Genomic DNA, 72089 nt, shown 5'->3' on the forward strand with positions numbered 1-72089 from the left:
CGACTAAATTTCGAGTTTGAAAACTCACAGACCAATATGCTACTATACTCAAACATCATGGACTAAAAGTGACATTCTTTTATCATATAACCACCCAACANTAAGGACATTGCCATCGTTTCAGATCTAGGCGTCTTCCAGATCTATGTTTTTTGAAAACATAAGAAAGAAGGGTGTAACGGCTCAAGCTTACTGTTCTCTTTGAGCTTTCCCTTTCGGATTTACCCCTAAGGTTTTTAAAACACATCTGCTAGGGAGAGGTTTTCACACCCNCACAATAAAAAAATGAAAACTGTTATTAATTAGCTGAAAGCAATTCTGATGAACAGGGAACTAGAAAGGAAAAGGATTAAAATAATTATTTGAATAATCACTGTCACGCTTATCTCTTCTAGAGATGGCTTGAACAAGGAAGATACCAAAAATTATTAGAATTAAAATTCCTAGGAACGTCTCTCGTGTTGATATCATAATTTAGGAGTGAAGTCGCAAACTACACAATTGTATATGATAGAATAATAAAAAGAGATTATTAAAATAAAGATGGAACCTGTTGATCTACAAAATTGGATAAAGAAGCTTCTACTGTGAAGGATGATATTAGATTGGAATTCGCCCACAGAGACGCCAAAAAGCTCCCTCATGAAAAAGAGATTTCTCAAATACCCAGATATCACGGACAAGGACCTGAAAGGAGTAGTAGCACACATAAAATATAATCAAAATCGTTGCCATGAAAGAAAATTAAAGATACCAATTGAACTTATGAAGGAATCATGATAAGCCTTTATTTCTTTCGGTTCAGTTGTGGGAAGCCTATTCAATGTTTGAATGGTCATATGCACACCAAGGATGGAAAAGGCACTACAAATAGCTGTTCATACTCGCTACTTCATAGGCCAAGAAGTGATTGAATGAATTATTTTGTGTTTCCGGTTCTTCTTTTTCTAATTTCCTCTTTTTCCAATAATGAAAATGGAAAATTACCTTTTTGAACCTTAAAGTTTGGAGTATGTAGAAATTTTTTAAATAATAATAATAATAATAAGAATAATAATAAATTATTATTATTATTATGAAGTTCCAGAAACTTCACAATGTCGCCTTCATCTCTTTATTCACTTTCACTCTCTGTTTCTTCTTGTTTTTCCTTTCAAAATTCATTTCCTCAGAAAAATTTCCAGACCTAACCCAATATACATTTTCTTTTTAAGCAAAATCTAAATAAACAATGTGGAAAAGAAATTGAAATAATAAAAAAAAACTTCGAAGAAATTAAGATTTGAAAATAGAAAAAAATTGGAAGAAAAGAAGAAGAGAGAGTGGGAAAGAAAGAAGGGGAAGAGTAGAGATGGGAGAGTTTTTATAATTATTTGAATTATTACATTTTACTTTTAAATTGTCATCCTGTTGTCAGAGACTAAAATTGAACATTCCCTAAATCTAATGGTTCGATTTTGAAAAAAAGAACATGTTTAATAAGCATTTCTTGTTTCTTGTTCTTTTTAAGTTTTGAATTAAAAAATAAAATTTTTACATGAAAATAAGTTTTGAAAATTTAATATTGAAAAAAAATTATATTCTATACAAAAATGATAGTGCATTTTAGAAGAAAAAAATGATAAACTAATACTTACATTTATGTTTTCGGAAAAAACTAGAAACAAAAACAAGAAACTTCGTTTTGTTGTTTCTAAAATTCCTACACAAATTTAGAAACATTTCTAAAAATAATAAAAACAAAAAACAGGAATGGTTATCGAACACCAAATATTGGAAACAAGAAAGAGAAAACCTGAAATATGAACATTATGAAGGTGACATTTTGATTTCACTGATGCTTCTGTACTTTTTGTAGACAAATATTACTCGAAAGGGGGAGTGAATATGATATCATGCACTTACCTCCTTAGATTTATCTCCAGCAACGACAGCACCTTCAGCATTGTATGCTTCAAACTTCTACAAACGCAAATTTATATCAGTGAACATCTTCATTAGAAGTGAGAAGCTTAGAAGACTCCATTGAAGTCAAATTGATAGATATCTTGAGTGGAACAAAAATCTCAGTTGATTATAGCTAAATAGACCTTTTGTATACATATAAAAAGAATCAAAAGACAAAAGCTCATCTTCGAAGATCCTTTCTCTCCAAAGATGCCACCAAAAAGCTCTAGTAGCACGACACTAAAGGGTCTTCCCTCTTCTTTTAAAGTACCAACCATTTAACACTTCCACAAGCCAATCATCGACCTCTTTGGCAAACAAAAAGCGATCCAAAACTCCTTGAATATAACTGACCTCCCTTAGAACTTTGTATTCTTGTTTTTAGAATACAAGTTTAGAACTTTCAATCCGTTTGATAGATTGTGGAGAGGTCAAAATCTTGAAGATAAAAACAAGTTCTCCTTGATCAATGATCATCTTTCTAAGTAAATTTGTTTAACCTTCTTGGGGTTGTTGTTGCTATTGTTGTGGAAATTCACTTAGATTAAGGGGAGCTCTCATGCATATTAGAGGCAGTTCCATTATCACAACTCCTCCATACAATAAACAAAAAAATAATGGATCAAATTAAGAAAAAGGAAAAGAACAAAGAAAAAGCAAGCTTTGATAAGCTCTATCTAGGAAAAATCCAGAGTGACATTACCATGTTTGATGATCAACAATTATTAGATTAGAATGTCATGCATAATAAAAGCCCCTCTACAAGTTTACCGACTACACAACTATAGGGCCTCACTAGTTGCCATGATTTCTAGCATTAATTAGTTACAATAAGGCACCATATTTTACAGATTGCGGAGAAGGCACACGGTTGTATGCACACAAAGTATGAAACAGTTGAGAGCATAAGAACAAGAATAGGTATAACGCTCAGTATACCTGCTTGGCAAGAATCTCAAGGGTAAGCTGTACGAAAACCTTTTCAAGGTCACTTCGATCAACACCAATCTGTGCATGCAGGGAAAAGAAAGGGTACAAGATTGTAATCAAACCAGAACAACGACATACTTCCACTTTGAGGAAATTAGCTGGTGATAATATTGATGATTTTTATCTAACCATAATAATTGAAAATGCTCTATAAATGTAGAAATTATATGGCTTGGACAAACCGTTTAAATTTCTAAGTGGTGGCAGACTGGCAGCATTAGACTCATAAAGAGTGAAGTTTTTAGTTACAAGTTGGATTTGCAAACAACACTCTTTAACAAAGAACATAATATGCTCTGCGACCATTGTAGATAGTTTGAACCATTCAACTCATGGGTATGACTGTATGCGGTTCTCTTCAGGGTATAACAATAGTTGGCCTAATTACATGCTTTTGAAATCAATGTCAAACAATCTTGTAAATATAGGTAGTTACTTTGGTTAAAGTATTAGGCATCTGCCTTCTGCTTGAATACTGAATTGTTGGGAAAAAGAAAATCAAGAGTAGGAATTTCTGAAATAGCAAAGATAAAAACTATTTCAATAGAAGCGGCTGACAAACTCTTTTCTCCTCTCAATCGTCTGTTTAAAGACAGCGCAGAACTCTTTGGCTTAACTTCACATAAGAATCATCCAATGTGGACTTGGCTTGAAAAATATGAAAGAAAAAAAAATTTCTTTTTCTTTTTTTTCTTTTTTCTTTCTCTTTTCTTGTAGGGGATCCCTCTTTGGGTTCCTTCTTCGAAGATTGTCATAGTTATTTATAACTAAGCTCCCGAAGGAAGAATTTTTTTACTTTCCTAGGGAATTTGCAGTGCAGTATGTCATGATGAAGGGATCTAATCATGAAATGTATGGAAGGGTGACGGGTCAGAAACATAGGTCTGCCAGATGACTCAAAGTTCATGGAACTTGGTAAAACTATTATTTGCAGATGAGGTAAGGAGCACTTCAAGATGCACCACAAAAGGGGAAGATGGTAAGATCGAACAATGTTGGTAAAACATTGAAGTGATAAACAGCCTTTTCCCTTCATGTCATGGAGAGATGTCTCATTTCTCCTTCTTTTCAACTCCCCACTAACACGAATGAAATCTTATATTTGTGAATCTAATGTTAGAGTATTTTGTTCAATTTAGTCCATCACTGTGTAAGATCTTGGTTACGAACACTTGTGTCTGAAGAAGCAGATAAGGGCCTGTTATTTGGTTCTATGTCTGTGGGTCATTTATGTTTATGCTTTATTATGTTTTGGATATTCATTTTCTGTTTGGACTGTAGGTTTTAGGCTTAGTATTGCTATTTTAAGGCTCTGGATGAACTAGAGGGGACAGGCATTGTTTTGATGGAATGTCTCAGAGGGATTGTTCCTCTTTTGGAGTTTTTTTTTTTTTTTTTTTNGAAATTTGGTGGAGAAAGAATATCATTTAAGAGAAGAATATTTGTTTTTACCCTTTTAATAGAGAATTAGAAAAGGAATTACAAACATTTATAAGTTCCATGATTTCATCGAGTATTACGACATGTAAGTTAATCATACCAATTTTAACATTCAACAATAGTGAAGGACTAAAATTGAAAATGTTAAAGTAAGGGAGTAAAATTAGAACTTTTTAAGGGAATAATGGAAAAGGCATACCCCAACATTAGAGGTCATAACGTATATTTAGCCAAAAATAATTAACCTACTATTTTTCTCTTCAATGCAGGCATGACCTTCTAAAGCTGAGTAACTAGAAAAATTAAGGAGGAACTGGAACATGGGCAGGTTATGATTGTATCACAAAAATATATCTTATTGTGAGCAGCCTGACAAATGCATGAATAGGACAAACAGAAATGTAAGAGTAATAATACTTGCCAATCTAGCTCGTAACGTGCGGATCTTGACAACTGGTAGGATCATTTCCCAGTAAACTTTGTTCCATTTGGATTCTCTGAGTTTGATTTCATTCTTCAATGCCTGTAGGTGAGGCCGAGGTAATAAGTTAGAATCTACATATCAGTCTTCAATCCAACAAAGATTTTGTTTCCTTTCCAAAAAAAACAGAATCTGCATAGTTAATAGACGAGAACAAGTAAAGAAAACGTGGGAAAGAGAACTCGATCTCAAAGTAGGCATAGCTGAAGAGCAAAAGGAAAGGGTGATGCGTACTGAATACATATTCTCTGTGACTGCTTTCCTCAACAATGTTTTGTCACCATTTGCTATCAAAGTGTTTATCTGGAAAACGTACAATTCAAGGTTCAGCAATTTTACATCAAATAAAAAGAAGATAAAATGAGAAGGTAGCCATCAGCTCGTGGGTAAACAAACTTGACTTTTCTTCTTACTCATAACAAATTTCGTTGAAGAAAACTGGAAAATGCAATAATTGCCAAATCAAAAAGGTTATGCTACAAGGGTAATGAAACTATAAAAAGGTTATGTGACAAGGGAAATGGCCTTCCCCCTGCTGGAAAATTGGCTTCAGAAAATGATTTGTGTACTGTTCCCATTCCCAGATACTTCTCCAAGAACAAATCAAGAAGCAAAAGCAAACTCTTTTTTAATGTAACGTTACAACTTCACTGTATGTAGCAACGGTAATCCATTAGAGGTTTAAGGAATTTACAATCTTCAATATCCAAACACAAATTATGAAAAAGCCAGGTAGGTTCTTTCACAGAGGAAAATAGTCGTCAATAGAAGCAAAAGCAACTCTTTGGCCTTCAAGAAATTTACAATCTTATATCATCCACAAAATTATGAAAAGCCAGGCAGGTTCTTTCCACAAAGGAAACGGTTCTTAAGATAATCTTACTGAAAGAAAATGTTAAATATATTTCATAAAGCACTTCGTAAACCAGTAATGTGATACACGAATCTTGAATACCTCTTTATATAAATTTACTGCCTCTTCGTAAAATTGTTTCTTTGAGTACCCCTTCTTTCTTAATTTTGCAATTGCGTAAGCACTTTTTAGCTGCAAAAAAGGGAAAAAAAAAAAAAAAAAAAAAAATCAGGCCTCTATTAGGCACACTCCACAAAACTTAGGCGGCCTTTCTCTATTACTTCCATACATGAGCATAAGTTCTTCTATAATAAATCAGCACACAGAGGTTCACATCAGATACGCAGCCAATGTATATTGAGCAGACATTGTTTCAGTAGTAAGGTGAACAAGAGTAAAGTTTTATTTTTATGAATAACAAAAACTTTTTTGTGCCAACAAATCACAAAACCACCTATTTATGCAATGTACGTATGCTCAAAATTTCTAGACAAGGATTATTAATGTCTTTGGATGGCATCTAACTTTTCCTAGGGAGGCAAAGGATTTACTGGACACGGCCTTAACATACCACTCCTCCAAGAATGCAAAAGTCGACCTCACCATAGCCTTTTTTTTTTTTTTTAAATCTATGGAAAGAAAAAAATAAAAGAGTAATCACGAAAAAGACACAAACTTACGACGCTCTTCTACAATGCGGTTTACCAAGCTATATCTTGGTGTAAATTGTCTAATATTTTGCTTCCTATAGTCATATCTCCCTCATTATAAATTGGGAAGGTCTTTGTTTAAACATCATGCATCTTTTTTTGTAAATTCAAACATCAATAAAGTTGTCTTTTATCCAAAAATAAAAAAAGAAAAAAAAAGAAAACAAATGAATAACAAAACTTTATGAACTAAAAAATAGCTAAAGTCAAGTAAAATAAACCAACTAAAAGTTAATTACAAAAAACGCTTCACCACCAGAGATAGAAACATGGAACTTTAAAAAAGACCAAACATCAATCAAATTCCTTTCAAGCCATCTAAAGATTCAGGTGTTCCTCTCACCCTAAGAGCCCCACAATACCGGACAGATCCCAACACGCCCCAAAAACAACCTCCCCTTCTCACAAAAGGGTGGGTGAAGAAGAAACTCCTCAATCGTCTCTCTACAACCTCTAGACCTAGCAAAACAAAAGTCAAACTCCACGAAGAAGCAACTATAGATTGCATAAGCAAAGTCATAGCTCCAAAAAAAATATATGATCTAGCTAAATTTCACAATAATTATAGCAAGTAATAGTCAGAGAAAACTCAAACTCTAAACCAAACTTCAACTCAACCCCCCTTCTAGTAGCAATATTGAGGATCTCCAACTTCTTTTTCCAAGCTAGAGCATAGAAGTCAAATGTCATGATCATGTTTGTCCAGGGTGTTACCTATAGTTGCATGCCCGTAATAACTTCTTTTACCAAGCTTTCATTTTGCACACCAATTTAGTTTCCTTGTCTTTTGTTAGTGTATGAATCCTCACCTCTTGCCATATGCAAGGGTGACACATTGAATATGCCTCAATGTACTATATGTGTAAGGCTGATTATCATCCTTCCTACCTTGATTGTATAATATCAAATTTGTTGTTTATCTTAGATGCTTTTTAGCATACAACAAATGTTTTCTCAAAAGTTTTCCAGTGATTTTCCAAAACCTTTTTCCGTAATCCCACTTTCTAAAAATATTTTTCTCAAAAAACGGAGGTGGAGAATGCAAGATAGGCCTATTGTGCCATCGACATCCTGAATTTGAGTTGATTGACTTGCTCAAGCACTAAGTTTAAGTACTCGGACACCTTCCATAAACATTTTGACTTTCCTTGCTTGCCCGGTTAATCTTCGTGCAAGCTTTTGACGTAGCAAGGGCGAGAGCAGGTGTCACAATCATTTTTGGGAGTCTCAAAAGACTACAATTGTGACACCAAACATTGTACCCCAAGCCCCTGATGCAAGGAGTTCAGAAAAATGTCAAAACAAGGGAGAATCTCCTTATTCCTTACCCTTGCCAAAAGTCCTTCCTCCTCTCCAAGTTGCCAAAGAAGCTAGAGTAAACCTATCATTCGCTTTAGATGGAACTTGGAAAAAGATCACTATGTTTCCAACCTTCTTCTACATCAAAAACCTAATGGGTTTTCTAGCTCAAAAGCTGCCCCCTGCAATCCTTGAGCCAAGCTACCATTCCCAATTCCAACTCCAACCTCTCCACTCACATTCCTCTGTGCTCTTCTACACACACCTTTCATAACCACCTTTTTGGGTGAACCATTCCCAATTCCAACTCCAACCTCTCCACTCACATTCCTCTGTGCTCTTTCTACACACACCTTTCATAACCACCTTTTTGATTAGGTTCACTTGATCAAGGGCAGGAGAAAGTGTCACACAATTGCTTTGGGAGTCTCAAAGGACATCAATTGTGTCACCAGACATCTTACACTTTGCCCTAGGTTGATTCTTCACTAGCTTAGCCAGTTCCAAAAAATGCCAAAACAAGGGAGAATCATCCCATACCCCTGTCAAAAAAACCTTCCTCCTCTACGAGTTTCCAAAGAAGCTAGAGCAAATCTATCCTTCGCTTTAGATGGAACTTGGAAGAAGGTCACTCATGTTTCCAACCTCCTCCTCCATCAAAAACCTAATGGGTTTTCTAGATCAAAAATCTGACCCAAGCAATCCTTGAGACAAGCTAGCGTTCCCAATTCCAACTCCAACCTCTCCACTTGTGTTCTCCTATGCTCTTCTACACACCTTACACAACCACCTTTTTGAAGGTGAAACACCTCCTAATCGATGCACACCCTCTACATCTCATCTCCCTCATCAGTACTTCATTTTGTCACGCAACAATGAAGGGATAAGTTCTAAAGCTTAGATAGAAAAGAAACCGGAAAAAGGGATAGGCAAGTAGAAGACTGAAAATTGGGCATTGCGACCTCAAAAGAACACTGATTAATAGTTAACTTGCAGCATAATAGCCTTTTTTTAAAAAAAAAATAAAATAAAATAAGAACTTGTAGTTGCAGCATAACAGCTCAAAATCAAAAGGTTGAAATGGCACAATTCACCTCTAAAATGATATCGTCTTTTGTTCTCCTCCAACCACTTCTTGTGAACCATCTGACATAGAAACATCAAAAGTGTTCAAAACATGGTAAATAATGACAAATTCCAAAAATACTAAAATAGAAATAAATATATAATTAAATAACTAAACCTTCTGGGTTATGCAACTGTCATCTACCTAATGTAACAAAAGACAGACATACAAAAGAAACACAAATAAACCGATTAAGGAATAATCAAAATTAATAACTATTTTATAAAATGGAAACAGATTGCAAGGGTTAAATCAATAATTCGTGCTTAATTTCAATATGATCCCTATAATTTTAAACTTTTCAATTTAGACCCCATTAATTGGTTAAATCTCTTAAATCGTCACTTCCATTACCAAATATGAACAATTTTCTTACCTTGGCTATTCTCTTCGGATGTAGATAATGAACTAACATTTAATAAAAGGTGTTTCTGATGATTAAATTGACCAACCGTAATAATAGGTACCCATTCGTCAACTTTTTTTAAGCATATAAATGCATAAAGTCAATGACTTCGAATATCATATTGTAGAAAAATGATATATACTTTAATAAACATGTTCTGGATTTTTAAAAATGGTGTCACTGTGTCAGTGTGTATTCATGACTCATACCGTATCCATGCTTCTTAGACCAATACTCATTAGCTTAGGCATTTAGGTCGAGTGGTAATTCAATGACGTCAAAATAGGAAGTCCTTCGTACCCTTGTAAATTAGTATTGATATAAGATTAAATTTATGATAACTATCACTTAAAACCTTTTGGGTTGAGTGGTGATTTAACACAAAGAAATGGTAATTTAACCAAAATCCAAATGCAAAAAAAGCATTCAAAGGAAATACTCAAAAGTAGTAGTACTAGTGTTGAGCTTGAAGTACTTGGTAAATTGTTGCCAACATAATTCAAATAGCCTCTAATTAGTTTGATTTTCATGAGTTTAATTTATTTAGTTTTTGGTTGTCGGGAGGCGAGTGTAGGATGAGATAATATCGAAATTTAAAAAATAGTTGTTTTCTTTTTAAATGGAATAGTTTTTGGATTCAACTAACCTCTGCCAAAATGGTATTGGTTGACGAGGTGAATAAGGTTCATAGATAATTCCAGGACTCAACATGGAAACTTTGAGGGCTCCCTGCAAGCATGATTTAACAAAAGTATCAAAAGATTTAAGACAGAAGATGAAAGAGTAAAAGATTTGACAATTCATTTTCAATGAAAAAGACGATAAAAGAAATTAAAACATAAAAGAATTTCAACATTCTATTTGTCCATAAAAATAAACCTTTAGGGTAAATTGATATTGATATTTCTCCTAAAAACGATTATTTTAAGATGTTGAGTGCAAGAACAACGTGGAATGAATATAACCGGATGGTTTAGACAGGTTGAAAGAGACAACTGCATTTTTTTACCTCGAATAGAACTTATCATTAAAGGAATGAAATGAGATTAATGCTCAAAAGATACAAATGAATAAATGGAGTGAAAGAAGAAACAAACTAACAAATAAAGATAAAACAAAATTACAATGTAAAAATAAAAGCTTCCGACTTCAAATAAATATATTGTAAGGTAAAACCAAAAAAGAGCTTTTTCAAAAACTGTTGAGAAGCCTTGAGCCTAAAAGATTCAAAACAATCAAACCAAAGAATACGCTTGTTTTCCAGTATCCTTCCTTCTAGCCATTGTTAGATTGTCTGTGGTGTCTTTCAGGTTTTTGGTTGTCTGGGAAGAGTTGCTTTGTTCCTTTTCTAGTTTTTCCCTTTTGGTTAGACGGTGGATGTTATTTGGTTTGCTTTCAGCCCACTTTATTTGGTCGGTTTATCATTTTTTTCTTTTTCTACTCTCATGAGGTGGTTTCTTCAAATATCTTGTACCCTTTCATGCATAAATAGAAAGATGTTTCTTGTTCATAAAAAATGCAACCACAAAAGCAATGAAAGCCCTATAAGTAGCTGAACAACATTACATTTTGTGTTCTTTGAAAACACCCACTGTGCCTTGAATATGTTGAAAAGACTATAACAGCAAGCCAAAGAATAAGGACATTCTAAAAACAAATGAACTAACATCTCTCCATCCGCAGAGCAAAGTGAACGTACTGTAATGCATGAAATATTATGAAGGTAATTTTTTCGGAGCACCTCAGCAGAACTTAAAAGAACTGTTAAGCAAGATCCAAATCAGAATATTGAACCGTTTTGGACCTTCAGACTTCGAAACTGATGAAAAACCCTTTTTTTCATAGGACTAAATGAAGCCAAGATAAGGATCATGGTGTTCCAAATGTTCCAACTATACCTATTACACGATCCAAGGCCAAAAAGATTCAACAAGCATTCATTCTTCATCTACAAAATTAGATAGGCTCGGTTCAACCTCTATTTCATGTGTTACAAGCTGATTTGATTGAGGAATGACCATTTGGAGCTTCATACGTGAATATTTGCCAGTCAAAGTAGAGAATGGGGTTGCTATAAATAACACTTTATTGATAATTTCTTAAAAAAATTTATTTATTATTTGAATATTTGGCTTCTCTCGTTGGGCTAATGTATACTTTCATTTTCTCTTCATAAAAGCTCGGTTACTCATAAAACAAAAAACATATTTATCCTTTACATGATATGATATCAATCCTACCATGTAACAAATTAATTTTTAAAAAAAATAATGTAGAAAGATAAACAAGCAACAATCAACATTTTCAAAATAGAAAAGCCAATTACCAAAAAATTATCATACTTTGCATTTACAAGGAGTTTGTTTCATGTTTAACACAATCAAATAAATGGTAAAACAAACTTAGATCAAGATAACCATAATTATTCCACAATTAATGATTGAATCCCAATGGAACTGTCTTGAATGAACTATAACGTCATCAACTAGGCAAAAGTAAACTCACCATTTGACGTGCTTGTGGGGGGGCTTTTGCTTGTGTTGTCGCCAACCTAATGCCAATGCTATGCGAGAATATTGATAAATCTGCAGCCTAAGAAGTTTAAAAAAAAAAACAAGTATATAAGTTCAATGAAACGTAAAATCGAACAAAGTCATATAAGTTCAGGAAACTACCACTGCAGAACATATTATCATTTTATGTCCCCGAGCCAGTGAAAAAGCAGTGTGAGTGTTACTGAGGAAAGAAGTTTTCTGAATACCCAATTGACTAACTGAACCACCTGAAAACCATATTAATTTCAAGAAGTTCCTGCAACTAAGTCTGAGGTAAGAAAATTCAAATAGAAAATAAAAAATAATAATAATAATCATCGAAGTTACCATTTGTGATGCCACATGAATAGTTTGCTGAACTTCCAACCCTGAGCATTACACATTTTACAATAACACCGTTAGACCAAAATAAGAAGATGAAACATATTCAATTCTCACTACATAAGAAGGAAAGGATAAACACCGATGTTGCCAAGAAAATGAGAATAAAGAACAAAAAATCCAATAACATTCATTTAGCACCTAACAGTATGAATAGAAATTAAGCTGTATTCAAGTAAATGATATATTCCATTTCCAGATTTCCGGCAGAATGTTACATTTTCCAACCAGCTAAACAATGATTGAAAAAACGCCTTACACTCAAAGACCGCCATTACCTACCTGAGCTTTCTCATTCCCCAAAAAATCAATTGTGAATTTAAGAGAAAAAAAAAAAAAAACAGTAGCAGAGTTCAATTTTCCCTTACTATCAGCCACTCAACTTTCTAAATTCTTGGAAACCAAACAAAAAAAAAAATGAAATCACTAACTATATAACAAATGCTTACCGAGAAGTAAATGCTCGATTCTGTGCCGTGCGATACAGGGTTTGGAGTAATCTGGAATTCATTTCTAGTACCAAATCTGAAAACCTCTGGCGCTATTTTCTCCGATCATGAAAAGTAAGATCGGTCACAGGAAGAGAGGTTTTTGGTTCGAAGGGTTTAACGGATCGAACAAATGAAACAGAGTGATGAGCGCGTTGCCATTTTGGGCCAGAAATGTGAAGGCCCAACCAATTCATTTGGTGTTTATTTACAATAGTTCATTAATATATTTAGGTTACACTTACGTACGTGGTTAATTATGGTCATAGAATATGAAGGTTACGAACTCTTGAAATGCCTCACGGAAGGTCAAGGGTTTTATTTTGAGGGTATATAAATCAATGTACTCGTAAGAAAGACTTGAAAAATATAGTAGAAATAGCCTTTATGCTTCCCTTTGATAAGGGTTAAGTTTCTTTGCAATTACACGTAGTTTAGATTGCATTTTTAGAATCATTTAAGCTTGACACGATCGATCTTGCTTGTAGAGTTATTCGAATTTCTACCAGTGTTCTTGCCTTGAGATATTTGATTAATAAGATAATCCGAATTTTACTTTCCTTTTGAGTAATTCTTTAGCCAAGAGCTAAGTTCCGTTGTAATTCCACGTAGTTTAGATTGCATGTTTAAAATCATTCAAGCTTGACATGATTGATCTTGTCTGTGGAGTGATTCAAATCTCAAACCAATGTACTTTCTAGAATGGACCAAGAGGGATCTGGTGGGCTTCCTCGTTCCATGTACTCTGCTCGCTCATTAAGGAGAAGTTCGGGACAAAATCATAGTGGATGTCAAAGCGACACCTCTAGGATATGGCAGCTTATGTTATGTCATCATTTCAGATTTTCGGCCTATATCAACACTAGGGAAATAGAGTGAATCATTTAGATCTTGAATCAACTCGTACATCATCAAATCAATACTTGGACCCAATAAACCTAATGGAGTTACCTAAAAACTTGAAACTCGCAACTTGAATTCTTCATCTACCACATCAGAAATCACAAAATTTAACTTGCTGAATCCATGGATAAGCAAGAGACAACTCGGTGAACTGAAACATCTTAGTAACTAGAGGAAAAGAAAGCAAAAGCAATTCTCGTAGTAGCGGCAAGTAAAATGGGAGCAGCCTAAATTGTGAAAACGGAGTTGTGGGAAAGCAATACAAGCGTCGTGCTGTGAGGCGAAGTGGTGGAGTGCTGCACCCTAAATGGCGAGAGTCCAGTAGCCAAAAGCATTACTAGCTTATGCTCTGACCTAAGTAGCATGAGGCACGTTGAATCCTGTGTGAATCAGCTAAGTGGAAATCCAAACAAGATCTGAGATTTGGTATCATTTTTTTTAATCTTAAACTACAACTGAGTTCACTGTTGAAATGTCTATGGACTAGGCTGGATCGAACATTTTGATAAATGAATAAACATGTATCGTGTAGTTTTTATTTACATGTTATTGAATTGTTATGATGTTGTATGATTATTCGTTATATGTGCTTCCATGTGTCCTCGTTCACAACTCTTATAGTCATGTATATGATTTGCAAGACACCATGATGTAAGATGTGTTTTTCATCTTATAAGGAACTTATATCATGTCATGCAAAGAAATATGTGTGAATCATCTCATTGAACTATAATTTTATGTGAGATCTCGTGCATGTTGTATGATTATACGATCATGAATAATTTTTTTAGTTATATAATGTACAGATACATACATTTACGACATTATTTGTGTTCCTTTCTTTTCTATTTGGTTGAGCGGCGTGAACGTGCGCTTGCCCGTAGTCAAGTCAAACTTAGGGGGTAAGTTAATAATTTGTGTGCCTTTCTTTTCTATTTGGTTGAGTTGTGTGAACGAACGTTTGCCCGTAGTCAAACTTAGGGGGTAAGTTAATGATTCGTGTTCCTTTCTTTTCTATTTGGTTGAGTTGTGTGAACGTGCGCTGGCCCGTAAGGGGGTAAGTTAATGATTTGTGTTCCTTTCTTTTCTATTTGGTTGAGCTGATCGTGTGCTACGTAGACAATGGCCACAAGTTTAGGTCCTAACAATCGTAATTACACTATTATAACACAAACTTTTTGGTAATAAGACAGGGAGCACGAGACCTCATTACATTTAATTATGATTGCATACGAGATCGAGCACAAGCACGAGAATAAATTATGATTTAAATTGCATTTGATTCTTCCATTGTTATATTTTGATTCTTCAACACTCAAAATGTCTATTTTAGTACAATAATAGTCAAATTACAATTTGATCATAATAAACTCATACGACTAAATTTAAAGTTTCGACAAAATTTATAATCTAACCTAAACTAATAAAAATGCATATTTTAGTCTTCAAATTTTGGCCTTTATTGAAAGTTCTATGACCAAAATCAGCTTTTGAAACAAAGGATGTTTCCAGTCTAAGACTTCTAAAGCAAATAGGCCTAACCTTGCATTCACAAGACTTAAATCTACATTTCTACGTAATCTAGAATACAATGACAAAGATTATAATGTGGGGACTTATTGAAAAGCCGGCCCAAATCCACCGCTAGCAGATATTGTCTTCTTTGGGCTTTCCCTTTCGGGCTTCCCTTCAAAGGCTTTAAAATGCGTCTGCTAGGGGAAGGTTTCCACACCCTTATAAATAGTGTTTTGTTCTCCTCCCCAACCAATGTGGGACATCATGGGACATCACAGGAGATGCTATCCGCAAAGCTTTTTCGATAACCATCTCTTTCGTGTCGTGACATCCATGGCGACGAACACCTTGGCCTTCCTCTCATCTTCTAAAAGCTTACAAGCTTCCAAAAACAACTCATCATCCATGTCTGGCACACTCTGGAGTGCAGAAACAACATTTTCTATTGAGTAATCCACGACATGGACCATATTTTTCACCAAACTTCCCTTACTACTGTCTATTTCCTGCATCTCTTCCTTGATTCTCTTAACCCTTTTGCTCCCAAAGGAAGTTGATGGAGTGGAAGATTCAAACCCCTTTCTCTCATAAGGTGTTTTACATTCTGTAAACGAATCACTTCTACAAATTTTTCGAGTAGCGTCTTCAACCTTTACATTCAGACGAGAGCTATCTAATCTTCCATCTCGAAACTCATCATTATATATCAAGCACAAATCTTCATACCTATGGATGATTCTGCCTCTGCGTACACTATCATTTGCAAGCTCCTGCAGAAAAAGAAAAAGAAGTGAATTGGGCATCATTTTAAGAAATGGGAGTTTGCTATGCCAAGGATAACAATGTGTTTTCGAAGTCGGGAAACACAAAACGCATATAAATGCGTCATTCGAGAGAAACCAAATTGTTAGGTTATGGATTTATAGCTTATTATACATACTAAAACTATATATGATAAATGACAAATAAATTGTTCGCGGCTATGTATCTAAAGAGCTATGTATATGATAGATAGTTATATATGACAGATATTATATCTGATAAAACTATATATAGTAAACTGAACTAGATAGATATATATAGTAGATGTTATATCTGATAAATCTATATATAGTAAACTGAACTATATATATACTCCATGTACTCCTAGACCGTCTTTGAAAATGAACTTTCTCCATTTTCTGTATTCTCTTACATTACTTTACTGTAGTTATCAATATAAACCATTTCTTCTTGTATTTTCTCTCTTCTACTTCTTTGAATTCATCTAGTATTTTCTCTCTTCTACTTCTTTGAATTCATCTAGATCGAGTGTGTGTTGTGAACAACTTCCTCCTCTCCCACTCACTCTATATACAATCCAACTCCCACCGACAATCTTTTGGCTTATATCTATTGTGCCCTTCATAGTATTATTATCACATACCTTAATACGAGCTTCACATACATCATTATCGGTTACCATAGATTGGTGAATTCCGCCACGTGCCATATTTTTCTGATCGACCATATGTTGAGCATCTTTATATTCCTTCTTTATGCTAAAGAATCGACTTTCAAGGAGATCTCTATCACACGTAAGTTCAAATGTCTTGTTAAATGAGGCAACCATCCAGGCCCAAGCATGATCAGTGAATGTAGATCCGATCTTGTTCCCTCTACGGACTTGCTCTAGCATGAGGTCAACATAATAATCATCCATCTGGTTCGTCCATTCAATTATTGCTTGATCACTGTTATCAGAAAAGAATTGCTCCTCCTCTTCATCTACTGGAGCAAAACAAGACAATAAGGACAAATTATTAGAGATTGTTTTTCAAAATGGCAGACTTGAGACCCAAAATAATCAAAGTTAAGCTATTCTAATAATTCATTCACTTTGGTCTTGTTCTCTAAATATGAAATTGAGTAGACATAAACTAGATTACCAAACATCACCCAGTTATACTGAGTGACCAGAGAAAAGAATATACAGAGCGACAAAGTAAAGCAATATTGAGCCGATGCGGTTGAGGATTGTTGGGAAGGAGTCCCACATTGACTAATTTAGGGAACGATCATGGGTTTATAAGTAAGGAATACATCTCTATTGGTATGGGGCCTTTTGGGAAAACCAAAAGTAAAGCTATGAAAGCTTATGCTCAAAGTGGACAATATCATACCATTGTGGAGGTTCGTGGTTCCTAACAGATGCATGTTAAAATTGGTTTCCTTAAAGGAAAAGATTAACTGAGCTCCTTTTGCCTCAACAAGGGTGAAACCAATCACTTGATGTGATGGTTGCAGCACGTTAATAAATAAACTTATGGCACACTATCAGTCTATTTGCATAAACTTATAGCACACTATCAGTCTATTTGCATCTCGAACAAGTGCAATACATACACTTTTTAGACGACCTGCAATTCAGCTTGCATGAACTAAAATGTGAAGTATGCAACATGAATTCACATGTGACTCAAGTTTATAACTGCACGTATCCTGAAGAGAAGTACTGGAAAATAGAAATTATTCTAGTGTTTTCTGTACGGAAAATATGCTAGAAAGAGAGAGACCAATATTTACTTCCGGATAACTGTCAATGGTATCCACAGAGTCAAATAAATAATGTTGGTGATTTGAAGTCTTGCTGTTTCCAAATATCAAGAACAAATCATTGAAATTTGGAAGAGCCCTGTTCTGGTACGATCTTGCATCTGGATATTCCTGCAAAGTCTAGGTATGAGCCTACTTCAATAAGAAAACTTTAATGAACTTAAAAATTTTAATGATATAATTACCTCAATGTATGTGTCCCAGAGGTCATCTTCAGCAATTATCATCTGTTGTAACTCATCCCAGACAAAACCATCCTGATCAAGTAGAAATTTCATATCATGAAATCTTTTCCTAAGATTAAAAAATCTACTTTTTAATACATCTTCATCGTGTTGAGGCCCAAATTCTGCACTGAACTTGGAAACCATATGATCCCAAGCTTGTTTGTTGAAATTTTGATCAACCATATTTCCGATGCGAACTTGATGTAACATTAGATCAATAAACCATCTGTCTGTTTGAGGTGTCCAATCAGATCTCCAGTGATAGCTATTGCTAGTTCTGACACCTTTAAAAAAATTGAAAATAAATGATATGTAAAGGGAAGTCCTCAAAGTAAACAAGATCCAATTCTATATTTTAACAAATAACTCAAGACCTCAGTAGACAATTGGAGGAGATCCAAAGAGGACTGATATCTCTCATAGATTTAACTGCTAACAACCTCATATTACAAATGCTGCATTATCATCAATTTCAGTTTATTGCTTAATATTCTTTTTTCTTTTCTTGTGTGTGTGACATGTGTGAGTGCGGTGGAGGGATTACATGCCTACATAGATACCATTTTGAATAAATCCTTTCCAAGAGCATTTATGAGCATATATGGTAATTCATCCCCCCAATTTGGGGATAATATGGTCCTCACTACAAACGATAAAGTTCATGCATGCAATTTTTTTTGAATTAGTGAGAATTCTAGGGAAAGCATCATGTCTCAAGGTCAATTTCGGCGGGCATTAATCTACCAAGAAAGAACATATACATTCTTTTTAATAAGAAAGCCCGCTTGACAAATGAAAGTACAAAATAAAGATGACAAAAAAACGAGCCACAGAACAGAGACTAACAAACAAACAAACAAAACAAGGCAAAATTTAGAGTAAGAGACACCAATTGTAACCAAAGAAAGGAACGTGACTTCACAACATTCCAATGATTTCTCTATTGCAGAATGGGATTATTCTGCCTCCCTCAACCAAAGATTGTTTATAATCTTTTATTTGAGGTCGCAATTTGAAAAGAACCCAAGTCATTTGGCAAAATGCTTCCAAGGTCATTTTCAGCGAGAATATTTATTGTGTGGTTTCTATTTCGACTTCTATTTCCAAAGGATTTTTCTTTCAGATAATTACATTTCTTCTCTTATAAATTCCAATTGGAATTTTCTTTGACTCCTTAAATTTGATTGAATAAAATGGATATTATTGTCCCAAGAAAATGAAAAAAAACAATTGACATAGAAAAATAAAAGTTAAATTACATTTTAGACTCCCTAAACTTGGGTTTTGAGACTATTTGATCTCTAAACTTTAAATAGTATATACTAGGTCTTTGAATTCTCAATCCCGTGTCTAATAGGTCTCCAAATTTTAAAAAATATTCCATAGATCCTTAAACTTTCAATTTTGTGTTAATAGGCCTTTCAATTTTCAATTTTGAGCTGACCTACTGGAATTTTTTAAATACATAAATTTTTTAGACATATAATTAAATGTTTAAATACAATTTTAGGTCTAATACCTTAATTAATTTTAAAATTCTCAATTACTTCATAGATCTATTGACAGAAAATTGAAAGTTTAAGAACTAATTGAACAATTCTTTAGAGTTTAGGACCTAGTAGACATTGAAATTAAAATTTTAGGGAGCTTCCATCTTCACGGACCTATTAGACACAAAGTTGAAAATTTGAAACTAACTAGAAATAAATTAACCATATCCTAACCACTTAAAACTTATAGGAAAACATAGCATTAGAATCTAGAATAAGACTGAAAGAACCTAATGGGAAAGGAGGATGCCAGGGATTTACGTGGAATCATACGTGACTGTGTGCGAATTGAAAAGAGGATATAAAAGTTTGAACTTCTAATTCATCTGGCATTTAACAGGAGTACCCATGAGAATGAGCAAGAAAAGTTCTTTGTCGCTGGAGAAAAAGGAAGTGGCCTGCAGAGGTCAACAAAATTTGCACCTGATATGCAAGCTAGGGAAAAATACAACTCAAGGAAGGATTAGGAGGTACGACTGTAGGCTGATTATCTCAGTAGATGCATATTATGCAATGAGAGGAACCACTAGATTGTTTGCCATTTTGGTACCTCTACAGTATGAGTTGTTGGTAGGATATGCTTCTCATATTCAAGTGTAGTTAGGGGCTCACAACATTCACCATGGAGAATAATGAGATTTACCATGTGGACACTCCACACTAATTAAAAGCAAACTAATATTCTATGGATGAGTGCATTTAGGAGATTGTATTAAATCTACGTTTGAACTTGTTTAACGAAAGGAAAAGCTTCGAAAACTGCCATAAAATTAGCAAAACTTCGTTATTCTAATTGGTGCTCTCTTAGATTCCTGTTCTAACTATTCCCCTAATATAATGAACTGTGGTATGGTTCTTTTTTCCTTTTTGTAAACTCATAGAGGTCAATAATCTGGTAAATTATGACGACAATATATATTTTTTTTTTGGTCATCTTTGCAACAATTTCATAAAAAAAAAAATAAAGAATTTACATTTCCTCCCAGGCACAGATTAGTACTCAATCAAAAATAAACATAAACAAAGGAGTTTACACTTCCAACCCATGCACAGACTAGAACTCGAATCAAAATAAATAAACAAGCCTACACATGAGAGGATTAATCAAAATTATTTTAGTATTTAAAGCCACAAAACAGTTTTGAGTTCTTAGAGTTGGTGATAATTTACCAAAAACAAAAGAAAAAAACTCACCTTTGCCACCACTAGCGATTCCTTGATCAAATTGTTTTGGCCCCTGCCCTCCATCAGGAACTGAATTTCCATAAATCAAGCACAGATCATTATAGCTAGGTATTGGACCAGTTCTGTATGATTTTGCATGTGGGTGTTCCTACGTTTATAAGGGTTAGACAGTAGCAATTGGAATTGAAGAACTAGAGGCAGAAAGGGAAAAGCTCACCTTAATATATGCAGACCAAGTATCATCGTATGCAATTACTGAATGTCGTCTTTCATCCCACCAAAATCCTCTCTGCTTGAGAATATTTTTTAAATCAAAGTATTGCTTCTCCAAACTTTTGAAATGCCTCCGAAAGGAATCTTGGTTAAATACCAGTCCAAATCTTTCCTTGAACGAGGCAATTATGTTAGTCCACATAAGATCATCATTGTAATCAATATTCTTCACTTTACCCACAACCTCCAGCATAAGATCAATGAAATAACCATCCATTTCAAGAGACCAGTGCATGCTTGAAGAATCATTGTCAGCATGGGAATGGACGTTTTCTCCTTCAACAAGAAAGACATTCACAAATTTAAGAGAAGATAACTAATCATGATGATAACTGATTTAAAGATGCCATAAGACCAGAAGTCAAGGTCTTACTTTCAATAATATTGCATTATTGAATGAGCACCAAAATCAGTCTAGCAACACGCATAATACATATATATTGTTTCTTGCATTTACGGGAGATATCAGCTATCATAAATATATCAGACCATTGAAAGCATCTAAGAAGCACGAATACAGATATGAGACATGAATATAACACAACACAGACATGGTAACATGACATTTAAAAAAAAAAAAGAAAAATCTACTATACAAACATGGAAATAACTCATTTTTTTAATACGAAGCAATTATTAAAATATAAACTAAAAAATATATATACAAGAACAAAATATTTATCTGCTTAAAAATTAGTCTGATATATTGAATTCTTAAAATTTATTGTTTTTGTCCTATATTATTATGTGTCTATTTAGTATCCTTAATAAATGTTCAATACACGTCTAAGCACTGTTGAGTCCATATTGACTTTAAACAACTAGAGTCTAACACATCAATATTGTGCTAACATGTTTCAATATGTGTCGAAGTGTCCAACATGGAGACAAACACGTTGGTCAAACTAAAGTGTCTGTGCTTCTTAGGAGTTCACAGCCAGTTCATTTTTTTCTTGCCAACTCTCGTATAATTATAGTTCTTTTAAAACAAGAATTACATGGTTGAAAGTACTAATTTTGATGAATAAATGAGTTTCAACCGAGCATTATGTAAGCCTTACCAGTATCTTGAGGTAAGAAGCCACATTCAAAATGCTTCAATTGCTGCATATGATCACATTGCCCATTGCTCATCGTATCATCGTAGATCAAACTCAAATCTAGAAAATTTAGCAAGGTCCTTTTTCTATATGCACAGGCATCTGGATTTGCCTACATTGACAGTAGTAGATATAACATATGATATAGTTAATTTATTTATACAAAGTTAAAAACAACCATGCACCTTGATATAATCATCCCACACACCATCATCCGCTACCACCATTTGTTGTTTCTCATCCCATGAGAAGCCTCTGGCCTCAAGTAGAATCCTTAGATCAATATAGTATGCTTTCAATTTCCTATAACGATGTTTCAAGAAACTCTTCTTATATTGATAGCCAAATTCAGCATTAAAGATAGTGATCATATCTCTCCATGACTGCTTCTTGAAAGCACCATTTATCCTGCAGCCTTTTCTCACTTGGTCGATCATAAGTTTCACAAGGTACTGATCCATATCAAGAGTCCAGTCTGTTCTTGAATTCTCTTTATTCACAGGGGCAAGGCCATTCATGCCAGCATCTACAACAGTAATGTTATTAACTTCAATTCATCAAGATATGATGGTTCTTTAAATAAACAAGCTAACATTGAAGGATTAAGGATGAAAATACTTCCTTGATAACAAGAAAAAATAAATATGACAAAAGAGGATCCTGTTGCTTCTTAGCAACTTAGCACACCCCAGCCAGAGGTGAATAATTTTAACATCTATAAAAAGGGGTGGGGAAACTTCCCGTGATTCATCAGTTAAAACATCCCATGCTCGTTTTCTTCTAAAAATTGCTAGATTAGATCACATTCACAAAAACTGATATATTATTACCCAGAATAAACGGGCAGAACAGAAGGTACTGATGCTTGACTCTGAAAATAGGCCAAGGCAGGAAACGTGTTTCTCATCTCCACACGTTGATGTGTTATCGGAATAAAATCTTTATCGTAGACCTTCTAAGTTTTTGTCTATTTTCCAGATATGCAGAGCTCCCTTATCTCCACATTGACACCTGAATAATAAAAAAATTACTAAAACTTTTTCTACATTTCTTTTGTTATGCATCCTCCTCAGACTCGGCTATCCCACAAGCATAAATATACGATGACAGAGGCAGGCTCCATATAATTTAAATCTGAGAAGCTAGCCTTCAAATTCCAACAAAAATTGTACAAATTTTGTAGGTTTCTTAAAGTACACAGAAACACACCTATACACAATCCCATCATGTCATCATCAAACTCTAAGTCATGGCTCGACATACTATATCTCCCATCAGCAGTAGTATGTGCATATATCAAACACAAATCATTGAAATTTATCAGAGACCTGTTCCTGTACGACTGAATATCTGGATGGGCCTGCAAATAAATAGTATCATTTAATTTCATATTTATAATGAAGATTAGAAAACGTCAGTCCAAACATTACTCACCCTGATGAAGCTGTCCCAAATATTATTCTCTGCGATGATTATTTGTCTAGTATTATCCCAAGAAAACCCTTCATTATCAAGGAGATTCCTTATGTCATTAAATTGTTTCCATAAATTAGTGTAACGACATTTTAAGATATTAATGTCATATGGAGACCCAAATCTAGCATTGAACATCATCAGCATGTCATTCCAAGCTTGTTTATTGAATGTATGACCCATCCTGTTGCCTTTATGCACTTGATCTAACATAAGATCAATAAAATATTGCTCCATTGCCGGTGTCCAATTTGTCCTCAAGCGATCACTGCTGATACCGGCTTGGTCATTCATACTTTCGACCTGTAAGAAAATAATAATAAATATCAGAATGCTAGCTTTTCCGTGCAACATCAATAAGTTCAGAAGTGATTGTGGACCAATTAACTTGCAAATGCATTATTCTTAACTTGAATGAAGTTGTAACAACCATTAGGATCATGGTCAGTATAGTTTAGGCATCAGTTATACAAGGTAGGATCCTACGCAATCTTCAAGAACAAAATTTAGAACGCACCAAAACATAAGCCATTTTATATGGATTCACAAACAATGTAGGCTACTTTTTAACAGAAAAATCAGTTACGAACCGAAAACCATCCGACGACAAATTGCCAAAAAGAAGACGATAAAAAAGAGAGTAAACATTGCAGAATACTTGAATACTTGATATTCTGCTTTGTGTAGATGAAAATTTCAAAGGACAGTGTTCGTTAAGAGAGTACTCTTGCGCTAATAATGATAAAATTATTATTGCGCAAAGCTCAAACAAAATAACAACCACGAACAGAACCGCAAGGTGAAAGAAAATTAAGAAAAAACTACAAAAAGAACAGCAGAATCCTAATTTCTTTTCCCGTTCAATTACAAGTAAGAAACACAAAAGTGAAAAACAAAGTTCAGAAATATCAAACCTACTTAACATCGTAAACAGAGAACGATGCAATGAAATTTGAAAACTGTTGTTCCAACAATTTTGTAGTTAAATGCTAAAAACGCCGGCAACATCTTATGATTTTTGCTATAAACATTGCAATTTACAAAAGCGTCTGAGTGAAAACCTCCGAGAGGGCGAGAACACTGCTGCAATTTTGGACTCGGAAGCGATGGTGGAGCCTCCAGAATCTGAGTGACCGATGAAGATATCGATCTTACAAAAAAAATGCCATTAAGTTCACAAGTTCGAAACGAATGAGACGATTATGGTTTTTTATTTTTATTATTATTTTCTTTTTAATGTTGTGTTCTCCTCTTTCGAATCTTCCTCTTAACCGAGACTCGACTCCTCTCTCTGGAGCCCTCGAACAAAGGGTAGTTCGACACTTTAGTCACTTTTTGACTACACTTCCGAAGCTCACAATTCTTTGTTCGATTTTTGAGAATTATATTGTTATGGCTAAGTTTAAGGCATGATTCTGATACCATGTTAGAAATCACGACTTTCCACGATGGTATGATATATTTGGAAACTTCTTCTTAATCGAGGCTCGACTCCTCTCTCTGGAACCCTCGAACAAAGGGTAGTTCGACACTTTAGTCACTTTTTTGAGGCTCACAATTCTTTATTCGATATTTGAGGATTCTATTGTTACGCCTAAGTTTAAGGCATGGTTCTGGTACCATGTTAGAAATCACGACTTTCCACGATGGTATGATATATTTGGAAACTTCTTCTTAATCGAGGCTCGACTCCTCTCTCTGGAACCCTCGAACAAAGGGTAGTTCGATACTTAGTCACTTTTTTACTACACCTCCGAGGCTCACAATTCTTTGTTCGATATTTGAGAATTCTATTGTTATGGCTAAGTTTAAGGCATGGTTCTGATACCATGTTAGAAATCCCGACTTTCCACGATGGTATGATATATTTGGAATCTTCCTCTTAATCGAGGCTCGACTCCTCTCTCTGAAGCCCTCGAACAAAGGGTAGTTCGACACTTTAGTCACTTTTTGACTACACTTCCGAGGCTCACAATTCTTTGTTCGATATTTGAGAATTCTATTGTTATGCCTAAGTTTAAGGCATGACTCTAATACCATGTTAGAAATCACGACTCTTCACGGTTATATGATATTGTCCACTTTCAGCATAAGCTCTGATCACTTTGTTTTGGGCTTTCCCAAAACGTCTCATAGCAATGGAGATGTATTCCTAAACCCATGATCATTCCCTAAATTAGCGGAACTCACTCCCAATAATCCTCAACAAAAGACAGTAAGAGTTCACAAACAAATACAAATCAATCTATAATTATTCCAACAAACAAATTTTCATCAACAACAAGCAAAAATTATAACATTCTATATAATTCAACATTGTCATAAAGATAAAGCAATTAAATAGCTGCTCGAGCAATTCATTATTTTAAAAATTATAAAAATTATAAAAATATAATGATAGATCATAAAATTAAAAAAATAATTAATTTAAAGAAATAATGCATAACAAAAAAAAAAAAAATAATAAATAAATAAATTACTTCCCGACCAAATCAAAAAAATATAAATTGTAATATAATATTACAACAAACAGATAATAAATAAATTAAAATTTAAAATTACTTGTCTCTCCTTTTACCAATCTAATGTTGTGTCCACGGTTTTAGATTTTAGATGTCAAAGAACTCCTAAAATAATCAAGAATTTTTATAGTAGTCAGCTTGTTATTGACAGATCTGATCGGGTGAAAAGCGATTCACCAGCCACTACATCTGTGGATCCCACCAAATCATTAAACCCAGCGGCTACTCGCTCTTTGATCAGTGATTCGCCGGCCACTAGATCGATTCATACCAAATGTTTATTGAGAAGCTACGGTAGACACTAATACGGTCAAAACATTTTGGATAACTTTTGATAAAACTCGATATTTAAATTCATTTACTTTCCACTGAATTCGACGATAAAAATGAATGATCGAAAGTAAAAAGAATCTTAAAAAAAATTTCAATCGCGTTCCAACCAACACAAGGACAGAAATCACTAGTTTCAAAAAATATATTTAAGAATTCGTAAATCACTGTCTTAAAATCAAGACAAAACTTATAGATGATTGTTTGTTAGTTCATTCCGGTTATAAACACTATATTTAAAAATAATATAAAATATTTAAAGCTGGAATTAAACTCGCACGTGTAAGATTGTAATACCTAAATATATTTTATAAGATATTGTTCGTTTCGGGTCAACCTGAAAATTTGTCTAATGAACCCAAAATCCGAAACGAATTTATTCAGTTTTCAGAAAATTAACCAAATCCAATCTGAAATGCTAACTCAACTCAACTCAGTCCTTATAATTTGGGTTGGGTTGGTTCAATTGTCGAGATCAATGTACACTCCTAATATCCAATTGAGTGTCGACCCTTGAAGCGATAAGCATAGTCACTTAAGGCATGGGCAACTATTCGTCATTTGTGTCTTCAAGCTCATGGGTGAACCTAGATAGCTCGGTGAACATCCGTTGTGATAGCTCGTGGCTCAGGAACGCTTTTTGGTTCTTGCACGTCGCTACGGTGGGGTAGTACTTCTCGGAAAAGGTTTCCCTAAATCAGGTCCAAGGGATGACCCTTTCTTACATGCACAAGGTCTTGAAGGTAGTTTTCCACCATAAACGCGTCTCTTTATTTATCATGTACGTGACGTAATGGACCTTGAAATTTTCTAGGAAGTAGCTTCTAGTCATGCGTCGGGTACTCATCAATAGTTCAACTTCTGGATGCATGCATTCCTTGGGATGTCAAGACCGCGTAAATTATTTAGCTTGTCCGCATTTTCATAGTTGTCTTCATGAAGGACTGCAGAGCCTCCAGGGTGAACGTGATCGTAGGTTGTTCTGGGGGCGTAGTCTGATTAAGCCCTTGTTGAGTTTCTATCTTTGTATTTTGAGGCACATTTTCAACTTCAATATCGTATTCTTCGAATGTTTCTTATCGCAATTCATCTAATTGTAACGGCACAAACGCTTCAATACTTGAGCGTTCCTCCATATCCCCAGGTATTGTAATGCATCGACTGACATGGGTCCTTTCAGCATATTTTATTTTCATTTACATGTTTACTAGAAAAATTTCTGGAAAATCACCCGATATAAAATTGATCCAAGATAAACACACTCAACTTTAGTGTTCTTATAATTGAGTCATCGAAAAAGAAGGTTCGTCTTGTTTGTATACACATAGTAACTTCAATTCTTTTTATTTTTGTCACGACCCAATATTTTACTATGGACCGTGACTAATTACAACACATGAATGCACAAAGTGATTTAAATATGAAAGAGAGGAAATCATTTAACTCCAATAAAGTTTTTGAACGACAAACAAACAAAACACTTAACAGTTTGGAAATAAATTTCGAAAGAATGCAAATACAAAATAAAGACTGGACTGACTCTCCGAACAACCCATTCTGTTGAGTTATGGAGTCTGCTCCCTGTATTTATAGCTTGGTCAATGGCTANTCCGAACAACCCATTCTGTTGAGTTATGGAGTCTGCTCCCTGTATTTATAGACTTTTGATAAAACTCGATATTTAAATTCATTTACTTTCCACCGAACTCGACGATAAAATGAATGATCGAAAGTAAAAAGAATCCTAAAAAAAATTCCAATCGCGTTCGAACCAACACAAAGACAGAAATCACTAGTTTCAAAAAATATATTTAAGAATTCATAAATCACAGTCTTAAAATTAAGACAAAACTTATAGATGATTGTTCGTTAGTTCATTCCGGTTATAAACACTATATTTAAAAATAATATAAAATATTTAAAGCTGGAATTAAACTCGCACGTGTAAGATTGTAATACCTAAATATATTTTATAAGATATTGTTCGTTTCGGGTCAACCTGAAAATTTGTCTAATGAACCCAAAATCCGAAACGAATTTATTCAGTTTTCAGAAAATTAACCAAATCCAATCTGAAATGCTAACTCAACTCAACTCAGTCCTTATAATTTGGGTTGGGTTGGTTCAATTGTCGAGATCAATGTACACTCCTAATATCCAATTGAGTGTCGACCCTTGAAGCGATAAGCATAGTCACTTAAGGCATGGGCAACTATTCGTCATTTGTGTCTTCAAGCTCATGGGTGAACCTAGATAGCTCGGTGAACATCCGTTGTGATAGCTCGTGGCTCAGGAACGCTTTTTGGTTCTTGCACGTCGCTACGGTGGGGTAGTACTTCTCGGAAAAGGTTTCCCTAAATCAGGTCCAAGGGATGACCCTTTCTTACATGCACAAGGTCTTGAAGGTAGTTTTCCACCATAAACGCGTCTCTTTATTTATCATGTACGTGACGTAATGGACCTTGAAATTTTCTAGGAAGTAGCTTCTAGTCATGCGTCGGGTACTCATCAATAGTTCAACTTCTGGATGCATGCATTCCTTGGGATGTCAAGACCGCGTAAATTATTTAGCTTGTCCGCATTTTCATAGTTGTCTTCATGAAGGACTGCAGAGCCTCCAGGGTGAACGTGATCGTAGGTTGTTCTGGGGGCGTAGTCTGATTAAGCCCTTGTTGAGTTTCTATCTTTGTATTTTGAGGCACATTTTCAACTTCAATATCGTATTCTTCGAATGTTTCTTATCGCAATTCATCTAATTGTAACGGCACAAACGCTTCAATACTTGAGCGTTCCTCCATATCCCCAGGTATTGTAATGCATCGACTGACATGGGTCCTTTCAGCATATTTTATTTTCATTTACATGTTTACTAGAAAAATTTCTGGAAAATCACCCGATATAAAATTGATCCAAGATAAACACACTCAACTTTAGTGTTCTTATAATTGAGTCATCGAAAAAGAAGGTTCGTCTTGTTTGTATACACATAGTAACTTCAATTCTTTTTATTTTTGTCACGACCCAATATTTTACTATGGACCGTGACTAATTACAACACATGAATGCACAAAGTGATTTAAATATGAAAGAGAGGAAATCATTTAACTCCAATAAAGTTTTTGAACGACAAACAAACAAAACACTTAACAGTTTGGAAATAAATTTCGAAAGAATGCAAATACAAAATAAAGACTGGACTGACTCTCCGAACAACCCATTCTGTTGAGTTATGGAGTCTGCTCCCTGTATTTATAGCTTGGTCAATGGCTATATCCGGTAAAGCTATATATGGTACATAGCTATATATAGTAGATGGTTAAATCTGGTAAAGCTATATTTAGTAGACTGAACCATATATATATCCCGTCCAGTAAAGCTCTTAAATGTACTTTTCTATTCTCTGTACTCTCTTGTTGTACATGCCTGAAGTCATCAATAAAAAATCCTTTTAGCCAGAGTTCTCCTTGCAACTTCTCTCTATCCTTCTCTTTGTGTTCATCTAGATCGAGCGTGTGCGTTGTTGTGCGATCCTAACAACTGGTATCGATCCTAACACATTCCTCTGTAACAATCCCCGTCTCCATCACGCCTGCCCTTGACCGATGCCTCGCGCCGCCCTCCGCCGCTCACCGGCCGACTCCTTTTTTTTTTTTTTTTTTTTTTTTTTTTNGTCCTCTGCAATCCATAACACAGAGTCCCATTTCCGATTTTCATATCTTTTGATTCGTAGTTCGGATTGATATGATTTCTTTGGCAAGGTTCTAGATCGTGTTAGGGGTTACGTCCTGGTATTTTTTTCGTAATTTTTTGCTTAACTACCGGACGAGTTAAGAGCATCGGAAGTTCGCTTACCGTTCTCGGACGATTTTCGGATCTCCGTCTTCGGGTTGAGATTTTGGCCAAACTTCTTCGCAAATTGAGTGTAGAGTTGTTCCTAGGTGAATAAATCAACATTTTAGGACTCGATTCACATAGAAAAAGCTCATATATGAAAATGTCGTTCAGAACCTTACCTCACGAATCGTTCTTGGATCTTGACAGAGCGTTGGCCTCGCTAGCCTATCGGTCCTTGTACAGGTCTCGTCTGAAGGTGGATTCCGACGGTGGTCCAATGAACTTCGCGGCGACTCTTTTTTGTTTCCTCTCGGTTTCTCTCTAACTTTCTCTTTCTTTTGCACGAGCATTGATGGGTTTTCCTTGAACCCCTATCATGGCTGGAGGGGGCAAAATGACATTTTTGCCCCTCTATCATATCATTACGATCGCCTCCTTCTTTATATGAGTATCACACCAGAAGTTCGATGTAATTGTTTAGAAATTTTCGTATGGTATGGAAATCAATATATAATAAATAGCTAAAAATGTATTATTTATCGAGCACATCAAGATTATGTGACAATTTATGCTACGATATGAACTATGATATGATTATGCTGTATTATGAAACTATGTTGTGATACCAATGTCATGCAATACATAAACTTCCACATGTCATGCCACTTATATTATGGCAACATGTTCACTCTATGCCTACGAGACATTGATAAGTCATATATATTAATCATGAAAGATATGTGCAGTATACAGATGCACGTCTCATAAGACCGCTATATCATGAAAAGAATTAAGGTATGATTTGCATCATAAGTATATGTCGTGATTTGAAACTATGACACTCATGCATTTTGTATATCACGTGCATCAGGGTACTTCCTCGTTATGATTAGTACAAACGTGTATACTATGATATTATGTGAACTCCTTTTCCTCTATGGCTTCGGGCTCTAGTCCGTAGTTAGGCCCAGAGGTACATATAGGAACATGTCTAGTCGATACATGTACACATGTGCGAGACCAAAGTCATAATATTTTTATAAAAATATAGATCACACCATGATTACATATGATTACATTTCGAGTATTTTTAATAATAAAAATAAGGGCATTACGGCTAAATTAAATTTTTTTTTTCTTGGTATCATTAAATTACATGTAACACCATAAAAAATTTCTTCCTTTCAACATCACTTTCACCTTCAAATTCAAAAGCTTCGGTGAGCATTGTTATGAAATTAATGTCCACAATGTTTAAATAGAATACAAACTCTATACTAAATCCTAAAAATAAGAGAAAGATAAGATAAAAGATATAAAATATAAAATTTTAACTAATCATAGCTATATAAAATATATTCCAAAACTGCCCGATAGTAGGTTGATAACATCCACCCCTTGTCTTTACGAGGGTAGGTCAATAATACCCAACTTGTCTTTACGAGTGTAGGTCAATAACACTCAACTTGTCTTTACGAGTGAGGTCAATAACACCCAACTTATCTTTACGAGTGAGGTCAATAACAGTTTTCATTCTTAACATGGTATCAGAGCATCATTCTTAACCGTTTTCATTTCTAAATTAAATATTTTAAAATCAATCCATTGCTCAAAACAACTATCATCGATCAATATAGATCTTTTTATTGAAACTTTTTAGATTGAACCAAAGATAAAGTTATAAGAGTTTATACTCAAAATCGATAATATTAAAGATAACGGAAATTCTGTTGTTAACACACGAAGACAATTGCATAGTTGAGATCACAACTCACAGTTTTTAGGATCTCGAGGAATGATAAACAATGTAGAAAAAGAAAAAAAGAGAGAGAAAAAAAGGAGAAAATAGCATACTAAGAACACGAACACGAACAAAAATAAATCTACCAACTTTGAATGTGAATGTAACGGCCAGATCCACCGCTAGCAGCTATTGTCCTCTTTGGGCTTTCTCCTTCGGGCTTCCCCTCAAGGCTTTAAAACGCGTTTGCTAGGGGAAGGTTTCCACACCCTTATAAAGGGTGATTTGTTCTCCTCCCCAACCAATGTGGGACATCACAATCCACCCCCCTTCGGGGCCCAGCGTCCTCGCTGGCACTCTTTCCTTTCTCCAATCGATGTGAGACCGCCCCCAAATCCACCCCCTTTGGGGCCCAGCGTCCTTACTGGCTCACTGCCTCGTGTCTACCCCCTTCGAGGAACAGCGAGAAGGCTAACACATCGTCCGGTGTCTGGCTTTGATATCATTTGTAACGGCCCAGATCCACCGCTAGCAGATATTGTCCTCTTTGGGCTTTCCCTTTCAGGCTTCCCCTCAAGGCTTTAAAACGCGTCTGCTAGGGGAAGGTTTCCACACTCTTATAAAGGGTGATTTGTTCTCCTCCCCAAACAATGTGGGACATCGCAGTGAATCAAACTTGTTGAATCATTATGCCAACCTTAAATGGATATCAACACAGACCTACCTAACCTAAATCTTTTTAATCTTCTAAACTAAATAAAAATGAAGCATAAACAAGTAGATCCTAAAGTAAATATGCAGTTTCCAGCATTAATATCACCTCAAACAAAACAAGAAATGAATGATAATTTCAAGAACCCTGATGATTGGTATGTGAAAATCAAATCCTACACTAAATAACAGTAAAATATACAAAGACTTATAAATGTTACCATTGTTTCATTGCAGATTCAGTGTTGTAAGGAGATCAACTCGCTTATCCGGCTGCCTATATCAACATCCTGGCCACAAGCATCCATGACCAAAGTCCTCCAAGTTTCAGCGTCAAACCTCATCTGTCTCTTTTCCATCTCCTCCAAGACAAAGCAAACATAATCACGGTTTTCGCCTCTCAAAAGGCCAACAATTAAAGAAGCAAAAGTTTGTAAACGAGGACAGTGCCCACTCATCAACATGGAATTCAAAACCTTCATAGCCCCATCGAAGTCCCCTGCATTACAAAACCCATCAATCATCATCCTATAAGTTGCTGCATTAGGATTACAACCTCCAACTTGCATTTTAACCAATACTTTATAAGCATCCTCAACCCTTCCTTCCTTGCACAGGTAATTCACAAGAATATTATACGTCACAACGTCAGGCTTCAAACGTCTCTTCTTCATCTCATTTAGTAAAGATTCCACCTCGTCGATGTTCCCCGTCTTTCCAAGATGTGTCATTAAAACACCATAATTCACAGGCCGTGGTTTACAACCATGAAACTCCATATCGAACATCAACTTTTTGGCTTCCTTGTATTTACCTATGAAGCACCATCCTTCCATTAACAATGCATAAGTAACAGCATTTGGATGATTTCCTTTCTGAATCATGTTCTCAAACAAACACAGTGCTGTGTCCATTTCACCATTTCTACACAAAAGCCCCAAAAGACTATTGTATGTTACTACACTAGGTTGCACCCTCTTCTCAAGCATTTCGTTGAACAGGTTACACGCTTGTTCCCACTCACCCTTCTTGATCCAACCCTTGATCATTATATTATAGGTCACTGAATTAGGACGGAAGCCCATTTCATAAGCCTGCTGGAAGATTTCACTTGCTTTAGAAAACTGGTCACAGTCAACTAGTGTATTAAGCAATACATTCAAGGACTGCCGACTACGAAAACAATTAAAGGAAGGCATTCGATGGAAAAGCTCAATACCTTTCTCAACCAAATGGGCTTTCCCATAATGTTGAATCAAAGCGACAAAAAGGGTCTCATTGCAGCGAATGTTCCTATTTTGTAAATGACCAAGAATCATCTCGACAGCTTCAAATCTACGAGAACGGGCCAACTTGTAGATGAGAGATGAGTAGGAAGGATAGTGGTGTTTGAATCCCCTTTCATGGTAATCCTCGAAGAGAGCCAATGCCTCACATGGATCCTTTACCTCTTTAACATCGGTGACGAAAGGAATGGGCTCACGGAGCTTTTGATGTTGTTTATGAGGACTCACATAGTCAGATTTGTTTGGCCGGTGAGTGCTAAGCAATTGGAAATGTAATAAGCACACATTTCGGTGAAAAACGAGTAATCTCGATCCCTTGATCAATTTCTGTATCATTGAACTACAACACACAAATCAGTGAACCCAAATATCTTATACGAAATATTGTTTTGGCCCAATTTCTATATCTGACTGAAACAGCTTTTCGCCTTTAGAAACCTATCAGAACAGACAAAATAAATAAATAAAAGGTTAACAATACATACAAATGAGGGCATGAATAGACTGTAGTTGACAATAGATATGAAAAAAGGTCTAGATCAAGGCAGAAAATGTTCTCCCAATAAGAAAACACCGTTCCAAATAGCAGATAGCATAATGATAGAGCACCAAATCTCCTAAACCCCTATGGAGGCAAATGAATAAGGTTAGGAATCAGGAATCACTACAATTGTATGATATTGTCCACTTTGAGCATAAATTCTCATGGTTTTGCTTTGGGCTTCCCCAAAAGGCCTCATACAAATGGAGATGTATTCCTTACTTATAAACCCATGATCATTCCCTAAATTAGCCAATGTAGGACTCCCTCCCAGCAATCCTCGACAAATAATAGGTCGATTTGAACAACTGCGCTGTACAATACATGACAACAGTATGATATAAATATAATCAACTCCGAGCATGGTCAATATAAAGCACAATATCATAATTTTCTTTCTGCTACCCTCGCGCAATGGCTTGCTATGAGTCTATCCCTACCAACAACACAAATTTCTTTTCTGACAGGACGAAAAAAGAAAAAAAAATGGAGCAGGACAATAACAAGAATGGAACGGAACAACAAGCTTCTGTACCATTCAGATCCTTAGCCTTGATCATTTAGATGACAATGTTCGAGAGAATAAGTCCAATAAGTACCTATGGGATCATCAACACAGCCAGTTTGATCATATAATGGTCGCAATTCTTCTCATCCCCAAGAATGAACGTAACATTTTACAACCAATGAACGTAAACAACTATCGATAAATTCTAACAGATGATAAAAAATTAACTTAATCAAAACTGAAATTAAAATTATACTAAACAAAATGAAAATTTACTTCACCTAAACAGATCCTTAGTTCTACTAAAATCAAGATGGTGCTACAAAATCTAAAATCAAGCGGCTTCAATTAGCTCATACAGTGAAGAAAAACTCACTAATTGTCATCAACGCCTGTAGTTAGGTCCTGAAGAGTTTTGAAATTCTCAAAACTCTTCAGGAACGGAGATGGTATGCTAGGTAGGTCATTCGGAGATCATGATGCTCGCAAACCTCGCAAAATAGGAGCTGGCGCAGGCCTGTCTTTCGCCGTCGTGCCGCGCCGCCTGGATGGTCTCGGCGAGTGTGTCGCCGGAAGGTTCGCAGTGGAGGGAGGGAAACAGAGAGCTCACGGAGAGGACTCCGGCGAAGAAGAGAGGTGGAAGATAGTTTAAGGGTTACTGTAAAAAATGACTTTTGAAAAAATTTAGATATAAGCATATATGTCTTCCCCTTCCAATACACTAAAAATAAATATTTTATTAATAAAAAATAGAACGAGTAAACTTAGGGTGTAGTCTAGAAGGTGTATATTAGGGAAACAAATCTCCAAATGAGAATAAGATACCGAACAATTTAACTACGATAATTAAAACTTGATAACGAACTATGAACTACCAGCAAGCTGCTTACTGCGCTTGTTACGATCCAATATACGAGCCGTGACTTACGACGACACATGAATGTAAGAAAATAATTTGAAATCGCAATAGAGGAAAAAAATCATTTATTTTTCGTTAAAATTTCGAAACGACAAATAAAACAATCAACAGTTTGGAAACAAAATATGAAAAATGCAATTACAAAATAAAGACTGGACTGACGTCCCGGGACAACATATTCCTCTATGATGGTTCTCGTCTCTATCACGCTCGCCCTTGACCGATGTCTCGCGCTCCTGAAAAAGGAAAACATAGCAAGGATGAATATAAAAATTATACCCACCTACTTGTAGGCTCTCATCGCATCGTAACTTAATAGAATTTCCACGGTCTCCTAATTGGCTCTAGGATGTCTAGTTCTAGTCTTAGTCTCTTGGAGCTTGCTCCTTGGAGTTGCACTGGTTCATCGTCCTTTCATTTGATACCTAAGATTTTCTAATGTCGAGCTAAAATGGTCGGTATCTCTCTATGAGGTGCTACCTCTGCATGGCTATCTGAGACTACATGATGTCTAGTTTAGGGGTGTGCTGAGTTCCTCCTAAGCCCATATAGTTCCCCTATGGGGGGAGCGAGCCAACCTGTTCCCATGCAGCTAATGGGCCGTACGACGTTGGGACACATTTCCCATGCGAAATGGCTAGGAGTAGTAAGAATTGATTAGGAACCCCTAGTCCTCCCACGATGCTATAGATACCGTTCACACAACTAGCCGTCTAAAAACACTCCTAAGGTACCTCGTCACCGTGGTAATCTGCTAGGTTCCTAGGAGAAGGTTAGATCTAGCTAGAGTGACTTGTCACTCCTGACCGCAAATCCCTAGGCTTATCCTAGCGATGTGTCATAGAAAATAATAGAGTGTGCATGCAACCGTCATCTAACATCATAATATGTAATTCATGCAAATTAGACACGCAAGCTCAATGGGGCGATGACCTCCATCAAGCACCTGGAATGCGAAGTTCACGCTCAATGGGGCGAAGTCATCCATCAAGCACCCGGAATGCGGAGTACACAATTCCAACATGAATTAAACATATGCATACATACAACGAAAATTAAAAGCATGATCACACATTCAGTTAATTCACCCAATAATTCATGTTCATTGCTATCAATATGCCTAATTTCAATTATAGAAGGCTACCACCTAAGACAATTAACTAGCATGCATGTAATCTGAGCGAATCCTACAAGTATTTCTTCTAAAACACCAGGTGGTGACTTACCTGGTTGACGCGTGCCCTTTCGCTAGCGTTTCTATGCCCGTGAGGTGTCCAAAAATATTGATTTTCTTCGATTAGGTCCCTATTTACATAAAAATATTGTTAGAACTGGGATCGGGACGGGCAAACAGAAGGCAAACGGGCGAAAACGAGCCTTTCACGCGTCGCCCACACGCCCTCATGCGTGGGGAAGGGCGTAAGTCACAGGCCACACGTGTGATTGCCACGCGTGGACTGCTTCTGTGAGGTCGCGGGTCAGGCAGTCCTGTCTGGTTCAGGCCGGTCAGCGGTTTAGTTCGGTTTGGGTTTGCAGGTAACACGTGTCACCGTTGCACTGGAGTTGCGTTGCTCCAACCGACGATCGACGCATGTCCGCCGCTTGCCAAGTCGTGCTCCGCCGCCTGCTGGACGGAACGTGACTGTCGAAAAATTCTCTCCTTTTTTTTTCTTGTTCTCTCTCTCTCTCATGCAATCTGTAACATAGAGCCATTTTTCGATCCGTCGTTTCCGATTTCTATATCTTTTGATTTGGAATTCGGATAGATATGATTTCTTCAACAAAGTTCTAGATTGATATGGTTTACGATCCTGGTATTTTTTCGTAATTTTTGCTTAATTACTAGACGAGTTACGAGCATTGGAAGTTTGCTTACCGTTCTCGAATTTTCGCCTTCGGATCGAGATTTCAACAAAACTTCTTCACAGATCGTGTGGAGAGTTTTTCCTAGTTTAATATGTCAACATTTTAGAACTCAATTTACCTAGGAAAAGTTCAGATCCGCAAAAGTTCGTTCAAGAACCTTACCTCAAGAAACGCCATTGGATCTTGATAGAGCGTCGGCCTCGCGAGCCTATCAGGCCTTATACAGGTCTCGTCTAAAGGTGGATTTCTTCGGTACTTTGACTCTTTTTTGTTTCCTCTCAATTTTCTCTCTCACTCCTTACTTTTGGGTGGGTTTTCCTTCAACCCTTATTATTATGATTGGAGGGGCAAAATGACATTTTTGCCCCTCGGTTGACTTGGCCAACTTTTTTTTTTTTTTGAGCGTCACATAGTTTCTCTTACTTTCCTGTTAGATGTGGCTTGAGGGAGCTGACAAGGTCGAGGCTCACACAAGCCAGGGGCTATGGAGTTTTGGGCTACATCCATGTCATGTCCCCATTGATATATTTTCTTTATGAACCCTTTGTTTATTTATTTATTTTTATTTTTTTGTATTTCTGAATTTTATGAACTATCTGTGTCATGTTCTTTTGGGTGTGCGTCGTGCGGTGTGATGTATTTTCAAATGATGTCGTATTGAATCTAAACTTTCTTATGTGCATGCACGTTCAAAAGTTTTTAAATTTGACACATTTTTGCTTATTTTCACATCAGTAAGTAACGATTCATGGCTCGAGTCCCTAAAAAATCAAGTCGTTACATAGTCCCACGTGATGTAGTCCTTACTCAAACAAAATTTTTAATCTAAATTACAAATATTGATTAGATTTTTTAAACTAATTATTTATATAACACTTACGGGTAAAAACACCTTAAGAGAAATATTTAAGGAAGCTTTCCCTTAATCTAAGAAACAACTTCTACGGAAAAAAATTGAAAGCTAACGGGCCTTGTATCTATCAAAGAAGAAAATTTGGGTAAGATTATAACCATTTTCTATAAAATGCAAAATTCTCTCCCTAGGCTCAATGTTCTTTGGTGAAACTGTGAAGAAAGGAACAATTTTGATGAAGAACAAGAAGATTAAAAAGTTTTATAACATGCTATGTCGACGATGGTTGGAAATAAGTCTCATATTGGCTAATATAGGGAAGATAATGAGTTTATAAGTAAGGAATACATCTTCATTGGTACGAGGCTTTTTGGTGAAGCCTAAAGCAAAGCCATGAGAGCTTATGCTCAAAGTGGACAATATCATACCATTGTGAAGGTTCGTGATTCCTAACATGGTATCAGAGCTAGGTTGGTGTAGGTTGTCTGATCTCCTAGAATTCTTAGTATGCTCTGTGGTTGTAGCTCTGTCTGATCTTCCACATCAGAAACGATTTCTTGATATCATTAGTGAGTGAGTTTCTTTGTGTCGTGAGTAGTCCGTGACTCTGCAAGCATTGTGTCGAAAAGGTTTGTTTGGTATTATTGAGGTATCGCCAACACGATGGGTGATTTTCAAATCGTTTTATCATTAGTGGGTGAGTTTCTTTGTGTCGTGAGTAGTCCGTGACTCTGCAAGCATTGTGTCGAAAAGGCTTGTTTGGTATTATTGAGGTATTGCCAACACGATGGGTGATTTCCAAATCGTTTCGTTGTAGGAATCAAGAAACTCAACAATAATTACAGCACGTGGGCAACATGCGTGATGTCATATTTACAAGGACATGATCTTTGGGAGATCGTTGGCGAGAGTGAAACTACGCCACCAAAGGAGGATCCTAACGGCGTCTTGCGCAAATGGAGAATCAAAACAGGCAAAGCAATGTTGTCTTGAAAACCACAATCGAAGAAGAGATGTTAGAGCATATTTGGGATGACAAGACACCAAAAGAAGCATAAGACATGTTCGTGATGTTGTTCTCAAAGAAGAACGATACGAGGCTACAACTTCTATAGGATGAGCTATTATCAATTTCACAATGTGACATGACGATTGCTCATTACTTCCACAAAGTCAAGTCGATTTGCCGAGAGATTACTGAACTAGACCCGAAGTCTGCAATTGGAGAAGATCGAATGAAGATAAGGGGAGAAAATTGTACACATTTGCTTAAGTGATGATGTGTCTGAATATCCAACTGACACTAATGTTGGTGAGCAAGAAGTGACTCAATCAAGTGAAACTGGTGAAAAGGAAATGACACCTCAACGACTTAGACAGTCAGAAGGAATCATAAAACCAAATCCAAAGTATACCAGTACAACTATTATAAAAGACGATGTTAAAGAGCCAGAGACATATGAAGAAGCAGCACACAATACGGCTTGACAGCAAACAATGGAGGAAGAAATTATAGCCTTGGAGCAAAATCAAATTTCGAAACTAGTGCCAAAACTAGGAGCTGTCAAACTTATCTCTTGCAAGTGGGTCTACAAAATAAAGCGACGACTGAATGGATCAATCGAGAGATACAAAGCTTGACTCGTAGCTCGAGGGTTTTCTTAACAATACAGAACAGACTATGAATAAACATTTAGTCTTATGGAAAAAGATCACTACCATACGAGTCCTACTAGCACTCGCGACAAGTAAAGATTGGAAACTGTGGCAAATGGATGTGAAGGATGTTTTTTTGCACGGAGAATTAGACAGGGAGATTTATATGAACCAACCAAAGGGATTTGAGAGTGCAGCTAATCCTAATCACGTATGCAAGCATAGAAAAACTTTTTTTGGACTGAAACAAGCACCAAGAGCTTGGTATGGTAAGATTGCTGAATTTCTTACCCAAGTGGTTATTCAGTTGCGCATGCAGACTCAAGCCTGTTTATTAAAGAAAGAGAAGGAAAATTGACAATTGTGTGGGTCTATGTGGACGATTTGAGTATCATCAGGGACGAAGAAAGAGAAAATTTATCAGTATGCTTTAAGATGAAAGAGCTAGGAGAGCTTAGACACTTCTTGGGCTTAGAAGTCAATTGCACCGATGAAGGATTGTTTCTCTGCCAACAAAAGTATACGAGAGATATGCTTCAGACGTCTAATATGTTAGAGTGCAAGCAGCTTTCAACATTGATGGAGAGGAATGCCAAGATTTGTGCACATAAAGGCAAAGAGTTGAACGATGAAATGGACATATCGACAACTAGTAGATAGTCTTATCTACCTAACTTTAACTTAGCCTAATTTTTCTTATGCAGTTGGAATCATGAGTCGGTACATGCAAAGTCCAAAGAAGCGTCATTTGGATGCGACTCGATGGACCTTGAGATATGTCAAATCTACAATCGAATATGTACAAAAGAAGCAAAGACTACAAGCTAGTTGGATACTGTGATGCTGACTATGCAGGAGACCATGATACTCGGAGATCATCCACTAGGTATGTGTTCAAGCTCGATTCGAGAACAATTTATTGGTATATCCAAAGACAACCAACTGTATCATTGTCAACTAGAGAAGTAGAGTACATAGCAGCGGTTGGAGCAGCTCAAGAAAGTACATGGCTGAAACTCTTGATGAAAGATTGACATCAGAAAATTGACACCAGAAAATTGACACCAGAAATTGACTTTCCAATACCACTTCATTGCGACAACCAATCTGCGATTCGCCTAGCAGAAAATTTGATGTTTCATGCTAGAACAAAGCATGTAGAGGCGCACTACCATTTCATTAAAGAGAAAATCCTGAAGTAAGAAATTGAGATGCAGTAGATCAAGATAGAAGACCATGTGGCATACTGGTTTACAAAAAGATAACATGAGAGCTTTCGTTGTCAGCTCAACATGGTGCGTCGAATGAGGACTAGTGTTAAAATATCATCACTAGCCTAATAGGGTCAAGTCCAATAATTGTATGAGCCCATTATATATTTATTTTAAGAAAATGATTTAGATATTTTAGGAATAAACATTATTTTAGGAAAATGATTTAGGTATTTTAGGAAAAAGATTTAGATATTTTAAGAAAAAAGTTTAGAAATTTTAGGAATAAATGGTCTGACCTCTACTATAAATACCCCTCCACGCTGGGTAGGTTATCATCCCAAGAAGAACAAAGTAGTAGTATTTTATAAGGTGTCTTGTATTCTCTTCTCGAACAAATAAGTTGTGAGCCTCGAAGGTATAGTAAAAAATGACTCAAATGTCGAAAAAATGGTGTACTTTGTTCGATGACTCTAGAGAAGGAGTCGAGACTCGATTAAGAGGGAGACTGCTCGAGGGCTCCATAGGCCTTAGGGAAGACTCTATAGTGTACTTTGTTCGAGGGGAAGATTGTTGAGGATTGTTGAGAATAAGTCTCATATTGGCTAATTTAGAGAATGATCATGAGTTTATAAGTAAGGAATACATCTCCATTAGTATGAGGACTTTTTGGGAAAGCCCAAAGCAAAGCCACGAGAGCTTATGCTCAAAGTGAACAATATCAGTTCGTGATTCCTAACATCCTACCCAGGTCATGTGCCCCTAATTGGAGGTAAAAAAGTTTTGCTGGAAGTTTAAGAAAGAAATAGTGAGTACTTTGTGTGATTTTTGTTGGATGATGAAAGTCCCACCTCGGCTAATTTAGGGAATGATCATGGGTTTATAAGTGATGAATACTAACTCCGAGGCCTTTTGGGGAATCTCAAAACAAAGCCATGAGAGCTTATGCTCAAAGTGGACAATATCATACCATTGTGGAGAGTCGTGTTCGTCTAACAGTTTGAACTTAAAGTGTAACGACATAAAAAGGAAGAAGGTCGGCACAACGGTTAGTGAGGCTATAGGCTTGATTTAATGCTCAACAAAGGACAAGTTACATAGTGTGGGAAAAGACCTACAACTCCAAGTACACAAGCGGTAAGCCTGATCATGCCATCGGTGAAAACGTGAGTTTTATGAATAATTTGTGACGTTGGAACTCAATATTGTAGGTGCATACAAGTGCTTCCAGCCAAGGTGTAGAAAATAGGTAGACAGAGGATCACAGTGGTTGGATGTCAAGCAGAGGACTCGAGGGAGTTGGGAGAGGAAGAAGAGATCCACGAGTCGAAAGTTCACAAACCTAGTCTCAGCCCAATAAGTGCGACCCAATACAAGAACTAGCTCACCCCATGGAAGTCATTAAGTGCGGCCCAACACATGACCTACGTACTCGATCTGAGCTTCGTCCCTCCCATGAGATGCGCGTGTTGAGTCGGTAAATAGACAATGACTTGCACACAACTTTCTCCAGCGATAAGGCAACCCTAATCCTTAGCCCAACGATCCAAACTTTTGTTGAAGCACAAATCCTTGAATCAAAGAAATTAACACCTCCAAGCTTTTGGGAGAAGTCAATTTGACAAATCCCGCCCTTTTGCCCATTATGAAATTAAAAATAATAAATAAAGTTTTCTAACAAATTATCAATATTAGGTAACTTATCTTGTTGACACTATTGATAAGGCCCACTTTGTAATTGTTACAATTGATTTGATCCAAATAATTCATGTGGGGTGTGAGTGGAGGTATCCTATGCAATGAGTTTATATAAGAATAGACCAAAAAAATATTTTATAGCTCCTTATAAATTTGTTGATTGAGAAGATTAATATTTCACATGATGATCAGATACGACTCGATCTTAATCCTGAGTGAGTTATGAACTCCTGCGTGTGAGGGATTGTTCTTTAATTTGCATGGGTGAGAATGTCTGTTGTAGTCGATTCAATGTACCAACCATTTTGGGTACTTGACAAATAGGGAGTTGATAACATAATATCATGAGATGAAATTCACTCCTTTTCATACCAGAAAAGTAAATGAGTTGTTCTCTTAATTATTGATTTTGAGACTTGAACAATGGGGCTCCACCCTCTCATTGGCTTGAGAGGGACGTTAATTTATGATTGAATCATAAACAAATTGTTCAATAGAGATTCAATGGTACTTGAAATGAAAGATGTAATTACAGGGGTAAAACGACTTTTAATCCAGCTGTAATTATGAAAACTCGTGAAAGATTGACTTGCTTATAATGATTATATCAATAAACATAACTTGTCATACCGCGTACATAAGAGTGAAACTCTAGGTCTATTAGGGGAGTTACTTATAGTTAATAAATGAAAATTGATTAATTAAAACTTTACATACCAGGTAGATTTTACATACCCTTAATATCATACATGAGTCTTAGATAAATTTATGTAGTATTTTGAGCCTCTTAGAGTCTTGAAGACATTTTCAAATTCTGGGGTATTTTGATCATTTACCACCTCAAATTTTGGTTAAATTCTCAAAATATTCAAATGGTCTTGTAACTTTGTATAATTCTTTTAAACGATGACATAAGACTGTTCGTCAAATTTCATGTCATTTAGAGGTCACTTTTAATCTCTAGCTCAAAATATTCAAGTCCCAACACTAACACCAAGTATCCCCTTCATCATTACTTTTGATTCTCCTTTTTTCTCCAACTCAACGTGCTTTTCTAACTCTTATACAGCCGAAACAGAACTTAAAACAAATGATGAGGCAGTTGGCGACCCATTATGGCAGTGGGCTATAGAATGTTGAAATTGCAGCTTAGGAACATAATCATACTTGGTCTCTCGTTCCTCTACCACGTGGCCATAAAGCTATTGATTGTCGTTGGGTGTACAAGATTAATCACAACTCTGATAGTTCTTTTGAACATTATAAAGCTCGGCTGGTAGCAAAGTGATACACTCACGGTTAAGGTATTGATTACAAAGAGACATTTTCTCCTACAATGTAACTTACTCCACTTCGTTGCTTACTCACTGTTGCTGCTGCTCGAAAATGGTTCACTCATCAGTTGAATATTTAAAATGTCTTTCTCCATGATAATCTAGACGAGGGAGTCTACATATTTTCACCACCTGGTCTTCGCCGACAAGGGAAGAATACAGTATATCAGCTATATAAATCTCTTTATGGGTTAAAATAAGCTTCAAGCAATTGGTTCTCCATATTCTCTACCACTATACAAAATTAAGCTACACTCAGTCTCAAGTAGATTACTGTTTATTTACTAAGAGTATACTTCTTTCACGGCAGTTTTTATCTATACTGATGATATTCTGTTGACAGGCAATGATCTCAAAGAAATTCAACATCTCAAGACTAGTTTACTCGAGAAATTCCTTACCAAAGATTTAGAGAATTTGAGATATTTCCTAAACATTGAATTTTCTTGATCTAGAAAAGGAATTTTTATGTCTTAAAGGAAGTATGCTCTAGACATTCTTTAAGACACAAGTCTTACCGGAGCACGTCTAGAAAAAGATTCTATGGAGTAAAATCTAAAATTTTCTTTAATAGAAGGAGAGAAGTTGAATGATCTAAATAAATACATACGGTTGATTGACAGATTAATATATTTAACTGTTATTAGGCTTGATATAGTGTATTTAATTCATATGCTTAGTCAATTTATGCATGAACCAAGAAAACCACATTGGGAGACAGCTGTTCGAGTTATGAGATACACTAAGGGTACTCCTAGTCAAGGACTTCTACTATCATCTTAAAATAACTTTAGATTACAAGCATATTGTGATTTTGACTGGGTGGTTGTCGAAATTCCAAACGGTCTATTTTTTGGTTCGCCATTTTCTTGGGAAATTCAATTATTTTTTGGAAGTCTAAAAAACAAACCAATGTGTCGAGATCATCAGTAGAAGCCGAGTATCGAGCTATGGCATATACTTGTTTAGAGTTAACTTGGCTGAGATATATTCTTTAAGACTTAAAAGTTCTGCTGTCGGAACCAGTATTGTTGTCTTGTGATAATCAAGCAACATTACAGATAGCAGCCAATCCAGTTTTTCATAAATGTACGAAGCACATTGAAATCGATTATCATATAGTTCGAGAAAGTTACAAGCTGGAATCATCAAGCCGTGTTATGTTTCGACTAAAATGCAACTGGAAGATGTTTTCACTAAAACTTTATGAAGAAGACGAACGATAATTCATTCTTTTCATCAGAAATCGATAGTGGCAAAGATGAAGGAAAAACCGAACCGAACGCAGAACGACGAGCGAGATACCAAACGTGTGTCGTGACCAGTGACTTTGCATATGTAAATAGTAAGCCATTACCAACTACCCTGACATTGTTGTATCCATTCCGCCGTCGTTGCGCCATCGACAACCAGAAAATAAAAACTTAACGGATCTTTGCTGAAGGTACATCAGAGACGTACAACACCATGGGAGCGTGAGACGAGGCAAGCATGACTTATAGTGAATGGATGATAAACGAGAAACGCAACAGAAATGACATCGGCGAATTTTGAGGAGAGAGAGAATCCTCCCAAAATCACGAAGAAGTCAGGTTGGTCTCAAACCCGAGTACCAAAACAACAGTCTAACCTGAAATTCATTCCAACCCAGCAACAATTTCCAGCCTAGTAACTGATTCTAGCAGTAAATTACTCGGTCTAATTGCAAGTCACGACCCAACTGACGCTTAGTCCAATAGTCACGGCTCTCCACGCAGACAGTAAACAACCCTTGAACCCGAGAGAGGAACTCGGGGCCCACACGAACCCATATCGCGACCCGGGCGAGTCACCTCTCCTCTAGCAACACGTGTCGCGTATGCAGATGTCGACTCCTTTGGCTCCAGTGGGTCGACCTGGCTCAGTTTCGGGCAGTCCCTTGACTCAAAAATAGCTTATTCGGCTTGGGTGAATTTTGAGATTGATCCTAAAGTTTTTGACCCTTTCGAAGCTGATTTTTACCCTAATTAAGATAATTGAGGTTAGTATGATGCCATATTTCCAAATACAAGTTAAGTTACAATAGAAATGTGAAATACTAATGAAACGAGATGTCAATCCCAATAGGAAACGACTTTCGGTGATACTTTGAACAACTTTGAAGAACGGAAGACAAGCGTACTTGAATTTAAGAAAATACTGGTGAAGGCCAACCAAATAAGTGGCCTTATTATGGGATAGATTGAATGACTTGCTTGATGTATGACAACACTATTAAGGATATTTAGCCTTGAATTATGGTTTACCATATGTATTATATTTGACCGCTTATTATAGTCAAATATCTGGTATGATATTTAGCCTTCCATTACGGACCATATTTGACTCTTTATTATAAAAAAATATCTAGATATTTATCTTCCATTACGACTTAGCATAAGTATCATATTTTCCCTTTTATTATAGACAAAAATCTTGTATTCATTTATTACTCTTTCTATTGATTGTTATTTGTATATCATTTATAATTTATTTGATTCTGTAAATGATTATAAATGGAGAATATTCACCACTATTTAGGTTTGGTGGTTTTAGAAAATATTCTCATAGTATGAGAGCCTCTCGATTTAACAACTCTGATCCTTTATTCTCTCTAGCTTCCGAATCTTTTTCCTTTCAACACTTTAATCCATATGACCACCATAAAAAATTCTTCCTCCAATTATCTTCTTTGGAGAAACCAACTTATCCCTCAACTTGAGAGTCAAGATATGCCGGGCTATGTCGATGGAACTATGGTTCCACCACTTCGCTTTGAACTAGAAACCTCCTCAATACTCAACACCAAATATTTAGTGTGGAAAGCAGACGATCAACTACTTCTCTTTCTCCTGCTCTCCTCTCTCACCCAAGAAGTCATTGTTGTCGTCGTTGGTGTCTCCACTTCACGTGACGTTTGGCTTGCGTTGGACTGAGACTCAAGTATGACATGCAGCGGATTAAGTGTGGCACCAAACAATGTAACAATTCAGATTTTTCCATTTTTGCCTTATTTAGTTAAGATTTTATTTTTATTTCTATAAATGACAAGATATTATGTTATGCATTTATTCTCCCATACCATTTTCAACAAGGAAGTTATTACTTTAATAGAAATGTTATGAAAACTTTTATACTCCTATATTCAATTTTTCTCCTTCCTTGAAAACAACTTTTACTCTCCACACTTGTTTTTGTTTTCGAGGGTGTCTGAGAGTACGGGAAAAATCGAGAGTATTAGCCGAGAAAACGTGTGGGTTGGTTCACTGGGTAGTTTTCTTGTTCGGCGAGTTCTCGAAACCGATTGTGTTGTTGTTTTGGAGGAAGAGTCGAGTGGAAGTTACGACGTCGGAATCGCTGCGTCGAAGAAGGCAAACCGTCAGAACGAAGGAGGAGGATGCCACGTACCGTCGTCGAAAATGGAAGGAATTGCGTTGGCGGCGGCAGCAGCACATCAGATTAGGGTTTTCTTGAGGGTTCGGGCGAAGAAGACGCAGAGTCGAGTCGGGTTTCGGCCTCTGAACTGGCCCACGGAATGAACGCGAGCCCTGTGCGTTTCGGCCCAGCATGGACGCGCGCTGCAGCCTTGGTCTTGGCTCCGCACGCGTGCTCTCGGCTCGGCTTGACATGTACGGTGGCTCGGCTCCATAAAATCCCGCAGCTCGGCTTGGCGGCTTAGTTGGTCGGCTCGACAACTTGGCTTATCGGCTCAGTATCACTATAATATATTGATTCCAAGGTTTTTGGCCCTTCCGAAGTTGTTTCTGCCCTTAGTTTTACCATCTGAGGTCAGTATGGTACATAACCATCAAAGAGAGATTGGGTTGGGAGTTTATTTTGAAAAATAGCATGAGATTTAGCTAGGTATGTTATGAAAGGTTCCTAAGTTTTTAAGTGGTTATTATAGGACGTTCTTAACCGTTGGGATTACCTTGTTGTGAGTAGGCCATCAAGGTAAGTGACCTTACTATTGGAGTTAGTTTACTACATGTTGTATGATGGTGCGTGTCCTGTGGCCCCTGCATGCACCATGTTTTATTATGTGATATGACTATATGATGTATGAATTATGTGACTGTTTATGCTATGAAACATAATGGGTTATGTTGACTGTTTATGTTATGTGAAGTTATGAATGATATGTTAGTAATATATGCCATGAAAATGTTGATCGATGTCATGGATACACGTAGNAGCTGCGGGATTTGACGGAGCCGAGCCGCGGGTTTTGACGGAGCCGAGCCGCTGTACATGTCAAGCCGAGCCGAGACCAAGGCTGCAGCGAGCGTCCATGTTGGGCCGAAATGCACAAGGCCCGCGTTCGTTCTGTGGGCCGGTTCAGAGGCCGAAACCCGACCCGACTCTGCGTCTTCTTCGCCCGAACCCTCACGAAAACCCTAATCTGATNTGTGGTGTTCGACGACGTGTAACACGTTGTGCCCAACCAAGTCAGGCCTAGGGGGTATGTATAGTCAGGCCTAGGGGGTATGTATACGAGCCTGCTTGGTGGGTCCATATACGCGTACATGGGCCGTGTGTGAAGGAGTACCANCGCCACCGACGACGATGCAATCCCTTCCATTTCTGACGACGGTACGTGGCGTCCTCCTCCTTCGTTCCGACGTTTGCCTTCTTTGACGCAGCGATTCCGATGTCGTAACTTCCACTCGACTCTTCCTCCAAAACAGCAACACAATCGGTTTCGAGAACTCTCCGAACAAGAAAACTACCCAGCGAACCAACCCACACGTTTTCCCGGCTAACACTCTCTGTTTTTCCCGTACTCTCAGACACCCTTGAAAACAAAAACAAGTTTGGAGAGCAAAAGTTGTTTTCCAAACTTGTTTTCAAGGAAGGAGAAAATTGAATATAGGAATATAAAAAGTTTTCATACATTTCCATTAAAATAATAACTTCCTTGTTGAAAAATTCACATTTCTGGCGAAAATAAATGCACAACATAATATCTAGTCATTTATAGAAATAAAAATAAAATCTTAACCAAACAAGGCAAAAATGGAAAATCTAAATCGTTACATGTTGCTGATTATGACCGTACCTTCAAAACAATCTGTGACCAACTTCATGCCATTGGCATACCCTTCGAAGACATTGATAAAGTGTACTAGTTCCTTCGCGGACTCGGCATAGATTTTTCAACTTTTTCTACTACTCATATGTCTCTCACTTCTCTCTCCTATTTTGCAGATTTAGTCTCTAAAGCTGAAAGTTTTGAGTTNCTTGCATATACGTTTCTTACATTACATGGCATCTCATATGACTTACATAACATGACATATTACATAACATGAAAGTACATTCCAGTTGCATAAACATCTCATGACATGACTGGATAATACTACGTGTATCCATGACATCGATCAACATTTTCATGGCATATATTACTAACATATCATTCATAACTTCACATAACATAAACAGTCAACATAACCCATTATGTTTCATAGCATAAACAGTCACATAATTCATACATCATATAGTCATATCACATAATAAAACATGGTGCATGCAGGGGCCACAGGACACGCACCATCATACAACACGTAGTAAACTAACTTCAACAGTAAGGTCACTTACCTCGATGGCCGAAGTCACTCACAACAAGGTAATCCCAACTGTTAAATACGTCCTATAATAACCACATAAAAANTTCTAACTCCACTCCTACAACATTTAGTCTTTCATTACGACCTACCATAGTTATCATATTTGACTCTTTATTATAGGCAAATAATCTAGATATTTGCCTTCCATTACGACTTACATAGGTATCATNCTTAGTAACCTTTCATATCATTCCCTAGCTAAATCTCAGGCTATTTATCAAAATAAACTTCCAGCCCAATCTGTCTTTGACGGTTAGGAACTATACTGACATCAAATGGTAAAACTAAGGGCAGAAACGGCTTCAGAAGGGCCAAGAACCTTGGAATCGATATAATGTCTTTGACAGTTAGGAACTATACTGACATTTTCAAATGGTAAAACTAAGGGCAGAAACGGCTTCAGAAGGGCCAAGAACCTTGGAATCGATATATTATAGTGATACTGAGCCGATAAGCAGAGCTGCCAAGCCGACCAACTAAGCCGGCAAGCCGAGCTGCGGGATTTGACGGAGCCGAGCCGCGGGTTTTGACGGAGCCGAGCCGCTGTACATGTCAAGCCGAGCCGAGACCAAGGCTGCAGCGAGCGTCCATGTTGGGCCGAAATGCACAAGGCCCGCGTTCGTTCTGTGGGCCGGTTCAGAGGCCGAAACCCGACCCGACTCTGCGTCTTCTTCGCCCGAACCCTCACGAAAACCCTAATCTGATGTGTCGCCACCGACGACGATGCAATCCCTTCCATTTCTGACGACGGTACGTGGCGTCCTCCTCCTTCGTTCCGACGTTTGCCTTCTTTGACGCAGCGATTCCGATGTCGTAACTTCCACTCGACTCTTCCTCCAAAACAGCAACACAATCGGTTTCGAGAACTCTCCGAACAAGAAAACTACCCAGCGAACCAACCCACACGTTTTCCCGGCTAACACTCTCTGTTTTTCCCGTACTCTCAGACACCCTTGAAAACAAAAACAAGTTTGGAGAGCAAAAGTTGTTTTCCAAACTTGTTTTCAAGGAAGGAGAAAATTGAATATAGGAATATAAAAAGTTTTCATACATTTCCATTAAAATAATAACTTCCTTGTTGAAAAATTCACATTTCTGGCGAAAATAAATGCACAACATAATATCTAGTCATTTATAGAAATAAAAATAAAATCTTAACCAAACAAGGCAAAAATGGAAAATCTAAATCGTTACATGTTGCTGATTATGACCGTACCTTCAAAACAATCTGTGACCAACTTCATGCCATTGGCATACCCTTCGAAGACATTGATAAAGTGTACTAGTTCCTTCGCGGACTCGGCATAGATTTTTCAACTTTTTCTACTACTCATATGTCTCTCACTTCTCTCTCCTATTTTGCAGATTTAGTCTCTAAAGCTGAAAGTTTTGAGTTGTTCCAGCACTCCCTTGAGTCTTCTAACTCCACTCCTACAACATTTAGTCTTTCATTACGACCTACCATAGTTATCATATTTGACTCTTTATTATAGGCAAATAATCTAGATATTTGCCTTCCATTACGACTTACATAGGTATCATATTTGACTATTTATTATAAGAAAATATCTTGTATCTCTTTATTACTCTTTCCATATCATTTGTAGTTTATTTCATTCAGTAGATGATTATAAATAGAAAACTTTCACCCCTATTTAGGTGTGGTGGTTTTATCAAATATTTTCCGCCACGTGCCTAGTGGCCCATGCACGTATCATTTATGCTTTATATTTTCGATGTTGTGATTATATTATATGATGATGGATGTAGGATGTATGATGTATCACGTATGATGAATTATTTGAGTTATATGATGATGTCATATGATAGTATATGATATTTTATGATGTTTTTATATGATGACATTNGAGCCGATAAGCAGAGCTGCCAAGCCGACCAACTAAGCCGGCAAGCCGAGCTGCGGGATTTGACGGAGCCGAGCCGCGGGTTTTGACGGANATGTTTTTATATGATGACATTGTATGATGACGATGACGCATGATAACATGATGATGTAAGATGTAAGATTATGAAATTCCTTAATATGATGTTATTCTATATTAAGATGAAATGCATGTTTTAAATGTCATGGTGCATTGTGATGATGAATTTAGGACACAACCCTAATTAATGTTAATGATGATGAATGTACGAAGATCAATGCACGTATATTTCTTATAGTAATATGTGAACGGAACTTAGGATTGTGTCATAAAGATGTTTTAAAGATGAGAAACTATAGGTACCTCATGCATTCTATATGTACATATACGTCGGGCTACTTCTCCTTTTACGATGATGAGTACAGACGCGTACACTACGATGATGATCATCATCATGCCTCACATGACTTTCAGGAGTCTGCTGATCTCCAGACGTCGCTACAGATAGCTAACTCAACTATGATGGGTCCAGGGGGAGGGGTGCAAATCGCCTGGGGATCCACGCTCGCACGTGTGGGTTGTAGGTAGGAAAGTACTATACATCCAATTTTGTCCAAACTAGAGGCCACCTCTATTTATTTATTTATTTATTATTTTTTTTTTAACGATAGGTCCCAGATCATGAGTTCTCTGTGTTTGCATTCCCTAACCCAACAGTGGGGTCACTTACGGAGTATTTCTTAAAATACTCAAAGTCGTGTGCTACTTCTATTTTTAGGTAAAGGCAACGCACCCATGTACGACGGTTGACGACATCGTAATTAGAGGTTATGACACATGCATAGGCTAGTAGTATTTTAGTTTCCTAGACTAAGGTTAGTACAGGGTGTTTTGCATTATTTATTTATTATTGTTTTTATCTTGTTTTGAATATGTTTTCGAACATGTAAGACTATGACAGTGTTTTAAGTTGAAACTAAGTTCTTAAGATGAAGATTATGTTTCATGATGACGTTTTAAATGTTTAATTCCGCATAAGAGCATAGACTATAATGACGGTAGTGACTTTAGGTTAGTAGTAATCTAGGGTCGTTACACCCCAAACTCACTGCTAGCGAATATTGTCTGCCTTGACCCGCTACGTATTGCAGTCAACCTCACGGTTTTAAAACACGTCTACTAGGGAGAAGTTTCTACACCCTTGTAAAGAATGTTTCATTCTCATTGGCACATCGTCCGAGGTTTGACTCTCATACCATTTGTAATAGCCCAAGTCCCACCGCTAACAAAAATTGTCCGCTTTGACCTGTTACGTATCGCCGTCAACCTCACAGTTTTAAAACATGTCTACTAGAAAAAAGGTTTTCACATACTTATAAGAAATACTTCAATCCCCTCTATAGCCGACGTGAGATCTCACAATCCACCCCAAAATCAATGGATTTTAGAAAACCTTTTAGGCTTCTCTTCTATCTTTTCCTTCATTTTTTCTTCAACTTCACTCCATATTTTCTTTTCTATTTTTATGTCTTGTTTTCCTTCTATTTTTACCTTCAATTTTTTTTTTAATTAAGTATATGCTATAAGACCCTTTTTATTATTTTAATAATAATTTATCATAATTATATAATTCTAATCATTTAAAGTAATTAACTCCACCATACATGATAATTTATTTTTAAAATATAGCATGCATGATTAATTTTTTGATTTGATTGTTGCACTAATTGTTTACTATTATATATATAATTTTATTATAATATTTATTTGAAATTAATTATTAAGATTGATTGAATTAAAAAAAAAAACTCAAAACCCTAAAATTTAAAATATATTTATTTAATTAAAATTGATTAAAATAATTTTAATAATTTAACTAATTAAAATAACTATCCACAGTTAATTTTATTAGTTGAAAATGTTAATGTAATGACCCCACTAGCCGATATTGTCCTCTTTGGATTTTCCCTTTCGCGCTTCTCCTCAATGCTTTAAAACGCGTCTGCTAGGGGAAGGTTTCCACACTCTTATAAATGGTGGTTTGTTCTCCTCCCCAACCGATGTGGGACATCACAATTCACCCCTCTTCGGGGCCCAACGTTCTCGCTGGCACTCTTTCCTTCTTCCAATCGATGTGGGACCGCCACCAAATCCACCCCTCTTCGGGGTCCAGCGTTCTCGCTGGCACTCTTTCTTTCTTCCAATCGATGTGGGACTGCCACCAAATCCACCCCCTTCGGGGAACAGCGAGAAGGCTGACACATCGTTCGGTGTTTGGCTCTGATACCATTTGTAACGACCTAGATCCACCACTAGCAGATATTGTTCTCTTTGGGTTTTTCCTTTCGGGCTTCCCCTCAAGGTTTTAAAACGTGTCTGCTAGGGGAAGGTTTCCACACTCTTATAAACGGTGTTTTGTTCCCCTTCCCAACCAATGTGGGACATCATAGTTAGGTTTATATGGGTCACCACCTCATGTATTTATAGATGTGTACAATGAGGATTACATTGTAACAAACTATAAAATCATAGATTCTCCTTAATTCATAGTAACAAACGAGTAAATTAATAGATTATTTTATTATATACAGATATGATCTATTCTACGTTTATGGGAATCAAACAAAAATACATTTTGAAAACATTTTCATACAACACGAGACATTGACATGTTATTTCGAGACAACATAAACAAAAACCTTAAACACATGATTTATTTATTTATTTATAATAAAAAAAGGAGATATTAAAAATGTGACATAATATTTGATATATAATTATAAAAATGTCTGTCGAACCATTTATGGCCATAACTTTTTGCATTATTTGTCAACATTTTATTATGTTCTGTTAAAGGGATTCAAAACCCCACAACCAAAATCAGCTTTTTCCCTTTGCATTGGGATTCCCCATATGATTTAATTACAAATATCATTCAATGTTTACCCTTACATAATTACAATAATTACTTATTTAATTAAATTATTCTCCATCATTAAATAACATATAATTACTTATTATATCACTCATATTAATATGATTGATGTCGTTATGTTAATTTCGTCATGTCAATAGAATCATTAAAGATATAGTCGTTGAAATGCTAGATGTGAGAGGAAACCCAGGAGGAAAAAGCCTGAAGAAGACAATATCTACTCGTAGTGGGCTTGGGTCATTACAAATGGTATTAGAGCGAGACTATGATATCCCACATTAGTTGGGGAGGAGAACGAAACACTGAGTGTGGAAACCTCTCCCTAGTAGACGTATTTTAAAAACCTTGAGGGAAAGCCCAAAGATGACAATATCTACTAGCTGTCGGCTTATGTAATTACAAATGGTATTAGAGTCAGACCGTGATATCCCATATTGGTTGGGGAAGAGAACGAAACACTTTAAAGCTTTGAGAGGAAGCCCGAAAGGAAAAAAACCAAAGAAGACAATATCTGCTAACATTGGGCTTGTGCCATTACACAGACACTGGACAGTGTGTTAGCAAGGACGTTGAGCCCTGAAGGGGGATGGACACTACGGGCAGAGTGCCAAACAAGACAATATCTGCTAACAGTGGGCTTGTGCCATTACACAGACACTGGACAGTATGTTAGCAAGGACATTGAGCCCTGAAGGGTAGTGTGTTAGCAAGGACGTTGAGCCTTGAAGGGGGATGGACACTGGGGCAGAGTGTCAAAAAAGACAATATCTACTAATAGTGGGCTTGTGTCATTACATAGACATTGGGCAGTGTGTTAGCAAGGACGTTGAGCCCTGAAGGGGGACAGACATTAGGGGCAGAGTGCCAAAGAAGACAATATCTGCTAACAGTGGGCTTATGTCATTACACAGACACTGGGCAGTGTGTTAGCAAGGACGTTGAGCCCTGAAGAGGGATGGACACTGGGGGCAGAGTGCTAACAAAGACGCTGAGCCCCAAAGGGAGGTAGATTGTGAGATCCCACATCGATTGGAGAGGAAAACACGCGATCCCACATCGATTGGAGAGGAAAACACGCGATCCCACATCGATTGGAGAGGAAAACACGCGATCCCACATCGATTGGAGAGGAAAACACGCGATCCCACATCGATTGGAGAGGAAAACACGCGATCCCACATCGATTGGAGAGGAAAACACGCGATCCCACATCGATTGGAGAGGAAAACACGCGATCCCACATCGATTGGAGAGGAAAACACGCGATCCCACATCGATTGGAGAGGAAAACACGCGATCCCACATCGATTGGAGAGGAAAACACGCGATCCCACATCGATTGGAGAGGAAAACACGCGATCCCACATCGATTGGAGAGGAAAACACGCGATCCCACATCGATTGGAGAGGGAAACACGTGCGAGTGAGAAACACGTGCGAGTGAGGACGCTAAAGAACCTATTGAACCGACCAAAAATTTAGAGAGAGAAAAAGACAAAGAAGAACAAAACAAATACAATCTCAAAGTTTACAATGTGAAGCTCCAACTCCATCAAGAAAAAGAAAATTCAAGATCATTAATTAAAATTCTATTTAAAAAAAAAAAAAATCAAACTGAGAATGCCTCTTCTTGAATTCTGCAAAGCAATTGATACACGCCTCTTGAAATTTCCTCCTCAGAACAAAGCCCACAATCTTCCTCAACCTAATTAATTAATTAATCAGTCAAAATAGAGTTTGTATTCTTTAAATTAGTGGACGTGGGATTTTCGTCCGATAATAGATAATAAAATATTGTAATAATAAGAGCATTATAAACCAACCTTGAGAGTGAAAGAGTAGAGAGCAATCTCATGAGCCGTGGAGACATTGAGATGAAGAACAGTGAGGCGCAAGGAATGCAAGCCGGACACGATCTTACGAAGCTGCTTCGGGAACTTCCTACATCTTATCTTAATCCTTGCATTACAATCCGCCATCGACACTTCGACGTCGATTACGTTGTTCGGGTTGTTACGATCGGTGGATGCCATGAAAAGCCGAGAACGAAAGGACGAGAACGAGAACGGGGAGGTAAAGAAATAAGAGAAAGTGATCGAACAAAGTTTCATTATTTTTGAAACTTTTATTGGATGAGATGAATTATATGATTAGGAATGAAAAACAATGGGTTGGTGCGCGTGGTCTTGGTTGGTATCATTTTAAGCCCACAGTTTCTTCTTCCTTTCTTCTTTTCCTTTTTTCTTTGAAACACTCTTTACTATAATTGAAGGGTTTGGTGTTGTGGGGATGGAGAAGAAACACTCGAAACAGAAAAAATAAAGACACTTTTTTCTCTCTCTTTCTCTTTGATCATATTTTTTTTCTTTTCGAGTCTTCGAACAAGTTTTAGGGCATCTTTCTCGTATGATATTGTCCACTTTGAGCATAAGCTCTCATGGTTTAGAGCTTACCCGTTTTAGGGTATGACTCTGATACTTTCTACAATTGTATGATATTTTTCACTTTGAGCATAAGCTCTCATGATTTTGGGCTTACCCGTTTTAGGGCATGAGTTTGAAACCATGTTAATCGAACACGACTCTCCACAATGGTATGATATTGTCCACTTTGAGCATAAGCTCTCATGGTTTTGGGCTTACCCGTTTTAGGGTATGACTCTGATACTTTCCACAATGGTATGATATTTTTCACTTTGAGCATAAGCTCTCATGATTTTGGGCTTACCCGTTTTAGGGCATGAGTTTGAAACCATGTTAATCGAACACGACTCTCCACAATGGTATGATATTGTCCACTTTGAGCATAAGCTCTCATGGTTTTGGGCTTACCCGTTTTAGGGCATGGCACTGATAACATGTTAATTGAACACGACTCTCCACAATGGTATGATATTATCCACTTTGAGTATAAGCTCTCATGGTTTTGGACTTACCCGTTTTAAGGCATGGCTCTGGATACCATGTTAATTAAATACGACTCTCCACAATGGTATGATATTTTTCACTTTGAGCACAAGTTCTCATGATTTTGGGCTTACCTGTTTTAGGGCATGGTTCTGAATACCATGTTAATTGAACACGACTTTCCACAATGGTATGATATTGTCCACTTTGAGTATAAGCTCTCATGGTTTTAGGCTTACCCGTTTTAGGGCATGGCTCTGGATGCCATGTTAATTAAACACGACTCTCCACAATGATATGATATTGTCCACTTTGAGCATAAGCTCTCATGATTTTGGACTTACTCATTTTAGAGCATGACTCTAATGCCATGTTAATTGAACAAGACTTTCTACAATGGTATGATATTGTCCACTTTGAGCATAAACTCTCATGGTTTAGGGCTTACCCGTTTTAGGGCTTACCCGTTTTAGGGCATGACTCTGATACTCTCCACAATGGTATGATATTGTCCACTTTGAGCATAAGCTCTCATGATTTTGGGCTTACCCGTTTTAGGGCATGAGTTTGAAACCATGTTAATCGAACACGACTCTCCACAATGGTATGATATTGTTCACTTTGAGCATAAGCTCTCATGGTTTTGGGCTTACTGTTTTAGGGCATGACTTTGATACCATGTTAATTGAACACGACTCTCCACAATGGTATGATATTATCCACTTTGAGCATAAGCTCTCATGGTTTTGGGCTTACCCGTTTTAGGGCATGGCACTGATAACATGTTAATTGAACACGACTCTCCACAATGGTATGATATTATCCACTTTGAGTATAAGCTCTCATGGTTTTGGACTTACCCGTTTTAAGGCATGGCTCTGGATACCATGTTAATTAAATACGACTCTCCACAATGGTATGATATTTTTCACTTTGAGCACAAGTTCTCATGATTTTGGGCTTACCTGTTTTAGGGCATGGTTCTGAATACCATGTTAATTGAACACGACTTTCCACAATGGTATGATATTGTCCACTTTGAGTATAAGCTCTCATGGTTTTAGGCTTACCCGTTTTAGGGCATGGCTCTGGATGCCATGTTAATTAAACACGACTCTCCACAATGATATGATATTGTCCACTTTGAGCATAAGCTCTCATGATTTTGGACTTACTCATTTTAGAGCATGACTCTAATGCCATGTTAATTGAACAAGACTTTCTACAATGGTATGATATTGTCCACTTTGAGCATAAACTCTCATGGTTTAGGGCTTACCCGTTTTAGGGCTTACCCGTTTTAGGGCATGACTCTGATACTCTCCACAATGGTATGATATTGTCCACTTTGAGCATAAGCTCTCATGATTTTGGGCTTACCCGTTTTAGGGCATGGCTCTGGATACCATGTTAATTAAGCACGACTCTCCACAATGGTATGATATTGTCCACTTTGAACATAAACTCTTATAGTTTTGGGCTTACCCAAGAGGCCTCGTACCAATGAAGATAGTATTCCTTAGTTATAAACCCGTGATCATTCCCTAAATTAGGAGAACTCGGACTTTCTTCCTAACACTTTTTTTTTTTTTTTTTTTTTTTTTTTTTTTTTTNGTAATTGAGAAAGAGAAAGTTCTCTCTTTATCTCAATCCTAAAGGTAAGAGAGAGCTTTTTGTTGCTTTATCGTCTACGGAAAGCTCACAAACAAAGCCCACAAAGGAAGAAAAAAGAAAAAAGAATGAGAAATCACTGACATGGTAAGTAAAAAAGGAAGAATAGTGTTTACCTCCACTCATTTCTTTGTCTACCTTTCTACGGTGTTTTTTAAATAATTCATCGCTAGCTGATGTTGTCTTTTTTGTGTTTTTTTTTTTTTTAGACGTCTATTCCTTTTCCAACCGATGTTTGATCTCACAATTCACTCCATTTGAGACCCAACATACTCGTTGAGACTCGTTCCTCTACACAACTACGTGGGATCTCACACAAATAGGATCATTTGAAAAACTCAATCAACCTAATTCAATTTGACTCTGCTGATACGGTTTGAGTTAGATTATGAACTTATTTAAGTTGACTCGATTTAAATATTGGGTTGGTTGGGTTTGTTGGATGAAAGTTCCACATCGGCTAATTTAGGGAATGATCATAGGTTTATAATCGATGAATAGTATCTCCATTGGTGTGAGGCCTTTTGGGAAGCCCAAAGCAAAGCCAAGAGAGCTTACACTCAAAGTGGACAATATCATACCATTGTGGAGAGTCGTGTTCAACTAACATGGTATCATAGCCATGCCCTAAAACGGGTAAGCCCAAAACGATGAGCTTATGCTTAAAGTAGACAATATCATACCATTATGGAGAGTCTGTTCATATGAGAGTTTATGCTCAAAGTAGATAATATCATACTATTATGGAGAGTCGTGTTCAATTAACATGGTATCAGAGTCATGCCCTAAAACGGGTATGCCCAAAACTATGAGAGCTTTTGCTCAAAATAGACGATATCATACCCTTATGGAGAGTCGTGTTCATATGAGAGCTTATTCTCAAAGTAGACAATATTATACCATTATGGAGAGTCGTGTTCAATTAACATGGTATCAGAGCCATGCCCTAAAACGAATAAACGCAAAACTACGAGACTTTATATTCAAAGTGCCGTTCATCTAACATAATTTAGTTCATCCAACTAAATCAAGTGATAATTTTTTTTAAAATAAATAACTAAATTGACCCAGGTATATATATAATTTTACCTCGGGTAAAAAACTGTATATCCATAAGATTCTCTCTATCAATATGGAAAGAGAAAATGGGTCATTTTCTTTTTACAGTGTAGGTAACAGAAACAGTAAAAAAGGAACCCTTTTTTTATCTGTTCACAGTAAGAGAGAGAAAAAGAGGAGAGAGAAAGAGTGAGAGGGTACCCTTTGGACGTAGGAGTCAGGCATTAATGATCGAACAACAGAGAGATTACTCATTCATTTTTTGCTTTCTTTGTTCTTTTGGGTTCCCCCCCCCCCTCCTCCTCCGTCGCCGCCGCCGCCGCCGTCTCCGCCGCCACCCTGCCTCTCTGCCACTGCCTCCTGCGGCGAGGGATGAAGTTATGATGATGATGATCCAATAATGTTGGAGAATTTTGTGTTTGTTTTGCTCGAAACAAATAAATGAAATGTAATTAATAAGTATTTGGTGATGAACTTAGATTAATTTGATTATGATTGAGTTTATGAGCTAATATTTATGTTAGGTAACTTAGTTATGCTCGTGTTTGATCAGTTATGACATTATGTTAGTCGATATAATTATGTCACGATGTGAGGATGATTAGTGATTCTTTAACTAACCCCGAATTGTGAGCTTGTTTCGATTGATAAGGGTTCGCATAGTATTCTAGTCATTGGTAGACGTAGCGTCACTCCTCTTATGTTTTTACAATGTGTAAACTATTTAAGGGTTTTCTGTTAACTTTTAACAGTGAATTTGTCTCGATTGGCTAAGACCTATAATAATATCTGACCGTGAATTGGTATGAATCCACCAGATATTTTAGCAGTGGTCAAATGTTTAGGGTGATTTTGTCTTCGGTTCATATAATGTGGGGATTATTAAATGGTGTAAGACTTGAACCGAACAATGATTAAATTACTAATTTTTTTTTTTAATTTTAAAAATTTAGAATTTTATTGAGAATTTTAGAAGCTAAGTTTCAAGGTAGAAGATTCAAGAAAAATATAAAAGAAAAGATAGTAAAAATTGACAAAATTAATCGTAGTCAACCCAAGGGGTAATATGGTCATTTTGATCCTCGAAAGAAAAAAGAGGAAAAAGAAAGAAGGGGAGTTGAGGTTTTTCGAGAGAGGTAGAGAGAGAAATCAAAATTTGCTCAAAATGATGTCTCTTAGTCCCGTTAGCCCATATTGTACTCTTTGGGCTTTCCCTTTCGGGTTTCCCTCTAAGGCTTTAAAACGCGTCCAGTAGGGAAAGGTTTCTACACCCTTATAAATGGTGTTTTGTTCTCTGAAATTTTGCTATAGATCATTCACAATAAATACTCAGCGGCTTTAGGAGAACTGATCTAGGCGTTTGAATCATCTAAATTTGACAATAACCGAGGAAGATTGAAAGGTAAGGATTTCAGATTTTTTGTTTCTATTTTCCTTCGGATCCAAGAGTTTTATGAGGCATTAGGCTTTGATATTTTGTTATGTTATTATCGAGGGGAAATGTTCCAAAGAATCCGTTCACTTTTATATTATGAGTCGTTTGTATTTCAATTGATAATGGTATCTCGAACCCTACTCCCCATTTGTAATAAATTTGAAAAATATTGTTTTATAATGAGATTTTATTTAGTATTTAATTGTGGTGGTGTGTGACCATCCTTAATTTGATTTTAATTTTACTAGTTTTTTTTTAATTTTATTTACCTTTGGTCTTTGTCTTTTTATTCCTGGTCTGAATTTCGAGACTTCGAAAATCTGGTCGTGATAGATTGGTACCGTAGGAGTCAAATTTTAGGTTATGTAGACTTTTTTTAGGGTAGAGAGTCATGCACCTCTATGACTCAACTCGACGACACGCTTCACCATGACCAGGTATGTAGTCTAATCCTATTAAGTAATATATGATATGTTGTAAGACCTATATAAAGTTGAGGTATTCAGTTATGATAACGTCCTAGGGCATTAAAGAGTGAACGTTAAACCTATAAGACTACACTAGATGCAAGGTATAGTGTCTAGATGTAGTCAGGAGGCAGATACGAGTCATGAGATAGCTGACTAACCTAAGAAGACAGAGAGTTGACGTTGCAGAGTGCGAGACGTCTAACCCATAAATTTGGGCATGAGATACCTTAAGTCTGGTACCATATTAGGTACATATGATCCGGTCTCCCATGACCATAACTCTGGAAACAAAGCATGCCTTTATGCAGATCGCATAGCAAGCCTAAAGAGAATAGTTCATTCAGACATCGACGACCACCCAGGAAATTAAGCAACCCATGAGCAGACCAGTACCTCAAGAGAGTTTTGGATAAGATGGCATTTTAAGAAATAAGTATCACCAATTTGAGAGAGGAGATCTGGAGATCATGGCTGCAAGATTTTGGATAGAGTCTTCGGAGACTAAGTTCAAGTTTATGGATTTTCAAGAACACGATAGGACCATTATGCCACTATGAGTAAAAGGGTGAAGAACATTCTCGAAAAAGGATCACCCAAGAGATAGACTTTAAAGGAGAGGTCCATGCTCGTTATCAGAATTATATAACCGCGTTCTAGGTCATCATTGGGACGGGACAAACATGCCTACAAAGTCAAGAATGTGGAATCGTCAGTAATAAGAATCATGGTGTTCCATATGTTCCAACTGGACCTATTACACGATCCAAAGCCAAGATTCAACAAGCATTCATTTATCATCTACAAAATTGGATAGGCTCAGTTCAACCTCCATTTCATGTCTTACAAGCTAATTCGATTGAGAAATTACCATTTGGATNACCACCCAGGAAATTAAGCAACCCATGAGCAGACCAGTACCTCAAGAGAGTTTTGGATAAGATGGCATTTTAAGAAATAAGTATCACCAATTTGAGAGAGGAGATCTGGAGATCATGGCTGCAAGATTTTGGATAGAGTCTTCGGAGACTAAGTTCAAGTTTATGGATTTTCAAGAACACGATAGGACCATTATGCCACTATGAGTAAAAGGGTGAAGAACATTCTCGAAAAAGGATCACCCAAGAGATAGACTTTAAAGGAGAGGTCCATGCTCGTTATCAGAATTATATAACCGCGTTCTAGGTCATCATTGGGACGGGACAAACATGCCTACAAAGTCAAGAATGTGGAATCGTCAGTAATAAGAATCATGGTGTTCCATATGTTCCAACTGGACCTATTACACGATCCAAAGCCAAGATTCAACAAACATTCATTCATCATCTACAAAATTGGATAGGCTCAGTTCAACCTCCATTGCATGTCTTACAAGCTAATTCGATTGAGAAATTACCATTTGGATATTCCGAGGTGAACACTTACAAGATCGAAGTGGAGCTTGGGTTGCTATAAATAGCACTTGATTAACATTTCTTTTAAAATTTTATTTATTATTTTAATTTTATAAATTCTTGTAGTGGGCAAAAAGTGGGAGGATACTTGTCAAAATGGTCATCACTTCTTTTTAGTTTGACATTTTAAGGGGAGAACGGAGTAACTTGCCAATTATGACTATAACTCCTTGTACCGGGCATTTGAAAGATAGTGGGAAGAACTTGTCAATCATGGGGAGAAGGACATATGATAAGATAAGGAATCAATACAAGGGGAATACGATTCGGATTACCTTGTTGATCGAATATCTCAAGGCAAGAACATTGTTTGAGATTCGAATCACTCCACAAGCAAGACCGATCATGTCTAGCTTGAATGATTCTTGTTGATCAAATATCTCAACGCAAGAACACTTGCTTGAGATTCGAATCACTCCACAAGCAAGATTGATCATGTCGAGCTTGAATGATTCTACATGCAACCTAAACTACATAGAATTGCAAAAAAAACTTAGTCATTGGCTAAAGAAGAGCACAAATGCTTCTTTCTATATTTTCCCAGTCTGCTTACAAATACAACATATAAGGCTTTATATAACCTAAAAAATGAAACTATTAAAGGTATTCCAAGAGTTGTAACATTCCTGTTTATGGTCATAATTAGCCATTATGTAAATGTAACCGAAATTAAATAACAAGTCTTAAAATACAATAACTCTAAATTACTCTAAATTTTAACCCACCCAAAATTTACAACAATCAAACTTCATTCTTCTTCAATGTAGCATGAACTGAGACATCTTTTGATAATTTTGACAACCTTCTCTTCACATCTTGATTGAAGTATATTGTATGATTGATGTCTCTTGGTTCATATCAACATACCTTGAAGACCGCTATAAAGAGCTAATATGAGTGTTAAAAAAAATTACAGCTATTGCCTTCCACGTGACTAATGTTATGTAGAGTTTAAGGATCAAACAAATTTCTCAATAAGGTCATCATTGTCATCTTTGATGATATACGAGCTTACACCAAAATGGAGGTGATAACAAGGATCACCTAAGGAAGAACATTACCATGTTAAGAAGGTAGGAGTTGTATGCTAAATTCTAGAAGTGCGAGTTTTAGTTATTGGAAGGGGTCTTCCGAGGTCACGAGGTATTGAGTAAGGGGTTCACAATGAATCTAATTATGATTGAGGCAGATATGAGATGATTCAGGTTGTTCTCGTCACAAAAGTGAAGAGTTATCTGGGGCTAGTTGGCTATTACATGGAGTTATTCAGGATTTCTCTAAAATTCGAATGATATTGACCCAATTGACAACGAAGGATGAAGGTAGAGTGGCATGCCCCAAAACGACGTCACAAGCATGAGGGTGGTTGCTTGATGTGGAAAGAAGCACGTTTCAAGTGTGGCTAGTCGTGCCACAAAGTTGTTGAATACACATACAAGAATCATATGCTAACGGGCTATCGGGCAAAACCAGCGTGAAAGGAGAACATTGCAACATGGTATCTAGGCAAGTCGACGTGTCGAATGCAATAGTAACAGGTACTTTACTTATCGAAAATAAATAACAAAGTTTTGAAATTATACCACGTTTTGAAAGTAAATAACAAAGGAAAATTGGAAAAATATGGCAATTTTTCGATTATTACTCAACTTCCTAGATTCTTAGTTTCTTATCGAAAATAATTTTGAAGTACTTAAGAAAGAGGAAGCGATTGAGGATAGAATATCTAGATAGCCCTGTCCAATAACAAAATCCTCTGAGTTTGCTCCAGTGAAATATTAAGTTTTCTATCAATTTCAAACGCTCATAACTTAAGTTGTAGTCCACGAACAGGTAAGAAACCAATCTCAAATTCTTCTTTGATACTCCGTCTTTAAGTTTCATAAAGGAATCGAGGGGAGAAATGCCCTACAATGGGTTGGAGAAGGTCATTTTTAGGCGGCGAAGATAAGACGAGCGTGTCTTCTTCCTTTGCGGGAGGAAGAAGACAATGACATGGTCAGTGTCACAAGTAGCGGGGAGGGGAAGTTGTGCCTCTATGCCGCCATGTGTCACCAAATGATTAGTGACCTTGGTCAGACAACGCGCATTCAAATCCTGCAATTGCACAGATCTGTCGGATTTTCCCTCCACTAACATGTGTCGCAAGTGGTTTGATTCGGGTCGTCCGACACGAACGCAATTCATAGGTCATGCAAGTAGATCGAGTCTCAGTTGTCACTGGTGTCGCAACACGTTACGTGTCTCTTCACATGATGTGTGTCCGTGTGCGACGCTAAAGTGTCTTCCATGCCTTTTGCCAACACGTGTCCCTCCAGCAGTCGCCCCCTGCGCAATTTCCAAATTTTGACAATAAAATTTATTTTAACCCATTTTCCTTGGAATTTCATATCTTCATGCACAACTTGAATCATATTAACTCTTTCACTAAAGTTGTAGAGTTTTAATCTCTCTACACTATGATATTTTTCTTATAATTTTTAGGACCCACAGGCTAAAATAATCGCAGTCAAACATTGAAGTTTACCTGTTCCTACTGTTCTTGGAGGTCTTGAGAAACCTCCTGGTTCCATCGTGATTCGACTTTGGATTCTATTATGAAAAATATCTGAAAACATATCAAGGTCAACATACTAAAATTACAGAGGCTAATTCCTTCCAACGCTCACAAATTTTGAGAAAAATCTAGACCTAAAAATCCATAGAACTCACCTTCGTTCTTTCTCTGTTATTGGCAAAATCGAATGCATCCGGTGCCTTAAATGAAGGTCCTCTACCCAGTGAGACTTTCTTGACGACTCCCGGTCAAATATATCCTTCTCTCGCTGGATTGGAGCGTTTTCCCTATCTTGGCTTTCTTTTTCATCTCAAACCCTTTTTTTTTTTTTTTTTNAGATCGATCATGTCTAGCTTGAATTATTCTAAACCTACAATTTAAACTTAGCTCTAATAATAAACCGTCACTTCAAGGGCTGTAATTAGCTACTATATATATTTTATAGCTATAATTAACTACTATGTAAATAAGCTTTAAAGTACTGTCTAGCTTGAATTATTCTAAACCTGCAATTGAAACATAGCTCTATTGAAACTTAGCTCTAATAATTAGCCACTATGTATATTTTATAGTTAAACTCAAAATTATGATAATAAAAAATTTATAATAATGAAACTTGATTCATCTTCAATTTTGAAACAATTTTTTGATAATTTTGACCGCATGATTATATTGCATGATTCTTGAAGTTATTATTGCTTGAAGTTTATATTGCATGATTGATGTCTTGGTTCATATCATTGGTCCTAGAGTTCTAGTTCATAAGCACGGTTCGGTCACGAGGTTGTGAGTTCATGAGCATAATTCTATTCATGGACATATTTTTGTTATTTTAAAGTCTCATGACTCCAAGCTAAACATCCGATGTAAGTGCTCAACTTCTAGTTATTGGCCTAACTATTTCATTTTCCTATAGTTCTTAGTTATTCTAAGTTACTAGTTCATCTTCAAGTAATTTCTACACCTAAAACTTGCTGAAAGTCCAAATGACTACTTACTTAATCGGTAATGTTTGAGGTCGGTAATGTTTGGGACCTCAATTCATGTACTTCGAGTGGCCAAAATAATCTCAATTTTATTTTGTAGGATCGGTAGGGAGTCTATTTTAAGTAACTAAAATAAAACAGGTGAGAAAGGTTACGAAAAATGATGAAATTCAAGAAAGAAAATTCTGAGTGGCTCGATTTAGGATGACATGGCTGGTTCAACTGAATCGGCCACATCGTCATTTTCTGACGCAATATCTACCACTCAAAAGTGTGCATAGATATGAAAATATTATTACTCAACGAAAAATACAGATTTAAGAATGAGAAAAAGAATTGGGATGGAATGTTTAATGTTTAGTGATATTCACAACCTTTAAATAGGATACAAGATACTAAATAATATCTACAACGAAAATATAAACTAACTAAATCTACTATTATTCAAATTCAACTGATTACCAATATGTAAGATATATTTCCTAACTAATATATTATTCAAGATTACGAATATCATATATTCCAGAACTAATTCAAACTAAAATAAGCTGCACTAAATTTTGACAGCCTCCCTCAGTGCAAGTTTATTTCTCAATAACTTCGAGAGCATTTACGAAAAACTTCAAACTTCACTTTGGCAAGTGTCTTAGTAAATATGTCTGCAACTTGCTCATTAGTATGTATTTTCTGCAATTCAACATCCTGCGTTAACACTTTCTCTCGAACAAAATAATCTACGAAGAATTTCTTCCAGCTAGGCTTGCGTATGGACTTCTTAGGCATGCCACCACGTGAATAAGACATTGACACATCATGTTCAATGATTTTCTTCTTAATAAGTTCCACATCACAGCGATTCAATCGGGTAATCTTCTGAAAAGATCTAATTTTGAGAGCATTTGACAGTTCCAGTCTCAAAACAGTCTTCTCTCCAATGGTCTTAAACTTTGAGACTTCAACAACTATAAAAGCTCCTTCACCATTTGAGTCCACGTAAAGTCCACCCAAAATATACAAAGCATCTACATGGCCAAGCCTCAAGTCGATTGCCTTCTGAAACACCTCAATTGCTCGCTCATCTTCCCTCATTGCATGCAAAGTGGATGCCAAATCACAGTGAGCATCAACATAATCTGGTTTCATGAATATGATCTCTTCCAAGGCCTTAACGGCAGGATCCAAATTACTGATATGACCCTCCAATGATTGATTTTGAGCTTTTGATTGCTCCAATTCTAATGATAAAGAGTAATAATTCATCTCAACTTGTGCAACTTGTGCAGACTCAGCATACTCCATACACCGGTGAATTACATCACTGGCAGACTGCAAAAGCTCTTGATCTTCTGATCCTTTTTTACCACTCAATATATCTGCCAGAGCTTTATATCCTTGGTCAAGGTTCAAGTCATCCTTACTATGATCACCAAGGGCATGCTTGAGCTTCTGAGCAAGAGACTCATCTTCTTCAGCTACCCAACCATCATGCTCATCACAAGCACTGTCAAGCACTGTCACTGTTGTCACTAGATGCATAGTCCTGACTTAAGAGGGTGTCGAATCGATCATCCAAAAGCCGCCAAGTTCGTGGCTTATCAACATCATCTTCCACATGGTCAACGTCTGCATCCTCAAAAATGTCGTTGCACAAAGATTTGTTATTAACAATATTCTGGCTTCCTGTCGCTCTCTCAGAATCCTTAGCCACACTAAACTTATTATAAGGGTGAGGCTTGTCTATGACACCTGCGTCGGAGTCCGCTCAAAACCTCGACTAGCTCCTTATTACCTGAAAAGAACAATACAAAATAAGGAAGGAGTACAAGACTCAGCAAGTAGCCTACTTGTAGGTTCTTTATCGTGTCCTTGACATGCTAGGTCACCACACTCTTTCTTTTCTTGTTCTTGTTTCTTTTGTAAGTACGTAGGTCCGTTCTATTTCTGACGTGGAGTTATGTTAAGAATGAGAAATAGAATTGGGACCGAAAGTGCAATCTTCATTAATATTCACAATGTTTAAATAGGATACAAGCTACCGACGAATACCTCAAATTAAGGGAAAATATTAACTAACTAAATCTTGAGAGTCAAATAAAATATACTACTAATCAAATCATAGAGTAAAAAAATATTAATTAAGAATGTATAAGATATATTCCAACACTAATTATTATAATATATTCTCCTAATATTATATCTTAATACTCCCCCTCAAGTTGGAGAGTGGCTGTTAATCACACCGAACTTGTCTTTCAATAAATTGAACTGACGTCTTCCCAAACTTTTAGTGAAAATATCTGCCAATTGCATTTTAGTCGAAACATAACATGGTTTGATGATTCTAGCTTGTAAATTTTTCTCGAACTATATGACAATCTATTTCTATGTGTTTCGTACGTTTATGAAAAACTGGATTGGCTGCTATCTGTAATGATGCTTGATTATCACAATACAATAATGCTGGTTCGGACAGTGGAACTTTCAAGTCTTGAAGAATGTATCTTAACCAAGCTAACTCTAAACAAGTATTTGTCACCGCTCGACACTCGGCTTCTGCTGATGATCCGGACACATTGGTTTGCTTTTTAGACTTCCAAGGAATAATTGAATTTCCAAGGAAAATGCAGAACCTAGAAATTAATGGTCTGGAAGTTCGACAACCGCCCCAGTCTGAATCGCAATATGCTTGTAATCTTAAGTTGATTTCAGATGGTACTACAAGTCCTTGACCAGGAATACCTTTGATGTATCTCAGAACTCGAAGAGTTGCCTCCCAATGTGGTTTTCTTGGTTCATGCATAAATTGACTAAGCACACGAACTGAATACACTATGTCAGGCCTAGTAACGGATAAATATATTAATCTTCCAATCAACCGTCTGTATCTACTTGGATCATTCAACTTCTCCCCTTCTGTTAAAGAAAGTTTCAGATTATGCTCCATAGGAAATCTTTCTGGATGTGCTCCTGTAAGACCAGTGTCTTGAAAAATGTCTAGAGCATACTTCCTTTGAGAGATAAAAATTTCTTTTCTAGACCTAGAAAATTCAATGCCTATAATATATTACAAATTCCCTAAATCTTTGATAAGGAATTTCTCGAGTAAACAAGTCTTGAGATGTTGAATTTCTTTGAAAAATGTCTAGAGCATACTTGCTTGATCCTCTTAATTTCAAGTCCTTGAATCCTTTGGATCTTACATGGGGCGCTTGTTATTTTTGGAGCTAATTTCCTTTATTTTTTTGGGGCGTTACATCATATCTCATCACTTGGCTCCCCAAATCGTATTTATCAATCACAGTTTTATACATGATCCCAAGATGAATTGGTTAACTCTTTACTAGTCTCTATGTCGTACATCTACGTATCATGAATACATGATCCTAAGATGAATTGGTCCTCTCTTTCTTATAACATTTTCCATACTACACCAAACATAATTATTTCATTCATAAGCATCGTAAACAAAACCTTAAACCAAACCACCACGAAGAGATCCAGATCAGCTACATAGGGTTCATTTGAAATAGTTCTTACTTTCTTTCATTAAATGACACAACAATTTGATAACTATTTGACAAACCCCGTTTATTGTTCTTTATAATCCAAAATGGTTTAGAAATTTTGGAAACTCCTCGTTCTCAATTTGTTTAAAAAAATAATGACCCTTTAAATTGTTATTTTACCGTCTACGATCGAGTTGCGAAATGCCTTCTTAGGGTAAGTCCGTATTTCCCTCCTCTAATATGTCATTTCTCAAGGAAAATGTATGTATTATTACCTTATGACATGATGTAAAGTGCCTTTTGTATCATATATTTGTTTTATCATTTCCTTATATAAACCCAACATTTTCTATTAATTTCTCCCAAAGTTGGGAACTTAAATAAATGGGACTACTACCCCGTGACTGTCTTCTAATAACAATTGGTTGTGAACTTGATTCGATGGACCTCCCTGTACATTGTGTTAGCATTTTCAAATATTGTCACAGTCGTACATTTTCAACCATACAACGTCACGATTTTGTCACACTCATGGAAAATCTTTTTTTTGCCTGACTTTATGGGTACGATTTTGTCACACTCATGAAAAATCTTTTTTTTGCCTGACTTTATGGCTACATTAGACTTTAGACAAGGTTGGTCACTAACCGAACATGACTTATATAGAAACTAAACTTTGTTCAATCATACATGTAACAACTCTAACCGACTTGCCTCTACTCTAGGCCAAGCCTAAGGCTCTACCTCACCTTTACCCTACCTCAAAATCCTTCTAATGCAATGTCCCATCTGATATAGTTGTTTTGATTATCAATCGTGACCAAAATAAGTTAACAAATGTTCATATTATAATTTATGTCGATAGGTAATTAACATCGTTTATATTTCACTCGTACTAATCATGTCAAGCTTTAAAAAAAAAAAAGTAATAATAATAATAATAATCCCAGATAAACAACATATAAAAAATATTTATTTATTTAAATATTAAAATCAAACTTTCAAATTTATGGATACATGAATTTTTTGCCTGACCAGTTGTAGCAAATATCATAATTATCGGTTTTATAGTTGAACA

At 36.6% G+C, this 72089-nt stretch overlaps 4 protein-coding genes across 15 annotated transcripts; all 4 read right to left on the reverse strand.

Annotated features, from left to right (window-relative positions):
- Positions 1-277: 277 nt before the first annotated feature.
- Positions 278-12813, reverse strand: LOC111784221. Of its 2 annotated transcripts, none has more exons than XM_023665003.1 (12): positions 12638-12813; positions 12135-12175; positions 11928-12034; positions 11758-11844; positions 9899-9981; positions 8815-8866; positions 5814-5903; positions 5093-5161; positions 4799-4900; positions 2887-2955; positions 1906-1959; positions 278-687 (listed from the first exon to the last, which is right to left on the reverse strand). In XM_023665003.1, exons 1-12 carry the CDS (start codon positions 12697-12699, stop codon positions 601-603), a joined length of 903 nt encoding a protein of 300 aa, XP_023520771.1. In that variant the 5' UTR covers positions 12700-12813; the 3' UTR covers positions 278-600. The 2 variants fall into 2 exon arrangements, with proteins under 2 accessions (XP_023520771.1, XP_023520770.1); XM_023665002.1 differs by having other exon boundaries at positions 1906-1962.
- Positions 12814-15113: 2300 nt separating this feature from the next.
- LOC111784223 lies at positions 15114-24664 on the reverse strand. 6 transcript variants are annotated; one of them, XM_023665005.1, is made up of 11 exons: positions 24559-24664; positions 23459-23800; positions 23234-23384; positions 22210-22550; positions 21986-22136; positions 20869-21200; positions 20661-20799; positions 17875-18200; positions 17650-17800; positions 16521-16864; positions 15114-15864 (listed from the first exon to the last, which is right to left on the reverse strand). In XM_023665005.1, exons 2-11 carry the CDS (start codon positions 23789-23791, stop codon positions 15379-15381), a joined length of 2754 nt encoding a protein of 917 aa, XP_023520773.1. In that variant the 5' UTR covers positions 23792-23800; positions 24559-24664; the 3' UTR covers positions 15114-15378. The 6 variants fall into 6 exon arrangements, with proteins under 6 accessions (XP_023520773.1, XP_023520774.1, XP_023520775.1 ...); XM_023665006.1 differs by lacking the exon at positions 24559-24664 and adding an exon at positions 24416-24538; XM_023665007.1 differs by lacking the exon at positions 24559-24664 and adding an exon at positions 24412-24538.
- Positions 24665-32694: 8030 nt separating this feature from the next.
- LOC111784225 (pentatricopeptide repeat-containing protein At1g07740, mitochondrial) lies at positions 32695-35642 on the reverse strand. Of its 6 annotated transcripts, none has more exons than XM_023665014.1 (3): positions 35347-35642; positions 34685-34770; positions 32695-34359 (listed from the first exon to the last, which is right to left on the reverse strand). In XM_023665014.1, the coding sequence occupies exon 3, from the start codon at positions 34255-34257 to the stop codon at positions 32875-32877; it is 1383 nt and encodes a 460-aa protein (XP_023520782.1). In that variant the 5' UTR covers positions 34258-34359; positions 34685-34770; positions 35347-35642; the 3' UTR covers positions 32695-32874. The 6 variants fall into 6 exon arrangements, with proteins under 6 accessions (XP_023520782.1, XP_023520781.1, XP_023520783.1 ...); XM_023665013.1 differs by having other exon boundaries at positions 34685-34775; XM_023665015.1 differs by lacking the exon at positions 34685-34770 and adding an exon at positions 34998-35061.
- Positions 35643-56447: 20805 nt separating this feature from the next.
- LOC111784222 (transcription factor bHLH96-like) lies at positions 56448-57142 on the reverse strand. Its single transcript, XM_023665004.1, has 2 exons — positions 56794-57142; positions 56448-56675 (listed from the first exon to the last, which is right to left on the reverse strand). The coding sequence occupies exons 1-2, from the start codon at positions 57079-57081 to the stop codon at positions 56580-56582; spliced, it is 384 nt and encodes a 127-aa protein (XP_023520772.1). The 5' UTR covers positions 57082-57142; the 3' UTR covers positions 56448-56579.
- Positions 57143-72089: the final 14947 nt, after the last annotated feature.

The sequence above is a fragment of the Cucurbita pepo genome, unplaced genomic scaffold (genome assembly GCF_002806865.2).
Source record: "Cucurbita pepo subsp. pepo cultivar mu-cu-16 unplaced genomic scaffold, ASM280686v2 Cp4.1_scaffold000174, whole genome shotgun sequence".
In the NCBI taxonomy this organism is placed as follows: domain Eukaryota; kingdom Viridiplantae; phylum Streptophyta; class Magnoliopsida; order Cucurbitales; family Cucurbitaceae; genus Cucurbita; species Cucurbita pepo.

Bases quoted from the DNA above. Each gene is read 5' to 3' on its own strand.
- LOC111784221 (XM_023665002.1), bottom strand. From the start codon at position 12,699: ATGAATTCCAGATTACTCCAAACCCTGTATCGCACGGCACAGAATCGA. The intron at 12,035-12,134 runs GTAACTTCGATG...TATGGTTTTCAG, and splicing joins TTCATGTGGCATCACAAATG to GTGGTTCAGTTAGTCAATTG. The intron at 688-1,905 runs GTAAGTGCATGA...TACTCCTTTCAG, and splicing joins CTGGAGATAAATCTAAGGAG to GTCCTTGTCCGTGATATCTG.
- LOC111784223 (XM_023665005.1), bottom strand. From the start codon at position 23,791: ATGAATGACCAAGCCGGTATCAGCAGTGATCGCTTGAGGACAAATTGG. The intron at 23,385-23,458 runs GTGAGTAATGTT...ATTTATTTGCAG, and splicing joins TTTGGGACAGCTTCATCAGG to GCCCATCCAGATATTCAGTC. The intron at 22,551-23,233 runs GTGTGTTTCTGT...TTACTGTTGTAG, and splicing joins CATGATGGGATTGTGTATAG to ATGCTGGCATGAATGGCCTT.
- LOC111784225 (XM_023665011.1), bottom strand. From the start codon at position 34,257: ATGATACAGAAATTGATCAAGGGATCGAGATTACTCGTTTTTCACCGA.
- LOC111784222 (XM_023665004.1), bottom strand. From the start codon at position 57,081: ATGAAACTTTGTTCGATCACTTTCTCTTATTTCTTTACCTCCCCGTTC. The intron at 56,676-56,793 runs GTTGGTTTATAA...TTAATTAATTAG, and splicing joins TCTACTCTTTCACTCTCAAG to GTTGAGGAAGATTGTGGGCT.